Source organism: Sciurus vulgaris (assembly GCF_902686455.1).
Source record: "Sciurus vulgaris genome assembly, chromosome: 11".
Taxonomy (NCBI): Eukaryota; Metazoa; Chordata; class Mammalia; order Rodentia; family Sciuridae; genus Sciurus; species Sciurus vulgaris.
Genome location: NC_136472.1, coordinates 119664525 through 119736613, shown reverse-complemented (window position 1 = coordinate 119736613; position 72089 = coordinate 119664525). Strand labels below are relative to the sequence as shown.

General features: G+C 36.2%; 2 protein-coding genes and 2 pseudogenes across 4 annotated transcripts; all 4 read left to right on the top strand.

Annotated features, from left to right (window-relative positions):
* Positions 1–23030: 23030 nt before the first annotated feature.
* LOC306640340 (olfactory receptor 8D2-like) lies at positions 23031–23969 on the top strand (the record flags this gene model as incomplete). Its single annotated transcript, XM_079104544.1, is given in 3 exon segments — positions 23031–23591; positions 23593–23934; positions 23937–23969. Coding segments are annotated over 3 exon segments (936 nt in total).
* Positions 23970–30419: 6450 nt separating this feature from the next.
* LOC306640359 (olfactory receptor 8D1-like) lies at positions 30420–31345 on the top strand (annotated as a pseudogene). The gene has a single exon. The product of its transcript is annotated as an olfactory receptor 8D1-like (transcript).
* An 8967-nt stretch (positions 31346–40312) lies between these two features.
* Positions 40313–63093, top strand: LOC306639913 (olfactory receptor 8D2-like; annotated as a pseudogene). Its single transcript has 2 exons — positions 40313–40577; positions 62206–63093. The product of its transcript is annotated as an olfactory receptor 8D2-like (transcript).
* Positions 63094–69544: 6451 nt separating this feature from the next.
* On the top strand, positions 69545–70429 carry LOC306640366 (olfactory receptor 8D1-like; the record flags this gene model as incomplete). The annotated part of the gene is made up of 1 exon (XM_079104568.1): positions 69545–70429. One exon carries the CDS (start codon positions 69545–69547, stop codon positions 70427–70429), a length of 885 nt encoding a protein of 294 aa, XP_078960694.1.
* Between the last annotated feature and the right edge of the window lie 1660 nt (positions 70430–72089).

Below are 72089 nucleotides of genomic sequence, written 5' to 3'. Positions count from 1 at the left end.
CAAGTATCCTTCTCCATTATTGGTCCCCTGTTAGCCCGGTGGAATTCAACTGCTTAAGGATAGCTCCCCCGCCATCTTTTCTCATGCTTTCTCTCTCCTACTCACTTTCTCTCTCCTCCTCCTTTTTCCACCTCTCTAGCATGTGCCCTTTCTCTTTTCCTCTCATTTTCTCTCTTACCCTGCAGGGAGACACTTTGTTTCCTTAATAAACTCCCTTATGTGATTTCCCATGTCCGGCATGGTTTTCGTGGGTTTCTTATACATTTTACTAGTAAATTTCTGTCTCAAGGCTAAGATACGCTTTGTATTCTCAGAGCACAGCATGACAATGCCTAGGTAGGGATCCGCATATCATAGGCCTTTGTTACATATAAGATACAGAAAACTGCAAGGATGTTCTTCAAAATATTAAAAATAAAGCTACCATACGATTCAGCAAATCCCACTTCTTGGAATATATTCAAAATAATTGAAATCACTATCTCAAAGAGATATTTAAACTCTCAAGATCATTGCAGCATGATTCACAATGGCCACAAGGCAAAAGCAATCCCAGTGTCCAAGATATTTGCTTATCTTGTTTAATTTATAGATGATTATTATTGATTTGTAACCACAGAGGAGTGGACAGACAAAATGTAACACATACCAAAAGTGGAATATAATTCAGCCTTGAAAATAAAAGAAAACCTATTTGTAACGTGGATGGGCATGGAAGTCAGTATGCTAAGTAAAATAAGTCTGTCGAAGAAGGATGAATACTGCATGATTCCTCTTTTTATGAGGCATCTAAAATAGTCAAAGGTGTAGAAGAGGATGATAAAATGGTGGCTACCAGTGGGTGGGAGAAGGGGGATGTGGAAAAGGTTACTATTATGCAGAACCAGTAGGTTCCAGAGATGAGCTGTACAATGTAGTACTACAGTTTACCTCTAACTGGTTCTCCCTAAATCAGTTCCTACAGAAGAATGACAGAGTTTATCATGGAGGGTTTAGCTAACAAGCCAGAACGCCAGCTCCCCTTCTTATTCCTATTCCTACGTAGTTATCTGTTTATTGTGGTGGCCAATCTGGTCTTCATTATTTTAAGTTCTTTAAATTTGCACCTTTACACACCCTGTATTATTTCATCTTTAATCTATCTTTTGTGGATATACCCATTGATTTTTATGACACCCACCAAAATACTAATGAGCTTTATACTGGAGAAAAATAACATCTATACAGTGTGCCTGACTCAGGTCTATTATATACATTTTTTTTTCCATCACTAAATACTATAATATTGACAGCAATGGCACATGATTGCTCTTGCTACTTGCTAACCACTGCTGTATAAAGTTATATTATCCCCATATATCTAAACTGTCTTTGTGTTTTGTACAAAAGTAATGGGATTTCAGGGTTCCCAAAAGTAATGGGATTTCAGGGTTCCCAAGTCCATACTTTGGATGTTGAGACCTGTGATGCCAAAACTGTCCACAATCTCTGACATACTCCCCATGGTCCACCTTTACTGTATTACTACCTCCATTGAGATTGTGGATTTTGTTCTAATTGGCATGATCAGTTTTGTGTCTACCAGAACTACTTCAATTTCCTATGTTTTTATCATTTTCATCATCTTCCACATCTGGACCAGAAAGGGAAGGGCTTAAGCCTTCAGAGCTTATGTTCCATATAATGACTAGATGTACATCCCTGATGTAGAGTGTGTGGGCCAGAAAAAGTAGCCTCACTCTTATACAAATGTTGGGTCTATGCTGAGCACTTTGATCCACAGCTTGAGGAGTAACGATGTCAAACTTGCTTTAAAAACACCTCTGAGCCGGACTCAGTAGTGCATGCCTGTATTCCCAGGTGCTCAAGAGGCTGAGACAGGAGGATCTTGAGTTCAGCAATGGTGAGGCACTAAGCAACTCAGTGAGATTCTGTCTCTAAATAAAATACAAAATAGGGCTGGGCATGGGACTCAGGGGTCAAGTGCCCCTGCGTTCAAGCCCCAGCACCAAAAACAAACAAACAAACCCAAAAAACAAAAAACAAAAACCTCTGAGAAGAAAAGTATTTTCTTGAGGAGAGAAATAGAAGTTGTACAAGGATGTATTAGAGTTAAATAATTCTGTTGATGTTTTGGGGATTTCTTTTTGGCTAGATTCTCACCTTAATCAGATGAAATACAAAATAATTTCCCTTAATCCAGGGAAAAGCCTTTCAGTTGAGAAAAGAAATAGGAAAACAATTCCTTTCACAAAAATCTCAAAAAAAAAAAAAAAAAAAAAAAAAAAGAACCTGGAAATTAATCCAACCCTAAAGCAACCCTAAAGAAAGAAATTGAGGGAGACCTCAGAAGATGGAAAGACCTCCCATGCTCTTGAATAGGCAAATTTAATATTGTACAAACGACCATGGTACCAAAAGCCACATACACATTCAAGGTAATCGTCATCAAAATACTAATGAAATTCTTCACATAACTAGACACAGCAGTGCCTAAATTTGTTTGGAAGAATGAGAGACCTAGAATAGCCAAAGCAATTTTGAACAAGAAGAACAAGGAAAGGCATCAAGATACGAAAATGGAAATTTTATTACACAGCTATAGTAACAAAAACCATGTGGTACTGGTATCAGTACGGATATGAAGACCAATGGAACAGAATAGAAGACATTGAGACAAATCCAAATACTTATAGATATCTGATACTTGATAAAGATGCCAAATATGTGTTTTGGAGAAAAGACAACCTTTATAACAAATATTGTAGAGAAAACCAGATATCCGATTGTTGAAGAAAAAAATTAGATCTCTATCTTTCACCCTTTGCGAAGATTAAATCAAAGTGAATCAAATACTTAGAAATTAGACCAGAAACCTTGCAACTGTTAGAAGAAAACATAAGGTTAATGCTCTATCATATTGGTACAGTCACTGATTTCCTCAACCAGTCCTCTAAAACTCCAGAAATAAAACCAAGGATCAATTAATGTGATGTCATCAAATTAAAATCTCGTGCACATCCAATAAAATGATTAAGAAAATGAAGAGAGAGTCTACAGAATGGAAAAAAAAATCTTTGCCAGCCACTTCTACGATAGGTGATTAATATCCAGAATATATAAAGAACCAAAAAAACTCAATGGCAAAACCCCAAATTACCCAATTAATAGAAGGGCCAAAGAACTAAATAGAAATTTCTTTCTTTCTTTCTTTTTTTTTTTTTTTGAAATTTCTTAAAAGAAGAAATACAAATGGCTACCAAATATATGAAAAAAATGTTCAACTTCTCTATGAGGAAAATGCAAATCAAAGCTACATGAAGATCTTATCTTACCTAAGTCAGACTGGCAATTATTAAGAACATGAACAACAATAAATGATGGAGAGGATGTGGGGAAAAAGGTTCACATATGCATTGCTGGTGGGACTGCAAATTAGTACAATCACTGTGGAAAGCAGTGTGGAGACTCCTCAAAAAACTAGGAGTGGCACTTCCGTTTGATCCAGCTTTACCACTCTTTGTTATTTATTCAAAAGACCTAAAATCAGCATACTATCATGATATGGATACTTCAATATTTAGAGCAGCACAATTCACAGTAGCTAAATTATGGAATCAACCCAGATGCCCATAATATATGCACAGTGGAGTTTTAACAGAAAATGAAATAATGACATTTGTGGTAAATGATGGTAATGGACAACATGCTAAATTAAATAAGCCAGATTCAGAAAATCAATACCCAAATATTTTCGCTTCTATGTAGAAGCAAAATAAGGGAAAAAAGGTGGCAGGGGACGAGATTGGATATCATAAAGATATAAGGTAGGTCAGTAGGGTAGAGAAGAAGGAGAATGATAGAGAGAGAGGAAAGAGGGAAAGAGGGTAGAATATTGAATGAATTTAACAGTAGCATGTTATATACATTTATAAATGTACAAAAATGATTTTTACTTATGCATACATAGAAAATATCACTCAAAAATAAATAAAAGAGTGAAATGAAGATCAATAGAGAAGATGAGAGGGAGTAGAAGGTGGAAGGAAGAAGGGAAAGAAGGCAATGGGAATTGAAATAAAAATTCCCATATATATGATTTTGTCAAAATGAACCCAAACACTACATATAATTATAATTCTTTAATAAAACAAGAAGTGAGACACCTCTTAAGAAGACAAGACCTTTGACCACAATAATAGGTTTACAAAAGAAACTAGAGTCATCTAATGATTTATTCATCCAATGGGTGTTAAGCTCCTACTATTTGCTAGGCCCTATGCTAAATACTAGGAATCCATAGGCTGAAAAAAAATGATTATTTTTCAATCTTCATGAGTTTTTGTGATTTTGGTAATTTTTCTTGCTGTGAATTTCTAATTTCATTCCATTATAATCTGATAGATTACATGGAATTTTATTTATTTATTTTTTTGTGTTTGGTAAGACTCAATTTGTAACCTAAAATATAATCTACTTAGGAAAGTTTCCATGAGCTACTAAAAGAAAAGTGGATGCGGTTGTTGTTGAATAAAATATTTTATAGCTGTCTGATAGGTCCATTAGATTTTTAGTATTACTTAGGTCAGAAATGTCTTTGTTGACTTTATGTCTAGATGATCTCTCTATTGATGAGAGGGGTGTGTTCTGTTTAAATCACCCAGAACTATTTACAGGGTCAGATGGAGGGGTGTGTTCTGTTTAAATCACCCATTTACAGGATCAGTCTTGGATTTAATGTCGATAATGTTTTTTTAATGTAAGTAAGTGCACCAATATTTGGAGCATAAATGTTTACTATCACATTGTCTTGTTGAACTGTTCCCTTTATCCACAGTTTTTATTGAGAGATGTTTATTTTTTCCTGCTAGTTGTTCTATTTCATATATTTAATTCATTCTTAATTTTTATCTACTTAAATGCTCTTTAAGAGAGCTTTATACATTTGAGAAATCTGGGATTTCGTTTTTGAGCTATTCCCTGTGTAGCATCTTATCAAGTACATTGTGTAGTGCTGGCATAGGGATCATGAATTCAGTGTCACAACATGAAATATTTTTATTTCTTTGATTCTGAATGGTAGATTTGATGGAATAGCAATTTTTGTTTTCAATTGCTTTTGTGCAAAGACTAAATTATCTCATTTCAGTCACTTCTGGATTGTAGAGTTTTTGCTGAGTAGTTGGATATGAACCTCATTGTTTTACTCTAAATGTGATCTAATGTTTTTCCTTTGTGACTTTTAATATTTCACGCTTATTCTCTATGTTAGGCATTTTGAATATGAGATGTTTTGGAGAGTTTTTTTTATTTATCTCATTTTGTCTCTTTGATGTCATATATGCCTCCTCTATGTGGATGTCCATCCCATTCTTAAAACCTGGGAAATTTTCCATAGAAGGGTACCTCCATGCCCTCTTTTATCCCAGTGAGTCTTAAATTTAAATTTGGTCTCTTAATGTTGTCCCAGAGTTCTTGTATATTCTGATCTTTTTTTTTTTTAATTCATATTGAGCATTGAGGTTCATATGCCCCATCTTTGAGGTTAAAGTTCTGTTTTCTATGTAATATAATATTGGTGATTCTTTATAGTAAATTTTTATTTAATTTATTGTGTCTTTCATTTCTAGGAGTCCTGATCAATTCCTTTCCAGAATCTCACTATTAAAATGGTGTTTCACCTTCTGTATTTTCTTTTATAATTTCTTCTTTAGTTCTTTTACTGCATTAATCTTTTTAACAATCAATATTTTGTATTCTTTCCATATCTGTGTGGTTTTTTTTTTTTTTTTTTTCTTTTTGTTAGTGAATGGTAAATTTTTGGTGAAGAATTGTTTGCCTGTTTCTTCTTGTTCCCAGAGGTGTTGGACTTATTGTATCTTGAGATGGATTCCTTTTCCTTTTTGATGAGAGTGCCTTTTGGTGCATAATTATCTCTTTGATAATAAGTCCTATGATGTTGGAAACTCTTATTTTAACACATAGACTTGAGTGTAATCCAAGTACTAATTTCAGCTACCAATACCTCTCAGTTTGCTGCTTTAGAACTACGGATTTAATTCACTTTTGTGTTGAGCTACTACAACACTGTGGCTTCCTCTGAGACATCATCTTGACATCTTTCTGTTTTTACTGCCGGAGCAGATATCTAACAGTGGGACCTGGGATCCTATTCTAGGCACTTCTACATGGGTCCTGATGATTTGTTGAGTTTTTTGTGTCTCCTATTCTTTGTGTTAAAGTATTGTTGAGGTTTGAGCAGTTGTGAATTTGTGCATGGAGCAAGGTGAGCTGTCACTTGAATAAACTGTGTGAGTAGCTTACAAAGAGTCCTTACCCTGTGAACTCATGGTGTCGCAATAGCTTCCCACCCCCTTTCATAGTAAGGGTACACAAGCAACTGCAATAACAGTAGACATCAATCTATATCATTAAAATGGATGCCCAGTGCTTACTATGACAACAATAACACCAATTACCACAAAAAAGGAATGATGGGGCCATCAATTAACAACATCTACAGTGATAAATACCCACACACTATATTTAGAATTAAACAGCAAGAGTCAACTATGTCACCATTCACAGTACTAATAACCCCAACAACATGCATGGTGTGGGTATGAATTTTGTAAACTAAATAGTTCTACAAGAGAGTAAGCTTACAGTTCAGCAAGAGAAAATAAAATGGGGCCAGGAGGCAAAAGTAAGTTGGGAAAGCAGAATTATGTTGTCACAGCTATAAAGGAAGAGGAGAAAGAACTGGCTGAAAGAGATAAAACAAAGAGGAGAAAGGAGTAAACAAGAGAATTTTTTCTATAAGAGGGTGAAGAAAGGAGAGAAGGAACAACAAGGGCAACAACAACAACAACAACAAAAAGCTAAAACAAACAATAAGTGAAATCAAAACACACAAAAAACTTAAACTTCAAAAGGCCAAACAATACAAATAACAAATGGGTGAAAAAATTATAAAATTGAAAAACTAATGTGTATGCCCACAGACACACAAACCAATCAGCAGAGCAAGCACATACAAGTGTGTGCGTGCACACACACACACACAAAAAAAAAAATGGAAAAAATTAGAGAAAACATTTAAATAAAAAAAATAAAGGCATTATGTAAAAACTGTTGATAAGAATGGATGTCCGCTGTCTGTGTTATATTGCCCTTATTTCTATTGCTTCTTGGCCTATATATTCATCGAAGAGGAAGAGCTGAAGGTTTGAAGCCCATCCTCACATGCTGATCAAGCTGACATCTGGAGTGACTTGGAAGCAGAGTGGATTGTAACAACTTTCAGCCTTCCTTCTCAGCAACATAAGGAAGAATGGAATGGGAAGCACTGGCAATTGGAGTTTAGCCTGAGCAGACTAGTGTTCTCAGCCCTAGCAGACTAGGGCAGGTGATGCAGAGTTCTAAATGAGGAGTTCTGGGGACTGGTATTTAGTTCAGATGGTCCTCTGCAGACCCTGCCTGAGCAGATGCTAATCTCTGCTAGGCATCTGGATCTCAGGACCCCCTGAGAATTCCACTGGGGTAAACGAACTCTCCAGAGATCTTGCACATTCCACACACATGAATATGGGCTTCCTGAGATCAGACACTGAATGCCACCGCACCCATCTGTCCAGTTTCTGCACTCTTCCTGGCTGGTCCTGTGAGTCACCAGACCCAATGGGAAAGGAAGGTACACTCCCCTCAGTATCTCTAGGCTGAAATGCGCTGGACACAAGTCTCTTTCTGCCTCTTTTTAATAGCACCCCACCACGCACAATCTGGACCTCATGCAGACACTTGCTGGGACAGTCTGGCAAAATTCCTACGAGTTCCCAGGCTCCTGCAGCAGAAAGCTGTGGCTGGACAGCTTCGAGATGTCTTCCCACCTCAGCTTACCACATGCCAGGTGAGCAATGTGGAAACAGCTGCTTGCTGCACTGCTTCTGGCTCAGTTCAGGTCAGACTGCCTCTCTGCTGCACAGGTTTTCCCACGCCAGCCTTGTGGGCGGTGCCTCTCTCCTCCTGTCTGTGTCAGCCCTCTCCTCTGAGGTAAAAAGCCGGTGCTGGTGTCCCTGCTCAGGCTCCAACTTCTCTTATGTACACAGTACCTGAATCTGTGTATCTCTGTGATTCTTCTCACATCTGGAATTGAATTTCAGGGAATTCTCTAACATCTCCACCTTGCTGAGGAGTACTCCTGCGATTTCAATCCACAGAAAAACTGTTTTCTAAATGGTCTAATTTCAACATTTTAGAAAAAATAAATGTTACATTTTCAAAAAGAATAAATCCTGAGTACATTTTCCGTTCTTATGGTTTTAGAGCACAGATTTTTAGAACTCTTTTTGAAGTTGGTACAGTAGGGTATCCTAATAAACAAACAAAATATATTAAAACTTTTGTTAACTTCTGACAACAATGAAATCCACTGAACTTTGGTAACATGTTGGGTGAGTACTATTTTTCTTAGAGATTGGTTTGAAATGTATTTTCAAATGTAAAAAAATTAAGCATATTTCTTTCCTCAATCCAAAGGAAGTTTTGTAGCGAAATAGAGAGCAAGAAATTTTACCATGGCTAAATTAAAAGGCAGAAAGATATTAAAGAAATTTTGTCCTTTAATAGATGTTTTATTATCACTGGAAGCAATTTCCAGGTGATCTTTCTCTAGGGTGAAGGTGAGTTGCTTGCTCTAAAATGTGCTGTATTTCACCAAAAAGAAATAACATATATATTTAAAAACTTATCTTGGAATTCCAAACACTTCAGTTTTCATTAGACAGGATATTGACATATGTGTTAGTCAGCTTTGTATCACTGTGACCAAAAGACCTGGCAAGAACAGTTTTAAAGGAAGGGAAGTTTATTTGGCACTTACAGTTTCAGGAATCTCAGAGCACAGATGACAGATTCCATTGCTCTGGGTCTGAGCTGAGGCAGAACATCATGGCAAAGGGTGTGGAAGAAGAAAGCAGATCAGGACATGGTAATCAGGAAGCAGAGAGAGCTCTACTCATCAGGGACAAAATATAAACCACAAAGACATACTCCCAACGACCCACCTCCTCCAGTCACATCCTACGTGCCTATAGGGATCATCCAGTTACTCCATATCAGTGGATTAATTCACTGATTAGGTTACAACTCTCATAATCTAATCGTTTCACCCCTGGCCATTCTTGAATTGTCTCATGCATGAGTTTTTGGGGAGTGCCTCATATATGAAACGTAACACTATTTTATCACTTTTTACTAAATCTAAGTCTTATACTTATTCATAAGCCAGTCAATTAATTTGCCTTGGGGAGACACAGTTGCATAAGTTTACACAATAAGCATAATAAGTAGAAAGAACAAAACAATAGTAAAAATCAATTCTAATGCAGAAGTAACAATAACAAATGTAATTGAAATAACACTTCAAAAGGGGGGCCTTACATATTGAAGGTCAAAAATCTCAACACCCACCCTTAACTCAACACAGCTGTATATTTAGAAGGGGCAACTACAAAACTGAAAGATCAATAAAAATGGACATCAAAGGAGTGAAAATGGGATACCAGGCAAAAACCTGCAAAAGCAAACTGGCATAACTAAATTAATACAAAGAAAAAAGAGACTTTAATTGTAATTAATAGAGATAAATAAACCATAGTAGTACAAATAATAGTATATAATTGTTTCAAACTTCTTTGTATTTTTAAAAAGCCTCAAAACAGATAATACAAATCTAGCAGAATTTCAAGAAGAAATCAACAAATGTAGAGTTGTAGAGTAGGGATTTAAGGGAAAGATATATATACTACCTCTCTCAGAAATATACAGATCGAGCAAAATCTAAAAATAAGGGAGGGGCAAATTTGAGAAATAAAATTAATTAAGTAGACATGTAGGCATTACACCTATAACTGTGTACTCAATAATGAAGCCCATCACTGGGCGTGGCACATGTCTATAATTCCTATGACTCAGGAGGCTGAGGCAGGAGGATTTTAAGTTCGAGGTCAGCCTTAGCACTCAGCAACTTAGTGAGGTCCTAAGACACTTAGCCAGACCCTGTCTCCAAATAAAAAAATAAAGAAAAGAAAAGAAAAATGAAAAGGGGCTTTGGCTCAGTGGATAAGTACCCCTGGATTCAATCTCTGGTACAAAAATAGAAGCCCACCTTCTTTTTTCCCCTTTATTTATTAGTTCTTTCATTCCCCTTTAGAATAGTTCTTTTGAACTCCATAACAATGGGATTCATCTCGGCATAATTATAAAAGCATAGAATATAATTCATCTTGATTCAATTCCCTGGTACTTCCCCTTTCCCTCCCCTTCTCTCTTCTCCTATTCCCTTGCCTCTACTGATCCTTCTGCTATTTATTTGTAATTTTCTTTGTTTTTAAATTAGTGTTCTATGGATAAACATAATGATGATATTCACTGTGGTATATTCATATCATACATAGACAAATTAGGTCAGATTCCACTCTCTTTCCCTATCCTATTCCAGCTCCCTTCCCTTCATTCCCCTTTGTTGGCTCCACTGAACTGTCTTTTTTTTACCTCCCCTCCCTTCTTTTGGATTAGCTTCCGATGCTAGAGAAAACATTTGAGCCTTCCCCCATTCTGCTTAAACACACATAGTATATATTTCTAAATTTACTTATGAGCTAGTGTGTACATTTAGTCTCAGTAAGTACAAACCAACCTGTAAACAAAGACCACATTCTCTTCCTTTTTTTAATTAAAGAATTTAACCTTTATTTTTTAGTTATTTGTTTGTTTTTTCTTTTTCTTAATGTAAACAAATGGGATACATGTTGTTTCTCTGTTTGTACATGGAGTAAAGGCATACATTTGTGTAATCATAAATTTACACAGGGTAATGATGTTTAATTCATTCTGTTATTTTTCGCCCCCCTCCGACCCCTCTTTTCCCTCTATACAGTATTTCCTTCCTCCATTCTTGCCTCCCTTCCTAACCCTAACCCTAACCCTAACACTAACACTAACCCCTCCCACCCCCCATTATGTATCATCATCCGCTTATCAGTGAGATCATTCTTCCTTTGGTTTTGTGAGATTGGCTTATCTCACTTAGCATGATATTCTCCAATTTCATCCATTTGCCTGCAAATGCCACAATTTTATCATTCTTTATGGCTGAGTAATATTCCATTGTATATATATACCACAGTTTCTTTATCCATTCACCGATTGAAGGACATCTAGGTTGGTTCTACAATCTGGCTATGGTGAATTGAGCAGCTATGAACGTTGATGTGGCTGTATCTCTGTAGTATGCTGATTTTAAGTCCTTTGGGTATAGGCCAAGGAGTGGGATAGCTGGGTCAAATGGTGGTCCCATTCCAAGCTTTCTGAGGAATCTCCATACTGCTTTCCAGAGTGGCTGCACTAATTTGCAACCCCACCAGCAATGTATGAGTATACCTTTTTCCCCACATTCTCTCCAAAACCTATTGTTGCTTGTGTTCTTGATAATCACCATTCTAATTGGGGTGAGATGGAATCTTAGGGTAGTTTTGATTTGCATTTCTCTTATTACTAGAGATGTTGAACATTTTTTCATATATCTGTTGATTGCTTATACATCTTCTTCTGTGAAGTGTCTGTTCATTTCCTTAGCCCATTTGTCGATTGGATTATTTGTATGCTTAGTATAGAGTTTTCTGAGTTCTTTATAGATTCTGGAAATTAGTGCTCTATCTGAAGTATGAGTGGCAAGGATATTCTCCCACTCTGTAGGCTCTCTCTTCACATTACTGATAGTTTCCTTTGCTGAGAGAAAGCTTTTAGTTTGAATCTATCCCAGTTGTTGATTCTTGCTTTTATTTCTTGTGCTATGGGAGTCCTGTTAAGGAAGTCTGATCCAAAGCCAACAAGTTGAAGGTTTGGACCTACTTTTTCTTCTATAAGATGCAGGGTCTCTGGTCTGATTCCGAGGTCTTTGATCCATTTTGAGATGAGTTTTTGTGCAGGGTGAGAGATAGGTGTTTAATTTCATTCTGTTGCATATGGATTTCCAGTTTTCCCAGCACCATTTGTTGAAGAGGCTATCTTTTCTCCATTGCATATTATTGGCCCCTTTGTCTAGTATGAGAAAATTGTATTTATTTGGGTTGTGTCCCATGTCCTCTATTCTTTACCATTGATCTACCTGTCTATTTTGGTGCCAATACCATGCTGTTTTTGTTACTATTGCTTTGTAGTAGAGTTGAAGATCCGGTATTCTGACACCCCCTGCTTAGCTCTTTCTGCTAAGGATTGCTTAGCTATTCTGGGTTAGGTATTCTTATTCTTCCAGATGAATTTCATAATTGCTTGCTCTATTTCTGTAAGGTACATCATTGGGATTTTAATTGGAATTGCATTGAATCTGTTTAGCACTTTAGGTACTATGGCCATTTTGACAATATTAATTCTGCCTATCCAAGAACATGGAAGATCTTTCCATCTTCTAAGATTTTCTTTAATTTCTTTCTTTAGTGTTCTGTAGTTCTCATTATAGAGTTCTTTCACCTCTTTTGTGAGATTGATTCCCAAGTATTTTATTTATTTATTTTTTTGAGGCTATTGTGAATGGGGTAGTTTTCCTAACTTCTCTTTCTGAAGATTCATCACTTATGTATAAAAATGCATTGGGATTTATGAGCATTGATCTTGTAACCTGCTACTTTACTGAATTCACTTATGAGTTCTAAAAGTTTTCAGGTGGAATTTCCAGGTTCCTCTAAATATATAATCATGTCATCAGCGAACAGGGATAGTTTGAGTTCCTCTTTTCCAATTCGTATCCCTTTAATTTCTTTGGTTTGTCTAATTGCTCTGGCTGGAGTCTCAAGGACAATGTTGAATAGAAGTGGTAAAAGAGGGCATCCCTGCCTTGTTCCAGTTTTTAGGGGGAATGCTTTCAGTTTTTCAGCATTTAGAATGATTTTGGCCGTGGGCTTGGTGTAGATGGCCTTTCCAATGTTAAGGAATGTTCCCATCAACCCTATTTTTTCTAGTGTTTTGAGCATGAAGGGATGCTGTATTTTATCGAATGCTTTTTCTGCATCTATCGAAATAATCATGTGATTGTTAACTTTAAGTCTGTTGATATGGCGAATGACATTTATTGATTTCCAGATGTTGAACCAACCTTGCATCCCTGGGATTAAACCCACTTGATCGTGGTGCACTATCTTTTGAATATATTTTTGGATGCGATTTGCTAAAATTTTGTTGAGAATTTTTGCATCAATGTTCATTAAGGATATTGGTCTGAAAATTTCTTTCCTCAAAGTGTCTCTGTCTGATTTAGGTATCAGTGTGATATTGGCTTCATAGAATGAGTTTGCGAGGGTTCCCTCCTCTTCTATTTTATGGAATATTTGAGAAGTATTGGAATGAGCTCTTCTTTAAAGGTTTTGTAGAACTGGGCTAAGAACCCATCTGGTCCCGGACTTTTCTTTGTTGGTAGGCTTTTGATGACCTCTTCTATTTCATTGCTTGAAATTGATTTATTTAAGTTGTGTATGCCCTCCTGGTTCAGTTTAGGTCATTCATATGTCTCTAGAAACTTGTTGATGTCTTGGAGGTTTTCTGTTTTGTTTCAGTATAGATTTTCAAAATAGCTTCTAATTATGTTTTGTATTTCACTCGTGTCTGTAGTGATATTTCCTTGTTCATTCTGAATTTTAGTAATTTGTGTTTTCTCTCTCTTTCTCTTTTTTGTGACTAAGGGTTTATCAATTTTGTTTATTTTTTCAAAGAACCAACTCTTATTTTGTTAATTTTTTTGATTGTTTCTTTTGTTTCAATTTCATCGGTTTCAGCTCTGATTTTAACTATTTCCTGTCTTCTAATACTTTTGGTGTTGATCTGCTCTTCATCTTCTAGGACTTTGACCTGTAGTGTTAAGTCATTTATTTGTTGATTTTTCTTCTTTTGTTGAATGCGCCCCATGAAATAAATCTTCCTCTAAGTACTGCTTTCATAGTATCCCAGAGATTTTGATATGATGAGTCTTTGTTCTCGTTTACTTCTAAGAATTTTTTAATTTTCCTCCTGATGTCTTCTGTTATCCATTCATCATATAATAGAGTATTATTTAATCTCCAGGTATTAGAGAAGTTTCTGTTTTTTATTCTGTCATTTATTTCTAATTTCAATCCATTATGATCTCATAGAATACAAGGTAGTCTCTCTATCTTCTTATATTTGCTAATAGTAGCTTTGTGGCATAAAACATGGTCTATTTTAGAGAAGGATCCATGTGCTGCTGAGAAGAAAGTGTATTCGTTCTTTGTTGGTTGGTATATTCTATATATGTCTGTTAAGTCTAAATTGTTGCCTGTGATATTGAGATCTATGGTTTCTTTATTCAATTTTTGTTTGGAAGATCTATCCAGTGGTGAGAGAGGTGAGTTAAAATTGCCTAGTATTATTGTGTTGTGTTCTATTTGATTTCTGGAATTGAGAAGGATTTGTTTGATGTACATGGATGAGCCACTGTTTGGGGCATAGATGTTTATGATTGTTATATCTTGCTGATTTATGCTTCCCTTAAGCAGTATGAATTGTCCTTATTTATCCCTTTTGACTAACTTTGGTTTGAAGTCCACATTATCTGAAATGAGGATGGACACTCCAGCTTTTTTGCTGTGTCCATGTACATGTATGATTTTTCCCATCCTTTCACCTTTAGGCTGGGGGTATCTCTTTCTATGAGATGAGTCTCTTGGATTTTTCTTTTTAATCCAATCTGCCAGTCTATGTCTTTTGATTGATGAGTTCAGGCCATTAACATTCAGGGTTATTATTGTGATATGATTTGTATTCCAAGTCATTTGACTCATGTTTGTTTTTTGACATGATTTGGTTTCTCCTTTATTTGACAATTCCTTTAGGCTAGTTCCTCCCGTTGCTGATTTACATCATTGTTTTTCATCTCTTCCTCATGGAATATTTTGCTGAGAATGTTCTGCAATGCTGGCTTTCTTTTTGTAAATTCCTTTAGCTTTTGTTTATCATGGAAGGACCTTATCTCATCGTCAAATCTGAAAGTAAGTTTTGCTGGGTATAAGATTCTTGGTTGGCATCCACTTTCTTTCAGGGCTTGGTAAATGTTGTTCCAGGCCCTTCTAGCTTTTAGGGTCTGGATTGAAAACTCTGCTGATATTCTTATTGGTTTTGGGCTGAATGTAATTTGATTCTTTTCTCTCGCAGCCTTTAAAATTCTGTCTTTGTTTTGTATGTTAGCTATTTTCATAATAATGTGCCTTGGTGTGGGTCTGTTGTAATTTTGTATATTTGGAGTCCTATAAGCCTCTTGTACCTGGTTTCCATTTCATTCTTCAGATTTGGGAAATTTTCTGATATTATTTCATTGAATAGATTGTTCATTCCTTTGGTTTGTTTCTCTAAGCCTTCCTCAATCCCAATAATTCTTAAATTTGGCCTTTTCATGATATCCTATAATTCTTGTAGATTCTGTTCATGATTTCTTCTCTGTTTGGTCAATTTTGTTTTCAAGATTAAATATTTTGTCTTCAATGTCTGAGGTTCTGTCTTCCAGGTGTTCTATCCTATTGGTTATGTTTTCTAAGGAATTTTTAACTTGGTTTATTGTTTCCTTCATTTCAAGGATTTCTGTTTGTTTTTTTTTTCTCAATATCTTTAACTCTTTATTGAAATGATCTCTTGCTTCCCATATTTGCTCTTTTAACTGTTGATCGGTGTGATCATTTAATGCCCGCATTTGCTCTTTCATCTCTTCCTTCAATGCCTGCATTTGCTCTTTTATCTCCTCGTTTCCTTCCCTGATTGTTTTAATTATGTACATTCTGAACCCCCTTTCTGATATTTCTTCTGCTGTGCTGTCAATGGGTTTTATTGATATAGTATCTAGGTTTGTTTGGGACATTTTCTTCCCTTGTTTTGTCATATTAGTCAGATATCAGTGGGACTCTGAGATATTGCAGATTCCCTCTATTGGCTTATAGTGTCCCTGTAGATTTCCAGTACATCATCTCCCAGCCTTCAGTAGCCTGAAGTTTTAGAGGAACTTGATAATGCAGTGCTTCCAATGAAGACTGCCCCTAGCCCGCTACTGGGTCCAGGGCTGGGGGCTGTTTCTGCATGGAAATCCTCTCACTGGGCGGGCCTGCTCCAAGAAGCTGGTTGTGGACCCTGCCTGCCACGGGAGGGAGCAGGGTTGCTCGGGATAGCCTCTCACTGCCCTGCCTGATCCCAGAATCCCCTACGGGCCAGGGCCCGCCGCTGGGTCCGGCCCGCCGCTGGGTCCGGGGTTTGGGGTTGGCTCTGTGTGGAAAAGCTCTCACTGGGCAGGCCTGCTCCTAGAAGCTGGCTGTGGGTTGTGCCTGCCGCCTGAGGGAGCAGGGCTGCTTGGGGAAGACTCTCACTGCCCTGCCCTGCTCCAAGAAGATGTCCACTGTCCGGGCCTGCCGCTCAGGCCAAGTTTCACCCAGTGTGAGAGACTCACCCAGCAGCTGTATGTTGGTCCGAGTCTCTCAATGTCTCCCCTTCTTGAATCCTGAGTTCTGGAGTGACGGGAGATGCAGTCACCCTCTAGTCCGCCATCTTGGATCCTCCTTGGATCCGCATTCTCTTCTTAACAGGGTTTAAAATTAGAAATAAAAATAATGGTCTCTGTACCCCCCCAAATTTGAAATTTTATGAAGCACTTCCAAGTATTTCACAAGGCAAAAACAAATTAAAATGAAAATGAGAATATAGTTACAACTGAATGCACAGACTCCAAACTTACCCACTAAATCTTGTAAGACATTGATAAAGTAGTACTTAGAGGTTAATTATGGATTAGAATTAATTTTATTGTTAGAAAAGAGGGCATTTTGAAGTTAATGGAATAAGATTTGAATGCAAATATCAAGGTAAACTCAAAGAATAATACTCCTTTAATAATAATGTCAATGCTCTAAAATTTTTATAATAATATAAGAGATAATATAATGAATGAGAAAAGAGGAGAACAACAACATCAAAAGTTGGCCATTTAATTGATGAATAAAATAGAAAAAATACCTTAGCAAAATTAATAAAATAGGTGAGAAGTTTCAAATAACTATTAAGAATAGAAAATGGAAACATGAATCAGAGTTTCAGATATAGCAAAATACATCCTGAGAATACCAAATTTTAAAACTTAGATGAAATGAGCAGTGCTTTTTGTAAAACCACAGCTTATCAAAAAACTGTTTGAAAATGGTCTGAATGAACTTACAATCAATAAAGAAATCAAATTGGTAGTGTGAAATCCCTCCTTCCCCAAAAATGCTTATGATATCTTTACATGTAATTCCAATGATACTGAAAAAAGAGATTATTTGTAACTTACGTGAATACTTGAATGTTAAAATTGGACTTATAAAATCTGGGGAGGGCAATGCAACCTGTAATCCTAGTTGCTAAGAAGGCTGAAACAGAAGAATTGCAAGTTTATGTCCAGCCTGGGCAACATGGCAGAACTCATCTCATATAAATGAATAACGTTTATATCTCAACCAAATGAGGTGTCTGGAAGGGTCAATGACGTAGTCACATCATTATACTACTGAAATATGTAAGTTATATTGTATTAGGTCACAAAGGAGAAAGTTGAGACTTTAACAGGTTCCTAATTAATATATTGAAGTCATTTTTTGGGTAGGAAAAAAATTGTTTCAGTAATAACTGTAGTTAAGACCCTGTGTTCCTTTACTAATTCCATGACAGAATACAGATAGTGTCTGAAATAGGAAAAACAATGGGAACTTGCCCAAGACTACAAATCTCTTGGAGTTTTCTGAGATCAACTGAAAAAAAAAAGTTTTTTTTTTTAGGAAGGATAATGTTTGGCAAAACACTTTGTAAATTCTAAGGTGTTAGTGAAGAACAAAATCTATTTCATCATTGATTTCTACTAACAGAGATCAATCCCTTGGGTATGGAAATGTTTTTGAGATCATGTGAATCTCTAAATTATTTTTTCATTAATTGTGCTATTTCATGTGGACCCAAATCTTGGGAGATTTTGCAACCCTTTGGGAATTAATTGTATATTTCTAAGCCTATTACAATACTTGCAAATAATAGAGGATTCCAGTTTCTCAAGCAAACATCTTAAAGTAAGTGAGTATCAATTTCTCACCAGGTTGTATAAGTCCTGCATGGTGTTTGAATTGTGTATTTAAATGTGTAATTTTTAAGATCATGTACCACATTTCATGTGTATTGGCCATTTAAATTTTATTTTTAACTTTTAGTGACTCATTTTATTCTCAAAAATAAATCCTATCTGAGAAGCTTTGCAGTTGAGGATATGAAGTCACAGGTAATATTCTTTTCCTAAAGCCACCAACTATTAAGTAACAAAGTCATGATTCAATTCTGGCTATTCTGTTTACACAGTGGCTTTAAATTCAGCATTATGCCATTTTACTCATTTATTCATTTATTTATTTTGAGATTGTATCCACTTATTTTTTATATGACTCCAAAACATAAATTGCAAAAAAGGCCAGCTATTATAAAATTTAACATATACTCTTTTGCTTATTTTCTGTCCATATGTACCTTGGATGATTTAATTTCCAATTACCAGCATTTCCGTGTCAGTATTCCTTTCAGAACCACAAGTGAGTGAAGCAAATCATGCAGAGCTCTGTATTTTAATGTTCTTCTGCCTTAAAATTGGTTACATCAGGCTCTCTTTAAATTCTTCTTTTTGTAGTTGACTTTTCCTACATAAATCATGTCCCGTCAATGGCACAGTTGCAAATGTAATGCTGAGTTATCAACCTTGAGTTGTGACTTGGCTCTTAACCATCGATGTCAATGTTCAAGACGTTGTTGGGATTATTTTAGATGTGGAAGGTTGGCAAACCTAGCCAAGTTGACAGCATTCAATTACCACATTTTTCTTTGCTCCCAGTGCTTTCCAGAGCAGCTTACTGGCATAGATGTTCCTGACAGAAGAAATAGCTTCTTCTTAAATCTGAATCGTGATGTCATGCTACTCACGGTCTGCAAAATGCTTAAAAATTTTTGATAATTTTTCCAATGTCATTGCAGAGACCTCAGAGATCTATTGGTCTCTCTGCTTCTTGAATAGAAGTTAAGGTTTTTGTATTTCCATTTGAATGCAACCTGTTCCTTGATGACGAGGAACAAACCTGCTTTCCCGCTGATCTTGAGCAACACATATTCTCTCACCTGCTTTCCCATTTATGACTTTGGTTGGGGCTACTTGCTTCTTTGGGGTGAATTCAAGTCAATCAGAGAGGAAATTAAGAAACTATTTTATAAATTAATAAAAAAATAATTCCTCAAAGTCACATAGTGGTTTGAAACTTGCAGGTGTCTATACAGACTTTGTCTTCGTAACTTATTATCAATGAGGACATAGTGTCAGGGGTAAATAACCTGCCCTGTTATACAGACTCTACACCAAAGAGCACAGTCCTACTTTCAGCCTATTATTCTGTCCCCATACAAGAAGCCTTTCAGTCATAGGGGTAGGATTTGAAATAAACAAATATTTCATTCAGATTCAAATATTTCATTCAGAAAATCATACAGATGTTTTGTAACAATTGTTGGGATAATTTAATAAATGTTGGAAAATCTCCTTTCCATTTATTTGAATCCCTTGAAAAAGTGGACCTCATTCTCAATCCAGAAAATTGAACTTTATGAACCCTATTCTCTCAGCTACAATGCCAGCTTTATCAGAGTTCAAAGGGGCAACTACAATGACATTTGAGATTCTGATGTCTAGCCAATATTATTTAATTGTGTCCCTTGAATAAAATTACATCCCCAAAATGAGAATCCAGGAATTTCTTCAACAACTGTACTCCGTATTCTGTAGCACTCAGCAGGTTAGTTTAGATAAATTTTTATTAAGTACCATCTTTCCACTGGGAGAAAATAACAGATCAATACATGTTCTACATAGTTGTATATTTTAAAAGAAGGAATTTATAAGAAGGATTGTTGTAAATTTGTTTATCTATGTTAAGTCAAAGAGCCTATTTTTATTCTAATAGTCTCACATATAATTATGTTTGTATATATCTTATATCAAGTACACACTGAAAATTCCATGAGTAATTTATAAACTCCTGGTAAATTGCATGGACTCTTACATTCTTGAATGGCTGATCATAAAAACAACAAGAAGCTACATTTTTTAGCTACGCACTTATGTTTCTCAACAGAGGGATTAGGCACTTTTCTTACAAAGGTAGTATAATTGTAGGTTACCAATCACAGGTAAAAGTTGGAAGAGAATCAAAGTAGTACCTTCTTACAGGAGACCACAGGTCATCTGTGCTGTAGGAGAGCATATACGCGTGCAGATGATAATCATTTATTTTTTCTTTCTTTTGATATAATAACATTTCATTTTCAGTAAGATCTCACCCATGTAAATATTTGTTCATTTTCAAAGTGACTCACTTACTAAATTGCTTTGACAGGAAATTTAAATATTGCAATTCATGTTCCTCTGACATTCTGAGTTGAAGATATTGGAAATAAATAAATGTTCTTTGGATGATAATTCAGGGCATTGATGGTTATGCCAAAGGCTAACTCTGATTTTTTTAGGGTTTAGATAACTTGGCTATTTGAGGATTATTTTTTTCTGGAAGCCTCAATTTTGTTTAAAACCTTTCTAATGTCTACCTACCTCTTTCAAATTTGGTGTCTTCTTTCTGTTTTCTTTCAGGTATGCTAAATGATTTCCTAACAAATATGGTGATATAGTTTTAAGAGATGACCAATGTGGGCTGATAAATGAATGAACTTTAATAAATGGATAATGTGATGCTTATACTTGATTTCTTAAAGGCGTTTTTGCTTACATTTGGTTATTTTGTAATATAGACACTGAATACATATCTGCAGATAAATGAGGTTTTCCTGCCCATCTGTTGCTTTCCTCAATCTGCTGTGCACTGTCAGAGCATCAACTACTGTGATTTGTTAACTCTGACAAGTCAGCAATTTTAGTCTTAAAACCAGCAGGAATATTTCTTCAGTCACTGAGAGATAGGAATACTGGGGTTCTAATCTCTGGATGACGCTTCCTAGTGGAAAAGATTTCTGTATTATCTGAGATTATAAAAGGAAATTTAGTGTTACATGAGCTTATCAAAAACTATGGTATCCAACAAATTGGTCTGAACCTAAATTGCTTCACCTCTGTCTCTCTTAACTTTCACAGTGTGTTGGTTTCTCTGTGACTATCACAAATATTGTGTCCATGTGAACAAGTCATTGAAAATCTTCACAGCATCCACGTGAAGAGGGTTCAATTTCTTGGGCATTATCATTGGGTCTGCTTGGTGTTTCATTTTGGCAACTCTGATCTCTTTCTCTTAAAGCATTAGCTAATTTCCTGAATTTAGAGACTTGGGTCACTTCTTCTATTCTGGGAGATAACATCCCACATAATTCAGCCTTTAAATCAACACACATATTGAATACCATTAACATGCTGCAGAAGGTATAAAGTGAAAGTATATTGCAGCAAATTTGACAATTTTTCTGTTTGTGATCATGAAAAAAAATTTTTGTTGTGAAAAATAAAAGGAAAATAATGTATCATTGTATCATTTTGTGAATGGAATTTTTTCTTCATTGATATTTTTTCTCATTTTGGAAAAATAAAATTTAAAACCATATCTTGGTCCTGATTCTTCCTGTTTCTCTCTTGAGTGTCATGAATTAAAACAATGTTTTATATTATTCAAATATCCCTATGAAAAATTATCGATCTCGATTCCAAAGGTAGTATACAATTTTTCAGTTCTGCTTAAGTTTGCAGGAAACAATTCAGTGAACAGGAAGACCTACAATTTGATCTAACATTTGAAAGAAATGTCAGTGAGCATTTGGCTTTGAAAGACAGGTGGGAGTGAAGGTGCAAGGATGGACGCAATAATGCGTTAATGGCTCAAGTGTTAAATCTGAATGCTAACACTACTTCTTGGTGTTTCTGGGAAAGAAAGATCTGAATTATAGTCAAAGGATGGCCTTTGGCACTGTAATTCGTTAATCCAATTCCCAATGAAATGGAAATGGTCCTGGTGCAATCAGGTTTCCCTTCAGAAATTGGATGTAAGAAAATGAGAGTCAGAAGTGATTAGAGGTGTTTCTTTTTTTAAATTTTTTTTCATAAAATAAACATTTTAATATGTCTTTGAAATAAAAGTATTAAAATATCTATATTACAAAACTTCCTTCAACAAAGATAGAAGCAAAAGTAGAAATTTTTTGCAACATTTATATATGTGTAAATATATATATACAATATATATTTAAAATGTACATGCATACATATATATTATATATGTATATATGATTGATATATACATATCAGGAAAGTACTAATATCCTTAGTATATATATATATATATATAAAGAGCTTGGATTAGAGGTATTTCTGTAAGTTATTTTCTGTATTTATGATCCCTTCTCAGACATCTTTCTGTTTTACAGTCCCCATTTTAGAGAATGCAAAGTATGCTGATTCACATAGGTGGGTTGGGAACTGAAATGGACAACTCTTACATGGTCACAGGTAACTCTGAAGCCATGAGCTCACAAGGTCTGAAGGTTCTATTGGCATGTGCTTAGATAAAGAGGGTAAGAAGTCTTATTTTTAGAGTGTGAACAAAAAAATAGTTAGGTATGGAAAGTTTGTGGTTTTTCTCAAAGTGTAGTAGTTGCAGGATTAAACCTGGGTACAAGATTAAGGACATTGGCATTAAGAGGAGTTTTCAGCATGATTGGGTTTAGGTGGAACCATGGCTCTGGGTTGCATTCAGAATCTTTGTCCTTGAACTTTTAAGAGGATTTGAAAAGGATGAAGTCATAGGACTCATGAGTGTCAGGAGTGGAAATTGCCAAAAACAGCACAAAATTCTGCTTTGGAAATCAGAAGATAATTTTAATGTCCTTTTTTTTTTTTTAATCTCTTTTTACAGTGACTATTTTGTAAGAAAATGACTACTCCAAACCACTCTTCAGTGACTGATTTTATATTGGAAGGATTAACAAAACGCCCGGACCTTCAATTGCCCCTCTTCCTCCTGTTTCTTGGAATATATGTGGTCACAGTGGTGGGGAACCTGGGCATGATCCTCTTAATTGCTGTCAGTTCTCAACTTCACTCCCCAATGTATTACTTTCTCAGTCATTTGTCCTTCATTGATCTCTGCTACTCCTCTGTCATTACCCCTAAGATGCTGGTGAACTTCGTGTCAGAGAGGAACATCATCTCCTTTCCAGAGTGCATGACTCAGCTCTACTTTTTTCTTTTTTTTGTTATTGCAGAAGGCTACCTCCTCACAGCCATGGCGTATGACCGTTACGTTGCTATCTGTAGCCCACTGCTTTACAACGTTGTCATGTCCCACAGGGTCTGCTCCATCATGATGGCTGTGGTATACTCCCTGGGTTTGTTTGGGGCCACCGTCCATACTTCCCGCATGTCACTGCTGTCCTTCTGTGGGTCTCACACTGTCAGCCATTACTTTTGTGATATTCTGCCCTTGTTGACTCTGTTCTTGCTCCAGCACCCATGTCAATGAGATACTGCTGTTTATTATTGGAGGAGTCAATACCTTAGCTCCTACACTGGCCATCCTCATCTCTTACGCTTTCATCCTCGCTAGCATCCTCCACATTCGCTCCACTGAGGGGCGGTCCAAAGCCTTCGGCACCTGTAGCTCCCACCTCATGGCTGTGGGCATCTTTTTTGGGTCTATAACATTCATGTATTTCAAGCCTCCTTCCAGCAACACTATGGACCAGGAGAAGGTGTCCTCTGTGTTCTACACCACGGTGATTCCCATGCTGAACCCCCTGATCTACAGCCTGAGGAACAAGGACGTGAAGAAGCGCACTGACCAAGGGTGGTTGTGGGGAGGCAGTCGTCCTGATGAAGGGGTTCTTATAGGGACAGAACTGAGCCAGATGAAATGGTGTGAGGGACTTTTTGACATTTCTTTCTGTCTTCCAAAGAGAAAACATTATCACTTACAAAATACAAAGTCTGTGCTTGAGAATGCCTTCAGACGTTTTGGAGATTATTGAGCAGTTTAGTTTTCTGATATGTTTTAGGAAATAGAAGTTGACAAAAATATAGAATACAAATTAACATTAAGAATTTTACGATTATGAAAACAATATTGTTCTGTTGGATACTAGGAATGATGAAGTTACATGGGAAGGAGAGGTTCAGTGTTGGGACAAAATTATGTGAGGTTATGAGCAAATTCAGTTAATAAGCCAGTTTCTATGGAATTCAAAGAACTACTTCTATGATATTTTACTAGCATGAAGAGACATTGTACCGAAGTATCTAGCTTAGTTATATTGGATGAATAATTGGCCTTAATCATGACATTTCTTTTAAAAAAAAGTGATTGAATTTAAGTAAACTACATATTTTTGCAGTTTAGACATGGTTGGATAAAATTTTCAAACTGTAAACTATAGGATTTAAGTTAAGCATCATAAATACCGTAAGACACCTGTCCAATGATTCACTGAAAATGTATTCTTCCTTGTAAGTTGGTGAGACATTTATTTCAGTAGTTGGTTTCAGTTTCTAGACAAAGTATTACTGCAGGTGACCTTTTAATTTTACCACTCTATCCTTTTCTTGCCTTCACAATTCAATACTGTAACCATGTGTGGAGGGGACTGAGACCTTATTTTACCTCCAGTCCTCAGGTTGTCAGTGTCTTGAACTGCACATGGCTTAAACCTATGATGTGGATGAATGGAAGCTCTTTCATGTAGGTAACCAATGATGAATCATTGTCTTCAACTCATTAGTTTCCTAACTAATTTAGTCATAAAAATTTCTAACAATGTAGTGACTCCAAACAACAGTATTTGTTCTACTTCAATTCTAGAGCTCAGAAGTTAAACATACTGTTAATGGACCCAAGTCAAGGTTTCAACTGGGTCTCGCTGCTTCTGAAGCGTTATGGTTTAGATATGAGGTGTCTCCCCAAACTCACATGTTAGGTAATGCAATAGTTTTCAGAAGGGAAATTGTTGAATTATGAGAATCTTACCATAATCAGAGATTTGGCCACTGATTGGAATTAATGAGGTAGTACTATGGGCTGGTAGGTTGTGACTGGAGGACATAGATCACTGGAGCCTGCCTCTGGGATTTATATATTGCCCCTGGTGAGCAGAGCTCTCTATCTCTGTTTCCTGATTGCCATGCTGCTTTGCTCTGCCAGGCCCTGCTGCCATGATGTTCTGCCTCACCTTGGGCACAAAGCGATGGAGTCAGCCATCTATGAACTGAGACCTCGGAAACTGTGCGCCAAAATAAACTTTTCCTCCTCTACATTGTTCTTTCTGGTCTTTTGGTCACAGTAATGAAAAAGCTGACAAGCACATGGAGGCTCCAGGGAGCATCCGTTCTTTTCCTTGTCTAGCTTCCTGGGGCTGCTGGCTGCCTTAGCTTGTGGCTGTGCCACTCCAGTTTCTCTCCTGTGGTCTCTGCTCTGTGTTGTCAGTGTTCATTTGATTGCATGTAAGGCCCATCTGAATAACATCTGACGATCTCCCCATACCAGGATCCTTAATGCAGGCACATGTGCAAAACTCTTCTTCTTGTTGTATTCCATATAAGGTAGCATTCAAACAACATTCACAAGTATTACAGGTATTGGGACGACTGATATGTGTATCATTAGAGAGGTGATTATTATTATTATTATTATCATTATTATACCACAGGTCTTCAGGGACACAAGGACCTCTGAGATCAATTTAAATGTTACGTATTTTCTCTGGGGTTCTTAGAGTGGTGACTGGGGCAGTAGCACAGAAAAACAATTCTAAAACTCTGTGAGTCCTAAAACCACAAAACATGACTTCAACTTTTTAAAGATACATGTCAAAATTTTAGATAGTAGCATATGCTCAGACCAGGTTTTTATCAGTGTCTATCATTACATAAAATGGTATCTTTCTTTGATTCATATTCTAATCTTGGAGAACAGTGGTTAAAAACATTCATAGTCTGTCATTTGAGACCAACACCAGTACGATGGCCAGCACAATGATTTCATTTCTTTATGTTCTTGAAATTGTTTTTTTTTTTTTTTTTTCCTCCTGAGATTAACTGCGAGTGTAGACCCTTCTATGTTTTCTGAAGTTCTTTACTTAAGTCAGATACGTTCTTACCTTCAGTAAGGCAGAATAGGTCCTATACACTTTCTATATGCTATTTTACGACAACAAATCTACTTCCATCACCACCTTTGTACAGAATTATTTTGTCCAGAAAGGTATTCACAAATCCATCAAGGTATCCATGAATAGAGAAGAGAATGGTGTGAAGAACAGAGCACTACTTCCTGGGCTTTCTTTGGGGTGAATGTTGGAGTTTATTAATCCCTTACTTCTTAAAGTACCTCATAATTTCTATATTATATTTTATTATATGTTATATGTATGTTTGACTTCCTATGAACCAGTGGGAGCTGTTTACTTATAGGAAAATTAAACTCAAGATTTTAACTTGACCACCAATAATAAGTATAAACAAAGAGTATAGACTGAGTCTCCTACATGTCAGTCCAGGGCCCTTTTCTCCTTTCTACCTTTTCACCAAAATAATTATTGGGATGAAATTCTGAATTAAACAACAATTGAACGACAAGATTGCCTTTCTGCTTTTGTGTAAATGTTCTTATCACAGAGTTATACCACTAAGAATTTGAAAAATTATGTATTTTAATTCTGTAATTTTATAGATGAGAAATATGAGTTCAGAGGTCTCAATGATTTCCTCAGAGACAATTACTTTGACAAATTAATATTATATTTATAAAGTGCTTAGAACAATGTCTATTACTATAATGAGCATCTCTACACAGTATTGCCAAATTATAATAATATAACAATTATTATAGTGATCACTACAATTTTTCTTGTGAATTTGTAACTTAAACTACTAAGTAAGTCCAGTTCTGAGTCACTTATGTTAATATACTGATTATGTGTAAAATTCATTGGAGATCTGTGGATGTTTTTAATTAACTTCCTTAAAGAAGTAGTTTACTGGTGAAATCCTGGTATTTGTTGTTATAGGTACAAAATAGGTGATGTAACTCTTATATACTATGATCTTTTTTGAGAGTGACTCTATTTTGGGAGAATATATTCCTCACTTGTCCCCAAATAAGAAGCACCTTAGGCAGGTGTAATAATGAAACAGATGAAAGTTGCCTAAGTCATTGAATGACATAAACTATAGTCACAGGAAATGTATAGGAGCAAAGGCAGCATAGTGATTGGGTCCTAGTAATTAAAGATTGGTTCAGAGAGAAGGAGTCCATGGACAATTTTCCTAAGAGTCCTAGAAGATTCGTGACCCAAGCCCTTGGATGGGAAGGGCAAAGGGAACATCTTTTCCTATGTTAACCATTCTGTCCTATGTTAACCACTCTATGGTTCTCGGAATTTGGATTTTCCAAGACAGCAAAATTTCAATACGGAACTAAATTTGCCTAAAATTTGGTTTGCCATCTAAATCATTCAAATACAATACACAAATAAATATGCAAGCAACAAAATATGTGCCTATCTACATTAGGATCATATCATAAAATGTGAGAATACTTTGGATCTTGAAAATATTTTTAAAGGGTGACAACTTCAAAGAAGAAAAGTTTTAAAATTGAATAAACTCAGTTTTAGAAAAATTTTATATCATCCTTAACCTCTCTCACACCTTTTGATTTTAACTAATTAATGAAATATTAGTCAAGAACCAGCTACTGACTTCTGATTCACTCTGGGAAATCATTGTTCTGATTTCTCTGCATTACAGAATCCTCATCAACAACTGGAGAATATAAAATCAGGAACTTGTTTCACCCCTCTTGAGACAGGTATCACCAGGGAGCTAAGAGCATGATAAGATGATTTTTGAAGAGGGTTATTAAATAGTGATCACTCTGTTAATTTTGGGCTCTGTCGGTCTTGTGGGATTTATATGTGTAGGAGTGTGTTTTATATTTCTAATGAGATCCCTAAGCTCACTAACCTCAGATAAAAAGTGCTTTTCATACTACCATCAGACTGGGAAAAGCTAAGTGTCATCTGCTTGAGGGTTTGTACTCTTGATAAATAGTTTAGTGGGTTTTTTTTTTTTTGCCACCCCAACAATTCAGTCTTTGACATATAAATGTGTGCATCGGACCCTAGGAAAGCACTGGGCTTTGTCAACCTTAAGAGGGATCTGTGACATGAGCAAAGTTATCTGTTTCTACATCAGTCTCTGTGCAGAATCCAGGTAAGTGTCCAGTTTCTTTTACGGCAATTGTGTCATGTCTGATATGAGGGCCATATGAAACATTTTGACTTTACCCAGGAGCATGTGCTCCATTGTCCTCCAGTTGGTCAGGTCCTCCCGTCTACTTGTCTAGCAGTCCTAGCCTTGTCACTTCTTTATGACTTGGATCACAGAACCTGTGGGAATGATTCCAGGTTGAAATGTGAGCAACGCTGGTGCAGAGGCCTCCCTGGGGTTTCCACAACTCTGAAGCATCTGCTTCCCTGAAGTGCTTCTGGTTTTTGTGTTTATTACTATTTCTTGTCTCGTTCACCAGCCTCCTCCTACAAGTCTCCAAGTGATAAGATACAAAAGAAGCTATGATCCCAGGTAGAGCGTTCATTTTTCACAGAATATTAAACATAAATTTCTAACTTCTTGTTTATCTTGAATATTCTTTGGCCTGTAGGAGAGAGATCAAGGATCATTCATCCCAAATATGCCTTGTTCATTTGCCACTGGCCTCAGAAGCCCTTGCTAGAAGGACCCTCTTTGAAACAAAGAGTCTTGATGTCCCATCTTCTCCAAAAAGAGATAAAATTTAATGTCTCAAAATTTCTAAGTCTAGGGATACAAATGTTAAAATGCCTGATCAGCCTCAAATTGTTTAGCACATTTTCATTATTCAAACCACAGTGAAGGACCTGGGATGAAGAGGAGACTCTGAGTCCATCTTCTCCTTACCAAGGTGGCATTTCCACCTCCCCACATTATGCACCTTTCTATGTTCAACAATATACCACATTAAATTTTGATTAGTGCTTTTAGATAACAAATATTTACATTCATTATTTTAGTCGATCATAACATTCCTTTGAAAAAAGGTACTCTCATTTCCACTTCACAGACTAGAAGAGATTTACATCAAATAGCTTGACCACTATTGCAAGCTGGTCAGCAGACTCTCCTGAGCTGAGCACCTGTCTTTCATTGGTGAATGCTGTGCCGAAGCCCCTGATTCCCATTCTTTGCCAGCTCAGTGGAGAGCCAAGAGGTTGCAGGAATTTGCAGGAGCACTTCCACTTTTTCCGCACTGGTGTCCTGCTGTTAGAGATATTTTCTCTCAGGGAGTGATGGTTGGACATTTTACACTGACTTTATGGTCATCTGCACTTGTTGGGGGCCGCTGCCCTGTAGGGCCCGCAATGGTGGCTGGCCTCGCCCTAAGATAGCACCGAGAAGCCCAGCTGCAAGTGCTTTCTATTGGCTGACTGATCTCCTCCACGTTTGTGCTTAGCTCGTGATCAGTACATGTCCTCATTACCCACCATTAAGTCTCCATGAGTCAAACGCCTGACCTGTTAAGGTGATTGGCTGTTATATCCCATAAAGCTGCGTACTTTGCGCAGCGGCGGGAGCAAGCAAGGCAGAGCGAGCAAGGCAAGGAGGGCAAGTAGCAGCTGCGTGACGAAGAGAAGAGGAGAGAGAGAGCTGCACAGAGAAGAAAAAGAAGACGGCGGTGGTGGAGGAGGAAGAACCAGGCACTCGGCTCAGAAGCTCTCCCATAAAAATAAAGACCTTAAAACTTCATTTGAGAGCCGAGTCTTCATTGTACTCGCTGGAACGAGACATGCACTCCAACTAAAAGTGTCTGAGGTGTCATTCTTTCCTTGTTTGCAGAGGTTATGGGAGATGCTTGTTGACCTCAGAGTATGAGAAAACTGGGAAAGATGGAACAGTGGTTAGAACCATCCATTCATCTTTTCTACCATCAGTACCTGACTATCAGTAAATCTCCCCATATAGCATGATTTTAATTTGCTGCAAATTTAGAAGACAAAGGTTTCAGAGTCAGTCCGCTAGCACTTTTGTGATCTTAAATTCTGAATCAACCAGAGGTAGTCCAGGTGATTTAGGGAGATAGGGCACAGACATTGGAAATCAGAGACAATGAAAATTTGACTTAGTCTTTCTAGTTCTCATTAACTTTCTTGAGCTGGCTTTGTTTTATTTGAAAGGGGAGAGGTGATGCTCTTTAATGTAATTCTCAAGTTTCATTTCTACAGAAATCTCAAGGAAGATGGCCATAGCAAATCATTCTTCAGCAACCATGTTTGTCTTTCTTGGTTTAACACAGCAGCCAGAGCTCCAGCTGCCCCTCTTCCTCCTGTTCCTGGGAATCTACGTGGTGACAGTGGTGGGAACCTGGGCATGATCCTCCTGATTGCAGCCAGCCCTCTGCTTCCACCCCCATGTACTATTTCCTCAGCAGCTTGTCCTTCATTGATCTCTGCTGTTCCACTGTCATCACCCCAAAAATGTTGGTGAACTTCCTAAGGACAAAGAACACAATACTTTATTCTGAGTGCATGGCGCAGCTCTTTTTCTTTGTGGTCTTTGTGGTGCTGAGGGGCTACCTCCTGACTGCCATGGCATATGATTGCTAGGTTGCCATCTGCAGCCCACTGCCTTTATAACGTGACCATGTCCCCTTGGCTCTGCTCACTACTTGTGCTGGTTACCTTCATCCTGGGTGTTCTGTCTGCTGTGGCCCATACAAGTGCCATGATGAAACTGACCTTCTGCAAATCCCACATCATCAATCATTACTTCTGTGATGTTCTTCCCCTCCTCAATCTCTCTTGCTCCAACACACACCTCAATGAGCTTCTACTTTTTGTTATTGCTGGGCTCAACACCTTGGTGCCTACCTTGGCTGTTACCATCTCCTATGCCTTCATCTTCTATAGCATCCTTCACATCCGCTCTTCAGAGGGCCGGTCCAAAGCTTTTGGAACTTGCAGCTCTCATCTCATGGCTGTGGGGATCTTCTTTGGTTCTATCACCTTCATGTACTTCAAGCCCCCTTCAAGTAACTCTCTGGACCAGGAGAAGGTGTCCTCTGTGTTCTACACCACAGTGATCCCCTTGCTGAACCCTTTAATTTACAGTCTGAGGAACTAGGATGTAAAGAAGGCATTGAAAAATCTTTTGGTGGGAAAGTGAGTTTTCTTTCTGGGAGTTTATAAACTGGAAAAATGAGCAGTATGTTTTATTCATTTTTGTTTGTTATTTTGTTGTAGTAGGCAAATTATCAAGATTTTTCGTTTGTTTCTTTGTGTGTGTGTGTGTGTGTGTGTGTGTGTGTGTGTGTGTGTGTGCTAGGAATTTCACCCAAGACCCTCTGCATGGTATTTAATTAAGTACTCTACCATTAAGCTACATTCCCAGACCAATATCTACATTTAGAAATTACTTTCCCATCTAGAGTCAATTCAACATTTTAAGTAAAATGAAAAGCATTTCATATTAGTGTTCCCATGTTTTGACAGAAATACTGATGTTTAGATAATTTTGTTTTCTTACTGTAATAGAAAAGGAATGAGAACTCGGATTTTATCTAATGTTCTTTTTCTTTTCCAAATATTTCATGCTTGCTTATTAAAGACTCCTGTGTGAAGGGGCCTGATTGGTCTGCTCATATACATGGAAAAATACCTTCCCATCTAGATATCATTCATTCATTAATTCTTATTAATTCTTGAGAGAACTATAGAAATGTACAAATAAAAGAAGAAGAAGAAGGAGAGAGAGAGAGAAAGAAAGAGAGAAATCAAACAAGCAAACACAGGAAAAACAGTTGCAGAAAGGATGGCAAGTCTAGTCAGAAGCTATTATTCAATATACTTTCATCATTTATTTTCAATATACTTTCACCTTTTATTATCTATGTAATATATTCAAAAACCCCTTTTTTCCATTTCCTTGTTGTTTTGTTGGTTCTGAGTTCTTGCTACTGAAGTACAGAATAAGGGAAGCTTGTGCCACAATCCGTGTTAATTTGTTATCATACTTATGTTCTTAGTAATATAGTTAGACATGAGATATAAGAGCATAAGTATTATGAAAAAAAGAAAGACAATATCTGTAATTCCAGAGGGTATAATTTTCTATGTTGAAATGCCTAGAGGATCAATGTTAAAACTAAAACATGAAAAGATAAATTAGCACTCAGATATTGATATAAAATTATAACTAGTTGCAGAATATCAACCTTATTTACAATAGCAACAAGATAAATAAAATACATGTTACCGTATTTAATAAAAAAATGAAAACTCAATTTGAGAAAAACATTCAAGAACTCCTGAGAGTTAAAGAAGTAGCTTGAACAAGTGAAAAGATACTTTCTTTTCTTAGAATGATTAAACATTTAAATATACTACTTTTCTCTAATTAACTTATAAATTTAACAGTTTCAATATAAATACCAAAATATCTTTTTATCAATTTTACTGAAGTATCTGTACACAGTAGCAAATTGAAATACAGTTGAAATACATGAAAATGCACATATGTAAAATGTAGCATTTATTAATTTTGACACATAGATATACCTTGGAAACTGTCATCACACTCTGGATAATAAACTTTTAGTTCAGTCTCAAGAATGATTTTTGTCACCCTCTGTCCCTGTGCAATAACTGATTTATATTTTGTCAAAGTACATGATTGGCATTTCCATATTTCATGCAAATGTAATCATACAGTATGTATTAATTTGTCCTTGATTTTTTTTTTACTCCTAATGGCCATGGAAATATTCATCCATGAATTCATTTTTATAGCTTATCATTTATCTTTTGCCACAACATATCTTTCTATTTGTTGATGACCATTTGTGTCATTTTGGCTCTTACCAATGAAGTTGCTTTGAACATTCATGTCCTGGTTTTATGTGGACATATATTGGTATTTCTTTTGAGCAAATACCTATAAGAATAAAACCTGGAATGTATGGTAGGTACATACCTATCTATAAAACTGCCAAACTACATTCTAATGTGGCAAATTTTATATTTTTAATAGTTATGCAAGAGAATTACAGTTGGTCTGTATCATCACCTACATTTGGCTTCTTATTTTTAATTTTACTTTTAGCAATTGAAATGTGTATGGGGGAACTAGGGAAAAACAGAGATAATTTGGAATATCCATAGGGGAAGGACAGGAGGGGAGGGGGTATAGGGGAAGTGAATCAGGCATTATTATCCTATGTGCATATATCACTACAGGGCAGGTGTGATTATACATCATGTACAAACAGAAGAATGAGAAGTTATATTCCATTTATGAATGATGTGTCAAATTGAATTCTGTCATATATAACTAATTAGAAAAAAATTTTAAAAAAGTGTTTGTATTAGTGTTTCATGTTTTTTGTTTACTTTTCCTGCTAACCAATGATGCTAATATTTTCATGTGCTTCTTGTTCATTTATTTATTTGTTCATTTATTTATCTGTATTAACCCATAGCACTGGAAAAAAATTTAAAAAAATAACAAAACACCTATTAGGGAATCTCAATATTTGTTGACAAAGTTTTCTTTTTTTGGTTGGTTTGTTGTTTTGTGTTGTTTTGTTCTTTGGTCTGAGAAAACAAAGTCAAAATGACATAACTAAAGCTACAACTAGAAGCTATTTCCCCCCTTACTGTGCTGATATTATCAATTTAAAATAACTTAAATTTAATTTGTTTTTGCTATATTCCTTTAGTTATTTATTACTACTTCTGTGTTTTTTTTTTATTTTATTCACTGTATAAGTATTATGAATTCTTCAAAAATAAAAATTTTTTATGGAAGTACTATAGTTTATTTGGTACATTTTCATATTCATATTTCTTTTTTAAATTGATGTAAATTATAGATTTAAAAAATTTTATTTTTTTAAAATTTTTTTACAGACTGCATTTTGATTCATTGTATACAAATAGGGTACATCATTTCATTTCTATGGTTGTACACCATGTAGATTCAGACCATTTGTGTAATCATACACGTACATAGGGTAATGATGTCTGTCTCATTCCATGATTTTTTATATCCCCTCCCTCTCATTTCCTTCTACATAATCTAAAGTTCCTCCATTCTTCTCTCACTTCCCACCCCCCAGCTATTATATATCATCATTCACTTATCAGGGAAAACATTTGACCTTTGGTTTTTTGGGATTGGCTTATTTCGCTTAGCATGATATTCTCCAATTCCATCCATTTACCTGCAAATTCCATAATATTGTTCTTCTTTATGGCTGAATAATATTCCATTGTGTATATATATCACCGTCTCTTTAATATTCCTCTATTGAAGGGCATCTAGGTTGGTTCCACTATCTAGTTATTGTGAATTGTGCTGTTATAAACATTGATGTGACTGTGTGACTGTAGTATGCTGATGTTAAGTCCTTTGGGTATAAACAAGGAGTGGGATAACTGGGTCAAATGATAGTTCTATTCCAAGTTTTCTGAGGATTCTCCACACTGCTTTCCAGAGTGGCTGCACCAATTTGCAACTCCACCAGCAATGTAAAAGTGTGCCTTTTCCCCCACATCCACACCAACATCTATTATTGTTTATGTTCTTGATAATAGCCGTTCTAATTGGAGTAAGATGAAATCTTAGAGTTGTTTTAATTTGCATTTCTCTAATTACTAGAGATGTTGAACACTTTTTTTATATATTTATTAAACCCCTATGTGTCTTCTTCTGTAAAGTGTTTGTCTAGTTCCTTGGTCCTTTTATTGATTGGGTTCTTTGTATTTTTGGTATAAGTTGTGTAAATTCTTTATAAATTTTGGAGATAAGTGCTCTATCTGAAGTGTGTGTGGAAAAGATTTTCTCCCACTCTATAGGCTCTTTCTTCACGTTCTTAATTGTATCCTTTGCTGAGAAAAAGCTTTTCAGTTTGATTCCATGCCATTTATTGATTCTTGCTTCAATTTCTTGTTATGGAAGTCTGATCCTTATCAAACATGATGAAGATTCAGACCTACTTTGTCTACTACTTGGTGCTGGGTTTCTAGTTAATTCCTAGGTCCTTGATCCATTTTGAATTGAGTTTTGTGCAGGGTCATAAATGAGGTTTAATTTCATTTTAATGCATATGGATTTCTAGTTTTGCCAGCACCATTTGTTGAACAGGTTATCTTTTCTCCATTGAATTTTTTTTTTTTTTTTGGCTCTGTTGTGTAGTATGAGGTGACTGTATTTATGTGGGTTCATTTCTGTGTCCTCTATTCTGTACCATTGGTCTGCCTGTCTATTTTGGTGCCAATACCATGCTGTTTTTTTTTACTATTGCTCTGTAGTATAGTTTAAGTTCTGGTATTGTGATACCTCCTGCTTCACTTTTCCTGCTCAGGATTGTTTCAGCAATTTGAAGTCTCTTATTCTTCCAGATGACGCTCATGATTGCTTTCTCTATTTCTATGAAGAATGTCATTGGAACCTTAATTGGGATTACATTGACTCTGTATAGCACCTTTGTTAGAATGGCCATTTTGACAATATTAATTCTGTCTATCCAAGAACATGGGAGATCTTTCCATCTTCTAAGGTTTTCTTCAATTTCTTTCTTTAGTGTTCTGTAGTTTTCATTGTAGAGGTCTTTCACCTCTTTTGTTAGATTGATTCCCAAGTATTTTTTTTTTTTTTTTGAGGCTATTGTGAATGCAGTGGTTTTCCTAATTTCTCTTTCAGAGGATTCATCACTTATGAATATAAGTGCATTAGATTTATGTGTATTGATTTCATATCCTTTTACTTTACTGAATTTATCTATTAGTTCTACAAGTTTTCTGGTGGAGATTTTTTGGATCCTCTAAATATAGAATCATATCATTAACAAATAGTGACAGCTTGAGTTCTCCTTTTCCTATTTGTTATCCCTTTGATTTCTTTGGTCTGTCTAATTGCTCTGGCAATTAGATGTTGAATAGAAGTGGTGAAAGAAGGCATCCCTGCCTTGTTCCAGTTTTTAGAGGGAATGCTTTCAGTTTTTCTTCATTAAGAATGATGCTGGCTGTGGGCTGAACATTGACCGCCTTTACAATGTTGAGGTATATTCCTACTACTCCTATTTTTTTCTAGTGTTTTAAGCATGAAGGGGTGCTGCATTTTATCAAATGAAGCATCTATTGAAATAATAGATGGTCTAAAGCTTTCTCAGCATCTATTGAAATAATCATATGATTCTTAACTTTAAGTCTATTGATGTGATGAATTACATTTATTGATTTCTGGATGTTGAATTAACTTTACATCCCTGGGATAAACCCTGCTTGATCATGGTGCATTATCATTTAAATATATTTTTGTATGCAATTTGCTAGCATTTTGTTAAGGATTTGTGCATCTATGTTCATCAAGGATATTGGTCTAAAGTTTTCTTTCCTCCATGAGTCTTTGGTTATCAGAGTGATACTAGCCTCATAGTATGAGTTTGGAAGGGTTCCCTCCTTTTCTGTTTCCTGAAATACCTTGAGGAGTATTGGTATTAGTTCTTCTTTAAAGGTCTTGTAGAATTCAGCTGAGAATCCACCTGGTCCTGGGCTTGTCTTAGATGGTAGGCTTTTGTTGGCTTCTTCTATTTTGATGCTTGAAATTGATCTGTTTAGATTGTGTATGTCTTCCTGATTCAGTTTGGGAGGTTCATATGCCTCTAAAAAGTTGTCAATGTCTGCAATATTTTCTATTTTGTTGGAGTATAGATTTTCAAAGTAGCTTCTAATTGTTATGCATTTCAATGGTGTCTGTCGTGATCTTTTCTTTTTCATCACAAGTTCTAGTAATTTGAGTTTTCTCTGTCCTCTTTGTTAGTGTGGCTAAGGGTTTATCAATTTTGCTTACTTTTTCAAAGTACCAACTTTTTGTTTCGTCAACTTTTGAATTGTTTCTCTTATTTCAATTTCATTGATTTCAGCTCTGATTTTAATTATTTCCTATCTTCTACTATTTTTGGTGTTGATCTGTTCTTCTTTTTCTAGGGCTTTGAGGTGTAATGTTAGGTCACTTCGTTGTTGACTTTTTATTTTTTTAATGTATGAGTTCAATGTAATGAACTTTCCTCTTAGTACTGCTTTCAGAGTGTTCCAGAGATTTTGATATGTTGTGTCATTGTTCTCATTTACTTCTAAGAATATTTTAATTTCTTCCCTGATGTCTTCTGTTATCACTGCATCAATCAATAGCACATTATTTAGTCTCCAGGTGTAGCAGTAGTTTTTGTTCGTTATTTTATTATTGATTTCTAATTGCATTCCATTATGGTCCGATAGGATAAAAGGTAGTATCTCTATTTTTTTGGATTCACTAATTGCTTCTTTGTGGCATAGCATATGGTCTATTTTGGAGAAGGATCCATGAGCTGCTGAGAAGACAGTATATTCACTCAATGATGGATAAAATACTCTGTAAATGTCCGTTGAGTCTATATCATTGATTATATTATTTAGTTTAATAATTTATTTATTCAGGTTTTGTTTGGAGGATCTATCCAGTGGTGAGAGTGATGTGTTAAGTCCCATACTATTATTGTGTTTTGGTCTATTTGATTCTTGAAATTGAGAAGGGTTTGTTTGATGTTCATAGATGTTCCATTGTTTGGGCATAAATATTTATGATTGTTATATCTTGCTGATTTATGCTTCCACAAGATCTATTCTGTTGGTGATGCTTTCTATTGAGTTTTTAATGTGATTTATTGTTTCTTTCATTTCAAGAATTTCTGTTTGGTTTTTGTTTCAAAATCTCTATGTCTTTATTGAAATATTCTTTTGCTTCCTGCATTTGCCTTTTTAACTGTTTATCGGAGTGATCATGCATTGCCTGCATTTGCTCTCTTATCTTGTCTTTGACTTCATGGATCATTTTAATTATGCAGATTGTAAACTCTTTTACTGTCATCTCTACTGCCATGCTGTCATTGGAGTCTATCCAAAAAGCATCTTGGTTTTTTAGGGACACTTTCTTCCACTGTTTTTTCATATTGTTTCTGTATATTCCCCTCTAGTAGTGATGATCTGAAGTACTGAAGTATCCCTCCTGCAGGATTATTGTGACCCTGCAGTTTTCCAGTACCTCCCCTTTGAAGGGGAGATTAACATTAGCAGCACCCAATACAAAGAAAATGCAGCCCTAAACCAGACAGTCCCTATAAAGACTTTAACATTATTGTAATAAATAGGATGAGTTCAATTATTTACAGAATTTCTTGTGGTGAATTAAGAGGATGGTGAAGGGTGTAGGATGTAAGTGAGTAAATAGGGGTACCTGTCAAAGGACCTCCAGTCTTCTGTAGGTGTCTCAGGAAGGGAACCGCCCTTCCAATGATGGTGGTGATGCTCTCAGGAATAATTCAAAATTCTTGCACCAGCTTCCGAAGAAGCTGGGGAACCCCATGGGGCGGGGTCTTGGTGTCCAGCCTCCATCTGGGGTGGGGTGGGGAAAAATAGACCAGCATCTGGAGACCATCTGTGGTGGAGGTGGGGCTCATATTTATATTTCATAGTTCGATACTATTGTGCCTGCATATAACTGGAAAAATTATAATGTTTTATATGTGATCATTTATATTGCTTTTGATGTCTCCAAACAATGTTGACATCAACCTTTATATTTACTAATTTGCTTTGAAATAGCTCTGTTATACTAGTATGAGCTCACTATAGCCTACCAATCTCGGTAATAACAATCAGAAATCTGGTCACCACCAATAAAATAACCACCTGAGGATATTGTGTGTATGTGTGTGTGTGTGCCCGTGCGCACACGCATGCAAATCAAACCCAGGGCCTCGTGCATCCCCACTGAGCTACATTCCCAAACCCCAAGGGCTCTTAAAACAGCCCCTGAGGACTCTGGAAAGCCACTACAAATATTTACTCAAATGGGTTGTAGACCTAACTGTGAAACCTAACACCATAACAATTTTGGAGAAAAAGTTGGGAGAATGTACTCTGTAACTCTGAGGTATATAAAGGCTTTTGGAGGATTACACGAACATATAATTAAAAAAATGATAAATGGAATATCAAAATCAAATAAATTTTCTATTCGAATCACACCATTTAGCATATGAAAAGCAAGTCAGAGATCAGGATAAAATATTTACAAAAACACATCTGATAGAGGTCTTGCATCCAGAGAGAGAATACACCCAGAATAAATATTTAAATAAAGATCAATAATAAGAACACAAAAACTCAGTAATAGAATGATCCAAAGAATTTTTGAGTCATTCAGTTTTTTAAAATAAAATAAAAAGTATTTTGTATTAGTGTTCCCATGTTTTCTCAGAAAAAAATGATGTTTAGGTAGTTTTTTTTTTTTTCTTGTTGGAACCAATTAAATGATGCAAAATATAAATTTGATTCATACTTGACATATACATGATGAATTGAATACTTAAATGTATAAACTGAAACTGAAGTTTCCAGAAGAAAGCTTTCATGAAGATTTCTTTGACCTTGGTTTGGGCAAATATGTGTTGAATATAACAACCAAGACATAATCCATAAAAAATCATAGTGATAAATTGGCCTTCATTAAAATCTTAAATTTTTATCACTCAAAAGACACTATAAAGGGAATGAAAATCATGGACAGGGAGAAAATATTTCAGATCAGTTATCTGATAAGTAACATATTCAGAATATATAAAGATATAAAGAGCTTTTGAATCAATAATAAGAAAAGAAAAAACTTTCAAAAAGAAGCAAACTGAACAGACATTTCACTGAAAAATATGTAACAGAAAAGATGCTCCATACTATTACTCATTAGAGAAATGCAAATTGAATCACAATAAAATACCACTACCTGCTTATTAGATCAAAATAATGATAATAAAAGAGTGACCACATGAAATGATGCTGAATCAATGAACTCAAAATAATTATTCTAAGTAAAATAGGACCATATAGAAGATTAATAACTGACTTAATTTGCATAAAATTGTTGCAAATGAAAACTAACCTATAGCAAAAGATAACATGGAAGAGTAGAAGGAAGGGATTGCCACGGGCAAGAGGAAACATTTAAATATGATGGCAACATTCCCTATGCAGATAGTGGTGCTGATGTAGTTACTGTTTACATTCGTCAGCATTTATCCAATTGTACACTTTAAATATGTACAGTTTTGGCACCAGACACCAGCTTGCAGAGCCTGTGCAGGGCCAGTGCCTCTGTCCTGGGACACCCTCACTGCCATCTTGGGTTACCTTCACTACCACCATCACACCTTTAGTAGGGGCAACCACCATCTTGGGACACTGGCTGGGGTCTGGGAGCCCATTATCAAGGTACCTACAGACTTCCAAATACAGCTACACTGGCCTGCAGCTCTCAACATTGGGTCCTGATTTGCCTGATACAAAACAGCTCTCCATGGCAGGTCCATGGGCACCTATGCTCAGCCCGCAGGACCTCTGGAGAGAGAGGTTCCTGACTTGGAAGTAAAAGGGCCGAGGTGGGGTGAGATACAGTTTAAAGAATAAATTAGAGACCAGGACTGTGGAGTCCACAGGTGATATAAGGGGCTAAGACCAGGTTCCTACATCACATGAGTGGACTCCAAAGGAGATTCCTGGGGTGCAGTCTTCCAACAGGACTGGCAGTTGCTGTATCCCACCTCCGGGAGTTTGCCTGCAAGAGTGACCCTCTCACCCTAGTAACCTTCGCCATCCTAAGGGTGGAGATAACAGCAAACTCCACCTACCAAATGAAAAGGGAAGCGGAGAAGATATTGAACTCCAATGGAAACAATATTCAATTCTTGGAGATTTTGTTTTCTCTTTCTCTCACACCCTCAATATTTTTGAAACCAAGTACTTTTCATGCATCAGGTTACTGAGAACTGCAATGTCTGATTAGTATTTTACGGTTTTGTTATATATATTCTTTTATTTTTGGTGGGACTGCAAATTAGTGCAGCCACTCTGGAAAGCAGTGTGGAGATTCCTTAGAAAACTTGGAATGGACCCACCATTTGACCCAGCTATCCCACTCCTTGGCCTATACTCAAAGGACTTTAAAATCAGCATACTATAGAGATACAGCCACATCAATGTTCATAGCTGCTCAATTCACCATAGCCAGATTGTGGAACCAACCTAGATGTCCTTCAGTTGATGAATGGATAAAGAAACTGTGGTATATATATAATGGAATATTACTCAGCCATAAAGAATGATAAAATCATGGCATTTGCAGGCAAATGGATGAAACTGGAGAATATCATGCTAAGTGAGATAAGCCAATCTCAAAAAACCAAAGGACGAATGATATTGCCTAATAAGTGGATAATGATGACACATAATGGGGGGAGGGAGGGGTTAGTGTTAGGGTTAGAGTTAGGGTTAGGGAGGGGGGCAAGAATGAAGGAAGGAAGGACTGTATAGAGGGAAAGAGGGGTGGGAGGGTGGGGGGAAGGGGAAAAAAACAGAATGAATCAAACAACATTGCTCTATGTAAATTATGATTACACAAATGGTATGCCTTTACGCCATGTACAAACAGAGAAACAACATGGATCCCATTTGTTCACAATAAAAAAAAAAAAAACACAAAATAAAAAATGATGGTAAACAAAAAAATATTTTTACATTTAAAAATATTTCTTTCTCTTTCTTTATTCTATTCTATTCTATTTTCTCACTGTCTATAGTTTCCTCTCACTCACCTGTTTCCCTGGAGTCTCTTTTCTCCTGCTAACAGCCAACTTCTATAGAGCCCTCTTTCACTTTTCCTATGATCAGATACCTCTATATTCTCACATTCTACCTCATTAACATTTTATCTCACAGTCCCCATTCTCTCTTTGTCTGCCATTAGAAATTATAGACCCATTCGCAAACCTACTTTTTGTGTTGTAAATAATAATTGAACACATCATTTCTGTTTATTGCTACAAAACTGGAAATTTCTTAATAGGGGGTATTTGGTTTAAGGCTACATATTATTTGTGTTGGGTGCTGTTAATATTGATCTCCCCCTTAAAAGTGAGAATTGGAAACCGGCAGGGACACCATAAGTCTATAGTGTGGAAACTGTAGTACCTTGAATCTGCACTGCTAGAGGGAAGACAAATGAACAACATGAAAAGTCAAGGGAAGAAAGTGCCTCAACAAACCAAGATGCTATAATAATTAAATCCATTGCCAACACAGTAGAAGAAATGTCAGAGAAGGAATTCAGAATGTACATAATTAAAATGATTTGTGAAGTAAAGAATGATATGAGAGAGCAAATATAGGCAATGAACAGATCCACTTCAATAAAGTACTATGATAGCAAATGCAGGAAACAAAAAATTACTTCAATAAAGAGATAAAGATTCTGAAAAAAACAAACCAGAAATTCTTGAAATGAAGGAAAGAGTAAACAAATTAAAAATTCAATAGAAAATTTTACCAACAGATTAGATTACTTGGAAACAACCTCAGGCAATGAAGACCAAAATATATGTCTTGAAAATAAAATTGACCACACAGTGATGATGGTAAGAAACCATGAACAGGACTTCCAAGAATTATTGGATAACATGAAAAGACCAAATTTAAGAATTATCATAACAGAGGAAGTCACAGAAATACAAACCAAAGGGATGCACAATATTTTCAATGAAATAATATCAGAAAATTTCCCAAACCTGAAGAATGAAATGGAAAATCAAATATAAGAGGCTTACAGGACAACAAATATACGAAATTACAACAGATCCACACCAAGGCACATTTTAATGAAGATACCTCACATACAAATAAAGATAGAATTTTAAAGGCTATGAGATAAACACATCGGATTATAAAGCAGGGGAAACCAATTTGGATCTCAGTTGATTTCTCAACCCAGACCCTAAAAGATGGAATAACATATACCTGGAATAACATATACCAAGCTCTGAAAGAAAAGGATGCCAAACAAGAATTTTATATGCAGCAAAATTAAGCTCCAGATTTGATGATGAAATAAAAACCTTCCATGATAGACAAAAGTTAAAAGAATTTACAAATAGCGTGAACTATAGAATATTCTCAGTAAATTATTCCATGAGGAGGAAATTAAAAAAAAAATGAAAATCAGCAAAGGGAGGAACTACACTAAAGGAAAAGCCAATAAAGGAGAAACCAAGTCAAGATAAAAACCAAAAATGAACCAAAATGGCCAGGAATATACATCATGTCTCAATAATAACCTTGAATGTTGATGGCCTAAACTCATTGATTAAAAGACATAGACTGGCAGATTGGATTAAAAAAAAAAAAAAGACCCAACAATATGCCGTCTTCAAGAGACTCATCTCATAGAAAATGACATTCACAAACTAAGGTTAAAGGTTTGGAAAAAACATCACTCACATGGACTGTGTAAACAAATAGGGTTTCCATCCTCATATCAATAAAGTGGATTTCAAGCCAAAGTTAGTCAGTCAGAAGGGATAAAGAAGGACATTTGCTAGTGTTTAAAGGAATCATACATCAACAAGACATAACAATTGTAAATATATGTATCCCAAACAATGAAGCCTCTAGGTACATCAAAACAAACTCTACCCAATTTCAAGAATCCATTAGATAACAATATAATAATATTGGATGACTTTAACTACTGGATAGATCTTCCAATCAAAAACTAAACAAAGAGTTCTAGACTCAACAATGCAATCAATAATTTAAATTAATTGACACATATAGAATATTTCATTCATCAGTGAGTGGATACACTTTCTACTTAGCAGCATATGAATCCTTCTCAAAAATAAAACATATATTATTTCAAAAAGCAACTCTTAGTAAATACAGAATAATAGGGCTACTACCCTGCATTCCATCTGATTGTAATAGAATGAAATTGGAAATCAATGATAAAATAAAAATAGAAGTTACTCCATCCTGGAGACTAAATAATATGCTATGGAATGAACAGTGGATAACAGGAGACATCAGATAAAAAAATTCTTAGAAGTAAATGAGAACACCGATACAATATATCAACATCTCTGGGACACTATGAAGGCAGTGCTAAGAGGAAAGTTCATTGCATTGAGCTCATTCATTAAAAGAATAAAAAGTCAACAAATAAAAGACCTAACATTACATCTCAAAACCCTAGAAAAAGAAGAATAAACAAATACCAAAAGTAGCAGAAGACAAGAAATAGTTAAAATCAGAACTAAAATCTATGAAATTGAAACAAAGAAACAACTCAAAAAATTGACCAAACAAAAAGTGGTTCTTTGAAATAATAAAATTGATAAACCCTGTGACATGCTAACAAAGAGAAGAAGAGAGAAAACTCCAATTACTAAAATTCATGATGAAAAAAGAAATATAATAATGGACATTCTTGAATACAGAAGATAACTAGAAACTATTTTGAAAATTTATTCTCCAATAAAGTAGAAAATCTCAAAGACAGTGACAAATTTCTAGAGACATATGACCTACCCAAACTGAATCAGGAGGGTGTACACAATTTTAAAAGATCAATTCCAAGCAATGAAATAGAAGATGCCATCTAACCAAGAAAAGCCCAGGATCAGAGGGATTCTCAGTTGAGTTCTATAAGACCTTCAAAGAAGAACTAATATCATTACTCCTCAAATTATTCCATGAAATTGAAGGAGGGAACCCTTTCAAACTCATTCTATGAACCTAGATACCCAAACCAGACAAAAGACACATCAAGGAAAGAAAACTTCAGACCAATATCCTGATGAACGTAGATGAAAAAATTCTCAATGAAATTCTGACAAATAGTATACATACAAAAAACATATTAAAGAGTGCACTGTGATCTAGTGGGTTCATTCCAGGGATGCAAGATTGGTTCAACTTATGGAAATCGATAAATGTAATTCATCATATCAATAAACTTAAAGATAGAACCATATGATATCTTCAATAGATGCAGATAAAGCATTTGACAGAATACACCATCCTTTCATGTTCAAAACACTACACAAACTAGGTATAATAGGAATATACCTCAACATTGTAAAAGCTATCTATGCTAAGTCCTAGGCCAACATCATTCTAAATGGAGAAAACTTGAAAGCATTCTCTTTGAAATCTAGAATAAAACAAGGATGCCCTCTTTCACCACTTCTATACAACATAGTCCTTGAAACTCTAGTCAGAGCAATTAGACAGACCAAAGAAATTAAAGGAAATGAATAGGAAAAGAAGAACTCAAACTATCACTATTTGCTGGTTACATATTCTATATTAGAGGATCCAAAAAATCCCACCAGAAAACTTCTGTAACTCACAGATGAATTCAGCAAAGTAGCAGGATATAAAATAAATACCCACAAATGAAATGCATTTCTATACATAAGTGACAAATCCTCTGAAAGAGAAATTAGGAAAACTATCCTATTCCAATAACCTCAAAAATACTTGGGAATCAACTTAACAAAAGTGAAATTACAGAATGCTAAAGAAAGCAATTGAAGAAGACCTCAGAAGATGGAAAGGTCTCCCTTGTTCTTGGATAGGCAGAATTAATATTTTCAAAATGGCCATACTACCAAAAGTGTTATACAAAATTAATGCAATTCCTATTAAAATCCCAAAGTTGTTCTTCAGAAACTAGAAAAAGCAATCATGAAATTCATTTGGAAAAAAGAGACCCAGGATAGTCTAAGAAATCCTTAGCAAGAAGAGTGAAGCAGGATGCATCAAAATACCAGACCTTAAACTATCTACAAAGCTATAGTAACAAAAATGGCATGGTATTGGCACCAAAATAGACATATGGACCAAAGGTACAGAATAGAGGACACAGAGACAAACTCACACAAATGCAGACAAAGGCAACAAAAACAACCCTGGAGAAAAAACTCTCTTCAACAAAGGGTGCCGAGAAAACTGGAAATATCTATGCAGCAAAATGAAATTAAAAACTTCTTTTACCCTACACAAAGCTCAATTCAAAGTGGATCAAGGACCTAGGAATTAGGCCAGAGACCCTGCACCTAACAGAAGAAAAAGCAGGCCCAAATCTTCATCATTTTGGCCTATGACTTGACTTCTTTAACAAGACTCTAATCTGTAACAAATAAAATATAGAATCAATAAATGGGATGGATTCAAAGTAAAAAGCTTCTTCTCAAAGGAAACAATCAATAATATGAAGAAAGAGCCTACAGAATGGAAGAAAATATTACCACATGCACATCAGATAGAGCTCTAATCTCCAGGATATATAAAGAACTCAAAAAACTTAACACCAAAAAAAGCAAATAACCCAATCAATAAATGGCCTAAGGAACAGATTCTTCACATGAGAAAAAATACAATTGATCAACAAATATAGGGAAAAAAAAGTTCATTATGTCTAGCAATTAGAGAAATGCAAATCAAAACAACACTGAGATTCTATCGCACTCCAGTCAAAATGGCAATTGTCAACGATATGAGCAACAGTAAATGCTGGCAAGGATGTGGGGGAAAAGGTACATTCATTCATTCCTGGTGGGACTGTGAATTGGTGCAACCACTGTGGAAAGCAGTATGGAAATTCCTTATAAAAATTGGAATGGAACCACAATTTGACCCAGCTATCTCACTCCTCGGTCTATACCCAAAGACTTAAAATCAGCATATTACATAAAAACCACAATGGAATACTGCTTGGCCTTAAAGGAGAATGAAATTATGGCATTTGTAGGTGGATGAATGAAGTTGGAGAATACCCTAAGTGAAGTAAGCCAATCCCAAAATACCAAAGGCCAAATGTTTTCTCCGATAAGTGGATGCTTATCCATAAAGGGGGACATGGGAAGGGAAGATTGGAGGAATTTTGGATAGGGCAAATGGGAGGGAGAGGAGGGGAAGAAGGGGGAGAAGGAGTATGGTGGTTGGAAGACGGTGGAATGAGACAGACATTATTACCCTACGTGTGATTACACAAATGGTGTGACTCTGCATTGTGAACAACCAGAGAAATGAAAAGTTGTGCTCCATTTGTGTACAATAAGTCAAAATGCATTCTGCTCTCATGTATCTAATTAGAACAAATAAAAATTAAAAATAGATGAACAGTTTATTGTGTGTCTATTGTACCTCAATAACATAATCAGAAAATAAGAAAGGAATGGAGAAAAATATTGGAGCTGAGCTAGTCAGTTCTCAGCAAGCACAGCTTCAAAACTCTTGTTTTTACAGAGAATATTGAGAAATGGGTGGGATGCATGGGCAGAGGTGTTACTCTGAGTCTCTCCACAAGATCATGTGGCCCTGGAAATGGAGTTTCCCTTTTGACAGTGGAGGCTGGAAGAGGAACAGTAGGGAACTTACACCCTGAGTGGATGAGGTTGTTCAACATGATCACTAACTGCTCTGTAGTTCATCCTCACAAGAAATCAGCTATCACACGGGAAATCCAATGGCTAGGAGGAAATAGGGTGCAGAAGAGAATTTGTTAGTGCTATCTTCCAGGAGCATGTCCATAATCTTAGTATCCTGAGATTTCAAAGGGAAGTTTATCACTCATTAACTTGAAGGTAGACTTGTCAGTTATCTATGCATTTTACTAGAATTAATTACCCAATTACTCATAGAAATAGAATTAATTACTCAATCTTACTGGCCTACCTTGGGCTAGGTGTTTTGCTATTAACTTTATTTCTATCAAGGATCATTAATTTGGAATTGTACTTTTCGAGAGAAACACACTCAGCAGAATAAAAATAAATAAATACAAAAGAGGAGGCTGTGAATGGGGCTACAAATTAGCCAAATATGCACTTATATTTAGACTTATCCCATGATGAAATATTAAGATATTATTCTCTGTTACAGATTAGTCTGATAGGACTTTCCTTGACTTCTATATGACTACTTACATGAGACAGGAGATGAATATCAACTTACCCCTACTAAGGAAAAAGATGACTTACCCAAGTTTTTCTCAATAGGGAAGGAAGTAGGACCATGCAAATTTAAATCAGATTTTTTAAAAAGTAAGCATGTCCAAGGTTTATCAAGGACTCAGTGAATCATAATGTCTAGAGAGAGTTTTCTCAAGGTATAGGTGTGTGTGTGTGTGTGTGTGTGTATTTGCATAAACTTCAATGAAAGGGGTAATATGCAGCAGATGTGGTACAGGGAATGAGAACTGGTTGTTAATTTTAAGAAATGGGGAAGTTAGTTTTAAGAAAAAGAGGAGGTCAAATGATCACCATGACCCTTAGTGGTTGTGACCACTAACTCTGGGGTAGGCCATATCCCCTCCTGAATACTTTTCTGAGATTGCATAAGTTTACACAATAAGCATAATAAGTAGAAAGAACAAAACAATAGTAAAAATCAATTCTAATGCAGAAGTAACAATAACAAATGTAATTGAAATAACACTTCAAAAGGGGGGCCTTACATATTGAAGGTCAAAAATCTCAACACCCACCCTTAACTCAACACAGCTGTATATTTAGAAGGGGCAACTACAAAACTGAAAGATCAATAAAAATGGACATCAAAGGAGTGAAAATGGGATACCAGGCAAAAACCTGCAAAAGCAAACTGGCATAACTAAATTAATACAAAGAAAAAGAGACTTTAATTGTAATTAATAGAGATAAATAAACCATAGTAGTACAAATAATAGTATAATTGTTTCAAACTTCTTTGTATTTTTAAAAAGCCTCAAAACAGATAATACAAATCTAGCAGAATTTCAAGAAGAAATCAACAAATGTAGAGTTGTAGAGTAGGGATTTAAGGGAAAGATATATATACTACCTCTCTCAGAAATATACAGATCGAGCAAAATCTAAAAATAAGGGAGGGGCAAATTTGAGAAATAAAATTAATTAAGTAGACATGTAGGCATTACACCTATAACTGTGTACTCAATAATGAAGCCCATCACTGGGCGTGGCACATGTCTATAATTCCTATGACTCAGGAGGCTGAGGCAGGAGGATTTTAAGTTCGAGGTCAGCCTTAGCACTCAGCAACTTAGTGAGGTCCTAAGACACTTAGCCAGACCCTGTCTCCAAATAAAAAAAAAGAAAAGAAAAGAAAAATGAAAAGGGGCTTTGGCTCAGTGGATAAGTACCCCTGGATTCAATCTCTGGTACAAAAATAGAAGCCCACCTTCTTTTTTCCCCTTTATTTATTAGTTCTTTCATTCCCCTTTAGAATAGTTCTTTTGAACTCCATAACAATGGGATTCATCTCGGCATAATTATAAAAGCATAGAATATAATTCATCTTGATTCAATTCCCTGGTACTTCCCCTTTCCCTCCCCTTCTCTCTTCTCCTATTCCCTTGCCTCTACTGATCCTTCTGCTATTTATTTGTAATTTTCTTTGTTTTTAAATTAGTGTTCTATGGATAAACATAATGATGATATTCACTGTGGTATATTCATATCATACATAGACAAATTAGGTCAGATTCCACTCTCTTTCCCTATCCTATTCCAGCTCCCTTCCCTTCATTCCCCTTTGTTGGCTCCACTGAACTGTCTTTTTTTTTTACCTCCCCTCCCTTCTTTTGGATTAGCTTCCGATGCTAGAGAAAACATTTGAGCCTTCCCCCATTCTGCTTAAACACACATAGTATATATTTCTAAATTTACTTATGAGCTAGTGTGTACATTTAGTCTCAGTAAGTACAAACCAACCTGTAAACAAAGACCACATTCTCTTCCTTTTTTTTAATTAAAGAATTTAACCTTTATTTTTTAGTTATTTGTTTGTTTTTTCTTTTTCTTAATGTAAACAAATGGGATACATGTTGTTTCTCTGTTTGTACATGGAGTAAAGGCATACCATTTGTGTAATCATAAATTTACACAGGGTAATGATGTTTAATTCATTCTGTTATTTTTCGCCCCCCTCCGACCCCTCTTTTCCCTCTATACAGTATTTCCTTCCTCCATTCTTGCCTCCCTTCCTAACCCTAACCCTAACCCTAACACTAACACTAACCCCTCCCACCCCCCATTATGTATCATCATCCGCTTATCAGTGAGATCATTCTTCCTTTGGTTTTGTGAGATTGGCTTATCTCACTTAGCATGATATTCTCCAATTTCATCCATTTGCCTGCAAATGCCACAATTTTATCATTCTTTATGGCTGAGTAATATTCCATTGTATATATATACCACAGTTTCTTTATCCATTCACCGATTGAAGGACATCTAGGTTGGTTCTACAATCTGGCTATGGTGAATTGAGCAGCTATGAACGTTGATGTGGCTGTATCTCTGTAGTATGCTGATTTTAAGTCCTTTGGGTATAGGCCAAGGAGTGGGATAGCTGGGTCAAATGGTGGTCCCATTCCAAGCTTTCTGAGGAATCTCCATACTGCTTTCCAGAGTGGCTGCACTAATTTGCAACCCCACCAGCAATGTATGAGTATACCTTTTTCCCCACATTCTCTCCAAAACCTATTGTTGCTTGTGTTCTTGATAATCACCATTCTAATTGGGGTGAGATGGAATCTTAGGGTAGTTTTGATTTGCATTTCTCTTATTACTAGAGATGTTGAACATTTTTTCATATATCTGTTGATTGCTTATACATCTTCTTCTGTGAAGTGTCTGTTCATTTCCTTAGCCCATTTGTCGATTGGATTATTTGTATGCTTAGTATAGAGTTTTCTGAGTTCTTTATAGATTCTGGAAATTAGTGCTCTATCTGAAGTATGAGTGGCAAGGATATTCTCCCACTCTGTAGGCTCTCTCTTCACATTACTGATAGTTTCCTTTGCTGAGAGAAAGCTTTTTAGTTTGAATCTATCCCAGTTGTTGATTCTTGCTTTTATTTCTTGTGCTATGGGAGTCCTGTTAAGGAAGTCTGATCCAAAGCCAACAAGTTGAAGGTTTGGACCTACTTTTTCTTCTATAAGATGCAGGGTCTCTGGTCTGATTCCGAGGTCTTTGATCCATTTTGAGATGAGTTTTGTGCAGGGTGAGAGATAGGTGTTTAATTTCATTCTGTTGCATATGGATTTCCAGTTTTCCCAGCACCATTTGTTGAAGAGGCTATCTTTTCTCCATTGCATATTATTGGCCCCTTTGTCTAGTATGAGAAAATTGTATTTATTTGGGTTGTGTCCATGTCCTCTATTCTTTACCATTGATCTACCTGTCTATTTTGGTGCCAATACCATGCTGTTTTTGTTACTATTGCTTTGTAGTAGAGTTGAAGATCCGGTATTCTGACACCCCCTGCTTAGCTCTTTCTGCTAAGGATTGCTTTAGCTATTCTGGGTTAGGTATTCTTATTCTTCCAGATGAATTTCATAATTGCTTGCTCTATTTCTGTAAGGTACATCATTGGGATTTTAATTGGAATTGCATTGAATCTGTTTAGCACTTTAGGTACTATGGCCATTTTGACAATATTAATTCTGCCTATCCAAGAACATGGAAGATCTTTCCATCTTCTAAGATTTTCTTTAATTTCTTTCTTTAGTGTTCTGTAGTTCTCATTATAGAGTTCTTTCACCTCTTTTGTGAGATTGATTCCCAAGTATTTTATTTATTTATTTTTTTGAGGCTATTGTGAATGGGGTAGTTTTCCTAACTTCTCTTTCTGAAGATTCATCACTTATGTATAAAAATGCATTGGATTTATGAGCATTGATCTTGTAACCTGCTACTTTACTGAATTCACTTATGAGTTCTAAAAGTTTTCAGGTGGAATTTCCAGGTTCCTCTAAATATATAATCATGTCATCAGCGAACAGGGATAGTTTGAGTTCCTCTTTTCCAATTCGTATCCCTTTAATTTCTTTGGTTTGTCTAATTGCTCTGGCTGGAGTCTCAAGGACAATGTTGAATAGAAGTGGTAAAAGAGGGCATCCCTGCCTTGTTCCAGTTTTTAGGGGGAATGCTTTCAGTTTTTCAGCATTTAGAATGATTTTGGCCGTGGGCTTGGTGTAGATGGCCTTTCCAATGTTAAGGAATGTTCCCATCAACCCTATTTTTTCTAGTGTTTTGAGCATGAAGGGATGCTGTATTTTATCGAATGCTTTTTCTGCATCTATCGAAATAATCATGTGATGTTAACTTTAAGTCTGTTGATATGGCGAATGACATTTATTGATTTCCAGATGTTGAACCAACCTTGCATCCCTGGGATTAAACCCACTTGATCGTGGTGCACTATCTTTTGAATATATTTTTGGATGCGATTTGCTAAAATTTTGTTGAGAATTTTTGCATCAATGTTCATTAAGGATATTGGTCTGAAAATTTCTTTCCTCAAAGTGTCTCTGTCTGATTTAGGTATCAGTGTGATATTGGCTTCATAGAATGAGTTTGCGAGGGTTCCCTCCTCTTCTATTTTATGGAATATTTGAGAAGTATTGGAATGAGCTCTTCTTTAAAGGTTTTGTAGAACTGGGCTAAGAACCCATCTGGTCCCGGACTTTTCTTTGTTGGTAGGCTTTTGATGACCTCTTCTATTTCATTGCTTGAAATTGATTTATTTAAGTTGTGTATGCCCTCCTGGTTCAGTTTAGGTCATTCATATGTCTCTAGAAACTTGTTGATGTCTTGGAGGTTTTCTGTTTTGTTTCAGTATAGATTTTCAAAATAGCTTCTAATTATGTTTTGTATTTCACTCGTGTCTGTAGTGATATTTCCTTGTTCATTCTGAATTTTAGTAATTTGTGTTTTCTCTCTCTTTCTCTTTTTTTGTGACTAAGGGTTTATCAATTTTGTTTATTTTTTCAAAGAACCAACTCTTTATTTTGTTAATTTTTTTGATTGTTTCTTTTGTTTCAATTTCATCGGTTTCAGCTCTGATTTTAACTATTTCCTGTCTTCTAATACTTTTGGTGTTGATCTGCTCTTCATCTTCTAGGACTTTGACCTGTAGTGTTAAGTCATTTATTTGTTGATTTTTCTTCTTTTGTTGAATGCGCCCCATGAAATAAATCTTCCTCTAAGTACTGCTTTCATAGTATCCCAGAGATTTTGATATGATGAGTCTTTGTTCTCGTTTACTTCTAAGAATTTTTTAATTTTCCTCCTGATGTCTTCTGTTATCCATTCATCATATAATAGAGTATTATTTAATCTCCAGGTATTAGAGAAGTTTCTGTTTTTTATTCTGTCATTTATTTCTAATTTCAATCCATTATGATCTCATAGAATACAAGGTAGTCTCTCTATCTTCTTATATTTGCTAACAGTAGCTTTGTGGCATAAAACATGGTCTATTTTAGAGAAGGATCCATGTGCTGCTGAGAAGAAAGTGTATTCATTCTTTGTTGGTTGGTATATTCTATATATGTCTGTTAAGTCTAAATTGTTGCCTGTGATATTGAGATCTATGGTTTCTTTATTCAATTTTTGTTTGGAAGATCTATCCAGTGGTGAGAGAGGTGAGTTAAAATTGCCTAGTATTATGTGTTGTGTTCTATTTGATTTCTGGAATTGAGAAGGATTTGTTTGATGTACATGGATGAGCCACTGTTTGGGGCATAGATGTTTATGATTGTTATATCTTGCTGATTTATGCTTCCCTTAAGCAGTATGAATTGTCCTTATTTATCCCTTTTGACTAACTTTGGTTTGAAGTCCACATTATCTGAAATGAGGATGGACACTCCAGCTTTTTTGCTGTGTCCATGTACATGTATGATTTTTCCCATCCTTTCACCTTTAGGCTGGGGGTATCTCTTTCTATGAGATGAGTCTCTTGGATTTTTCTTTTTAATCCAATCTGCCAGTCTATGTCTTTTGATTGATGAGTTCAGGCCATTAACATTCAGGGTTATTATTGTGATATGATTTGTATTCCAAGTCATTTGACTCATGTTTGTTTTTTGACATGATTTGGTTTCTCCTTTATTTGACAATTCCTTTAGGCTAGTTCCTCCCGTTGCTGATTTACATCATTGTTTTTCATCTCTTCCTCATGGAATATTTTGCTGAGAATGTTCTGCAATGCTGGCTTTCTTTTTGTAAATTCCTTTAGCTTTTGTTTATCATGGAAGGACCTTATCTCATCGTCAAATCTGAAAGTAAGTTTTGCTGGGTATAAGATTCTTGGTTGGCATCCACTTTCTTTCAGGGCTTGGTAAATGTTGTTCCAGGCCCTTCTAGCTTTTAGGGTCTGGATTGAAAACTCTGCTGATATTCTTATTGGTTTTGGGCTGAATGTAATTTGATTCTTTTCTCTCGCAGCCTTTAAAATTCTGTCTTTGTTTTGTATGTTAGCTATTTTCATAATAATGTGCCTTGGTGTGGGTCTGTTGTAATTTTGTATATTTGGAGTCCTATAAGCCTCTTGTACCTGGTTTTCCATTTCATTCTTCAGATTTGGGAAATTTTCTGATATTATTTCATTGAATAGATTGTTCATTCCTTTGGTTTGTTTCTCTAAGCCTTCCTCAATCCCAATAATTCTTAAATTTGGCCTTTTCATGATATCCTATAATTCTTGTAGATTCTGTTCATGATTTCTTCTCTGTTTGGTCAATTTTGTTTTCAAGATTAAATATTTTGTCTTCAATGTCTGAGGTTCTGTCTTCCAGGTGTTCTATCCTATTGGTTATGTTTTCTAAGGAATTTTTAACTTGGTTTATTGTTTCCTTCATTTCAAGGATTTCTGTTTGTTTTTTTTTTTCTCAATATCTTTAACTCTTTATTGAAATGATCTCTTGCTTCCCATATTTGCTCTTTTAACTGTTGATCGGTGTGATCATTTAATGCCCGCATTTGCTCTTTCATCTCTTCCTTCAATGCCTGCATTTGCTCTTTTATCTCCTCGTTCCTTCCCTGATTGTTTTAATTATGTACATTCTGAACCCCCTTTCTGATATTTCTTCTGCTGTGCTGTCAATGGGTTTTATTGATATAGTATCTAGGTTTGTTTGGGACATTTTCTTCCCTTGTTTTGTCATATTAGTCAGATATCAGTGGGACTCTGAGATATTGCAGATTCCCTCTATTGGCTTATAGTGTCCCTGTAGATTTCCAGTACATCATCTCCCAGCCTTCAGTAGCCTGAAGTTTTAGAGGAACTTGATAATGCAGTGCTTCCAATGAAGACTGCCCCTAGCCCGCTACTGGGTCCAGGGCTGGGGGCTGTTTCTGCATGGAATCCTCTCACTGGGCGGGCCTGCTCCAAGAAGCTGGTTGTGGACCCTGCCTGCCACGGGAGGGAGCAGGGTTGCTCGGGATAGCCTCTCACTGCCCTGCCCTGATCCCAGAATCCCCTACGGGCCAGGGCCCGCCGCTGGGTCCGGCCGCGCCGCTGGGTCCGGGGTTTGGGGTTGGCTCTGTGTGGAAAAGCTCTCACTGGGCAGGCCTGCTCCTAGAAGCTGGCTGTGGGTTGTGCCGCTCCGGCCTGAGGGAGCAGGGCTGCTTGGGGAAGACTCTCACTGCCCTGCCCTGCTCCAAGAAGATGTCCACTGTCCGGGCCTGCCGCTCAGGCAAGTTTCACCCAGTGTGAGAGACTCACCCGCAGCTGTTATGTTGGTCGCGAGTCTCTCAATGTCTCCCCTTCTTGAATCCTGAGTTCTGGAGTGACGGGAGATGCAGTCACCCTCTAGTCCGCCATCTTGGATCCTCCTTGGATCCGCATTCTCTTCTTAACAGGGTTTAAAAATTAGAAATAAAATAATGGTCTCTGTACCCCCCCCAATTTGAAATTTTATGAAGCACTTCCAAGTATTTCACAAGGCAAAAACAAATTAAATGAAAATGAGAATATAGTTACAACTGAATGCACAGACTCCAAACTTACCCACTAAATCTTGTAAGACATTGATAAAGTAGTACTTAGAGGTTAATTATGGATTAGAATTAATTTTATTGTTAGAAAAGAGGGCATTTTGAAGTTAATGGAATAAGATTTGAATGCAATATCAAGGTAAACTCAAAGAATAATACTCCTTTAATAATAATGTCAATGCTCTAAAATTTTTATAATAATATAAGAGATAATATAATGAATGAGAAAAGAGGAGAACAACAACATCAAAAGTTGGCCATTTAATTGATGAATAAAATAGAAAAAATACCTTAGCAAAATTAATAAAATAGGTGAGAAGTTTCAAATAACTATTAAGAATAGAAAATGGAACATGAATCAGAGTTTCAGATATAGCAAAAATACATCCTGAGAATACCAAATTTTAAAACTTAGATGAAATGAGCAGTGCTTTTTGTAAACCACCGCTATATCAAAAAACTGTTTGAAAATGGTCTGAATGAACTTACAATCAATAAAGAAAACTCAAATTGGTAGTGTGAAATCCCTCCTTCCCCAAAAATGCTTATGATATCTTTACATGTAAATTCCAATGATACTGAAAAAAGAGATTATTTGTAACTTACGTGAATACTTGAATTGTTAAAATTGGACTTATAAAATCTGGGGAGGGCAAATGCAACCTGTAATCCTAGTTGCTAAGAAGGCTGAAACAGAAGAATTGCAAGTTTATGTCCAGCCTGGGCAACATGGCAGAACTCATCTCATATAATGAATAACGTTTATATCTCAACCAAATGAGGTGTCTGGAAGGGTCAATGACGTAGTCACATCATTATACTACTGAAATATGTAAGTTATATTGTATTAGGTCACAAGGAGAAAGTTGAGACATTTAACAGGTTCCTAATTAATATATTGAAGTCATTTTTTGGGTAGGAAAAAAATTGTTTCCGTAATACTTGGTAGTTAAGACCCCTGTGTTCCTTTACTAATTCCATGACAGAATACAGATAGTGTCTGAATAGGAAAAACAATGGGAACTTGCCCCAAGACTACAAATCTCTTGGAGTTTTCTGAGATCACCTGAAAAAAAAAGTTTTTTTTTTTAGGAAGGATAATGTTTTGGCAAAATCACCTTTGTAAATTCTAAGGTGTTAGTGAAGAACAAAATCTATTTCATCATTGATTTCTACTAACAGAGATCAATCCCTTGGGTATGGAAATGTTTTGAGATCATGTGAATCTCTAAATTATTTTTTCATAATTGTGCTATTTCATGTGGACCCCCAAATCTTGGGAGATTTGCAACCCTTTGGGAATTAATTGTATATTTCTAAGCCTATACAATACTTGCAAATAAATAGAGGATTCCAGTTTCTCAAGCAAACATCTTAAGTAAGTGAGTATCAATTTCTCACCAGGTTGTATAAGTCCTGCATGGTGTTTGAATTGTGTATTTAAATGTGTAATTTTAAGATCAGTACCACATTTCATGTGTATTGGCCATTTAAATTTTATTTTAACTTTTAGTGACTCATTTTATTCTCAAAAATAAATCCTATCTGAGAAGCTTTGCAGTTGAGGATATGAAGTCACAGTAATTATTCTTTTCCTAAAGCCACAACTATTAAGTAACAAAGTCATGATTCAATTCTGGCTATTCTGTTTACACAGTGGCTTAAATTCAGCATTATGCCATTTTACTCATTATTCATTTATTTCATTTGAGATTGTATCCACTCTATTTTTTTATATGACTCCACAACATAAATTGCAAAAAAGGCCAGCTATTATAAAATTTAACATATACTCTTTTGCTTATTTTCTGTCCATATGTACCTTGGATGATTTAATTTCCAATTACCAGCATTTCCGTGTCAGTATTCCTTTCAGAACCACAAGTGAGTGAAGCAAATCATGCAGAGCTCTGTATTTTAATGTTCTTCTGCCTTAAAATTGGTTACATCAGGCTCTCTTTAAATTCTTCTTTTTGTAGTTGACTTTTCCTACATAAATCATGTCCCGTCAATGGCACAGTTGCAAATGTAATGCTGAGTTATCAACCTTGAGTTGTGACTTGGCTCTTAACCATCGATGTCAATGTTCAAGACGTTGTTGGGATTATTTTAGATGTGGAAGGTTGGCAAACCTAGCCAAGTTGACAGCATTCAATTACCACATTTTTCTTTGCTCCCAGTGCTTTCCAGAGCAGCTTACTGGCATAGATGTTCCTGACAGAAGAAATAGCTTCTTCTTAAATCTGAATCGTGATGTCATGCTACTCACGGTCTGCAAAATGCTTAAAAATTTTTGATAATTTTCCAATGTCATTGCAGAGACCTCAGAGATCTATTGGTCTCTCTGCTTCTTGAATAGAAGTTAAGGTTTTTGTATTTCCATTTGAATGCAACCTGTTCCTTGATGACGAGGAACAAACCTGCTTTCCCGCTGATCTTGAGCAACACATATTCTCTCACCTGCTTTCCCATTTATGCTTTGGTTGGGGCTACTTGCTTCTTTGGGGTGAATTCAAGTCAATCAGAGAGGAAATTAAGAAACTATTTTATAAATTAATAAAAAAATAATTCCTCAAAGTCACATAGTGGTTTGAAACTTGCAGGTGTCTATACAGACTTTGTCTTCGTAACTTATTATCAATGAGGACATAGTGTCAGGGGTAAATAACCTGCCCTGTTATACAGACTCTACACCAAAAGCACAGTCCTACTTTCAGCCTATTATTCTGTCCCCATACAAGAAGCCTTTCAGTCATAGGGGTAGGATTTGAAATAAACAAATATTTCATTCAGATTCAAATATTTCATTCAGAAAATCATACAGATGTTTTGTAACAATTGTTTGGGATAATTTAATAAATGTTGGAAAATCTCCTTTCCATTTATTTGAATCCCTTGAAAAAGTGGACCTCATTCTCAATCCAGAAAATTGAACTTTATGAACCCTATTCTCTCAGCTACAATGCCAGCTTTATCAGAGTTCAAAGGGGCAACTACAATGACATTTGAGATTCTGATGTCTAGCCAATATTATTTAATTGTGTCCCTTGAATAAAATTACATCCCCAAAATGAGAATCCAGGAATTTCTTCAACAACTGTACTCCGTATTCTGTAGCACTCAGCAGGTTAGTTTAGATAAATTTTTATTAAGTACCATCTTTCCACTGGGAGAATAACAGATCAATACATGTTCTACATAGTTGTATATTTTAAAAGAAGGAATTTATAAGAAGGATTGTTGTAAATTTGTTTATCTATGTTAAGTCAAAGAGCCTATTTTTATTCTAATAGTCTCACATATAATTATGTTTGTATATATCTTATATCAAGTACACACTGAAAATTCCATGAGTAATTTATAAACTCCTGGTAAATTGCATGGACTCTTACATTCTTGAATGGCTGATCATAAAACAACAAGAAGCTACATTTTTAGCTACGCACTTATGTTTCTCAACAGAGGGATTAGGCACTTTTCTTACAAAGGTAGTATAATTGTAGGTTACCAATCACAGGTAAAAGTTGGAAGAGAATCAAAGTAGTACCTTCTTACAGGAGACCACAGGTCATCTGTGCTGTAGGAGAGCATATACGCGTGCAGATGATAATCATTTATTTTTTCTTTCTTTTGATATAATAACATTTCATTTTCAGTAAGATCTCACCCATGTAAATTTGTTCATTTTCAAAGTGACTCACTTACTAAATTGCTTTGACAGGAAATTTAAATATTGCAATTCATGTTCCTCTGACATTCTGAGTTGAAGATATTGGAAATAAATAAATGTTCTTTGGATGATAATTCAGGGCATTGATGGTTATGCCAAAGGCTAACTCTGATTTTTTAGGGTTTAGATAACTTGGCTATTTGAGGATTATTTTTTTCTGGAAGCCTCAATTTTGTTTAAAACCTTTCTAATGTCTACCTACCTCTTTCAAATTTGGTGTCTTCTTTCTGTTTTCTTTCAGGTATGCTAAATGATTTCCTAACAAATATGGTGATATAGTTTTAAGAGATGACCAATGTGGGCTGATAAATGAATGAACTTTAATAAATGGATAATGTGATGCTTATACTTGATTTCTTAAAGGCGTTTTGCTTACATTTGGTTATTTTGTAATATAGACACTGAATACATATCTGCAGATAAATGAGGTTTTCCTGCCCATCTGTTGCTTTCCTCAATCTGCTGTGCACTGTCAGAGCATCAACTACTGTGATTTGTTAACTCTGACAAGTCAGCAATTTTAGTCTTAAAACCAGCAGGAATATTTCTTCAGTCACTGAGAGATAGGAATACTGGGGTTCTAATCTCTGGATGACGCTTCCTAGTGGAAAGATTTCTGTATTATCTGAGATTATAAAAGGAAATTTAGTGTTACATGAGCTTATCAAAAACTATGGTATCCAACAAATTGGTCTGAAACCTAAATTGCTTCACCTCTGTCTCTCTTAACTTTCACAGTGTGGTTGGTTTTCTCTGTGACTATCACAAATATTGTGTCCATGTGAAACAAGTCATTGAAAATCTTCACAGCATCCACGTGAAGATGGGTTCAATTTCTTGGGCATATCATTGGGTCTGCTTGGTGTTTCATTTTGGCAACTCTGATCTCTTTCTCTTAAAGCATTAGCTAATTCCTGAATTTAGAGACTTGGGTCACTTCTTCTATCTGGGAGATAACATCCCACATAATTCAGCCTTTAAATCAACACACATATTGAATACCATTAACATGCTGCAGAAGGTATAAAGTGAAAGTATATTGCAGCAAATTTGACAATTTTTTCTGTTTGTGATCATGAAAAAAAATTTTTGTTGTGAAAAATAAAAGGAAATAATGTATCATTGTATCCATTTTGTGAATGGAATTTTTTCTTCATTGATATTTTTTCTCATTTTGGAAAAATAAATTTAAAACCATATCTTGGTCCTGATTTCTTCCTGTTTCTCTCTTGAGTGTCATGAATTAAAACAATGTTTTATATTATTCAAATATCCCTATGAAAAATTATCGATCTCGATTCCAAAGGTAGTATACAATTTTTCAGTTCTGCTTAAAGTTTGCAGGAAACAAATTCAGTGAACAGGAAGACCTACAATTTTGACTAAACATTTTGGAAAGAAATGTCAGTGAGCATTTTGGCTTTGAAAGACAGGTGGGAGTGAAGGTGCAAGGATGGACGCAAATAAGCGTTAATGGCTCAAGTGTTAACTCCTGAATGCTAACACTACTTCTTGGTGTTTCTGGGAAAGAAAGATCTGAATTATAGTCAAAGGATGGCCTTTGGCACTGTAATTCTGTTAATCCAATCCCAATGAAATGGAAAATGGTCCTGGTGCAATCAGGTTTTCCCTTCAGAAATTGGATGTAAGAAAATGAGAGTCAGAAGTGATTAGAGGTGTTTCTTTTTTTAAATTTTTTTTTCATAAAATAACATTTTAATATGTCTTTGAAATAAAAGTATTAAAATATCTATATTACAAAACTTCCTTCAACAAAGATAGAGCAAAAGTAGAAATTTTTTGCAACATTTATATATGTGTAAATATATATATACAAATATATATTTAAAATGTACATGCATACTATATATTATATATGTATATATGATTGATATATACATATCAGGAAAGTACTAATATCCTTAGTTATATATATATATATATATAAAGAGCTTGGATTAGAGGTATTTCCTGTAAGTTATTTCTGTATTTATGATCCCTTCTCAGACATCTTTCTGTTTTACAGTCCCCTTTTAGAGAATGCAAAGTATGCTGATTCACATAGGTGGGTTGGGAACTGAAATGGGAACAACTCTTACATGGTCACAGGTAACTCTGAAGCCATGAGCTCACAAGGTCTGAAGGTTCTATTGGCATGTGCTTAGATAAAGAGGGTAAGAAGTCTTATTTTTAGAGTGTGAACAAAAAAAATAGTTAGGTATGGAAAGTTTGTGGTTTTTTCTCAAAGTGTAGTAGTTTGCAGGATTAAACCTGGGTACAAGATTAAGGACATTGGCATTAAGAGGAGTTTTCAGCATGATTGGTTTAGGTGGAACCATGGCTCTGGTTGCATTCAGAATCTTGTCCTATGAACTTTTAAGAGGATTTGAAAAGGAGTGAAGTCAGGGACTCATGAGTGTCAGGAGTGGAAATTGCAAAAACAGCACAAAATTCTGCTTTGGAAATCAGAAGATAATTTTAATGTCCTTTTTTTTTTTTTTAATCTCTTTTTACAGTGACTATTTTGTAAGAAAAGGAACTACTCCAAACCCTCTTCAGTGACTGATTTTATATTGGAAGGATTAACAAAACGCCCGGACCTTCAATTGCCCTCTTCCTCCTGTTTCTTGGAATATATGTGGTCACAGTGGTGGGGAACCTGGGCATGATCCTCTTAATTGCTGGTCAGTTCTCAACTTCACTCCCCAATGTATTACTTTCTCAGTCATGTTGTCCTTCATTGATCTCTGCTACTCCTCTGTCATTACCCCTAAGATGCTGGTGAACTTCGTGTCAGAGAGGAACATCATCTCCTTCCAGAGTGCATGAACTCAGCTCTACTGTTTTCTTTTTTTGTTATTGCAGAAGGCTACCTCCTCACAGCCAGGCGTATGACCGTTACGTGCTATCTGTAGCCCACTGCTTTACAACGTTGTCATGTCCCACAGGGTCTGCTCCATCATGATGGCTGTGGTATACTCCCTGGGTTTGTTTGGGGCCACCGTCCATACTTCCCGCATGTCACTGCTGTCCTTCTGTGGGTCTCACACTGTCAGCCATTACTTTTGTGATATTCTGCCCTTGTTGACTCTGTCTTGCTCCAGCACCCATGTCAATGAGATACTGCTGTTTATTATTGGAGGAGTCAATACCTTAGCTCCTACACTGGCCATCCTCATCTCTTACGCTTTCATCCTCGCTAGCATCCTCCACATTCGCTCCACTGAGGGGCGGTCCAAAGCCTTCGGCACCTGTAGCTCCCACCTCATGGCTGTGGGCATCTTTTTTGGGTCTATAACATTCATGTATTTCAAGCCTCCTTCCAGCAACACTATGGACCAGGAGAAGGTGTCCTCTGTGTTCTACACCACGGTGATTCCCATGCTGAACCCCCTGATCTACAGCCTGAGGAACAAGGACGTGAAGAGCGCACTGACAAGGGTGGTTGTGGGGAGGCAGTCGTCCTGATGAAGGGGTTCTTATAGGGACAGAACTGAGCCAGATGAAATGGTGTGAGGGACTTTTGACATTTCTTTCTGTCTTCCAAAGAGAAAACATTATCACTTACAAAATACAAAGTCTGTGCTTGAGAATGCCTCAGACGTTTTGGAGATTATTGAGCAGTTTAGTTTTCTGATATGTTTTAGGAAATAGAAGTTGACAAAATATAGAATACAAATTAACATTAAGAATTTTACGATTATGAAAACAATATTGTTCTGTTGGATACTAGGAATGATGAAGTTACATGGGAAGGAGAGGTTCAGTGTTGGGACAAAATTATGTGAGGTTATGAGCAAATTCAGTTAATAAGCCAGTTTCTATGGAATTCAAAGAACTACTTTCTATGATATTTTACTAGCATGAAGAGACATTGTACCGAAGTATCTAGCTTAGTTATATTGGATGAATAATTGGCCTTAATCATGACATTTCTTTTAAAAAAAAGTGATTGAATTTAAGTAAACTACATATTTTTGCAGTTTAGACATGGTTGGATAAAATTTTCAAACTGTAAACTATAGGATTTAAGTTAAGCATCATAAATACCGTAAGACACCTGTCCAAATGATTCACTGAAAATGTATTCTTCCTTGTAAGTTGGTGAGACATTTATTTCAGTAGTTGGTTTCAGTTTCTAGACAAGTATTACTGCAGGTGACCTTTTAATTTTTACCACTCTATCCTTTTCTTGCCTTTCACAATTCAATACTGTAACCATGTGTGGAGGGGATGAGACCTTATTTTACCTCCAGTCTCAGGTTGTCAGTGTCTTGAACTGCACATGGCTTAAACCTATGAATGTGGATGAATGGAAGCTCTTTCATGTAGGTAACCAATGATGAATCATTGTCTTCAACTCATTAGTTTCCTAACTAATTTGTCATAAAAATTTCTAACAATGTAGTGACTCCAAACAACAGTATTTGTTCTACTTCAATTCTAGAGCTCAGAAGTTAAACATACTGTTAATGGACCCAAGTCAAGGTTTCAACTGGGTCTCGCTGCTTCTGAAGCGTTATGGTTTAGATATGAGGTGTCTCCCCAAAACTCACATGTTAGGTAATGCAATAGTTTTCAGAAGGGAAATTGTTGAATTATGAGAATCTTACCATAATCAGAGGATTTGGCCACTGATTGGAATTAATGAGGTAGTAACTATGGGCTGGTAGGTTGTGACTGGAGGACATAGATCACTGGAGCCTGCCTCTGGGATTTATATATTGCCCCTGGTGAGCAGAGCTCTCTATCTCTGTTTCCTGATTGCCATGCTGCTTTGCTCTGCCAGGCCCTGCTGCCATGATGTTCTGCCTCACCTTGGGCACAAAGCGATGGAGTCAGCCATCTATGAACTGAGACCTCGGAAACTGTGCGCCAAAATAAACTTTTCCTCCTCTACATTGTTCTTTCTGGTCTTTTGGTCACAGTAATGAAAAAGCTGACAAGCACATGGAGGCTCCAGGGAGCATCCGTTCTTTTCCTTGTCTAGCTTCCTGGGGCTGCTGGCTGCCTTAGCTTGTGGCTGTGCACTCCAGTTTCTCTCCTGTGGTCTCTGCTCTGTGTTGTCAGTGTTCATTTGATTGCATGTAAGGCCCATCTGAATAACATCTGACGATCTCCCCATACCCAGGATCCTTAATGCAGGCACATGTGCAAAACTCTTCTTCTTGTTGTATTCCATATAAGGTAGCATTCAAACAACATTCACAAGTATTACAGGTATTGGGACGCTGATATGTGTATCATTAGAGAGGTGATTATTATTATTATTATTATCATTATTATACCACAGGTCTTCAGGGACACAAGGACCTCTGAGATCAATTTAAATGTTACGTATTTTCTCTGGGGTTCTTAGAGTGGTGACTGGGGCAGTAGCACAGAAAAACAATTCTAAAACTCTGTGAGTCCTAAAACCACAAAACATGACTTCAACTTTTTAAAGATACATGTCAAAATTTTAGATAGTAGCATATGCTCAGACCAGGTTTTTATCAGTGTCTATCATTACATAAAATGGTATCTTTCTTTGATTCATATTCTAATCTTGGAGAACAGTGGTTAAAAACATTCATAGTCTGTCATTTGAGACCAACACCAGTACGATGGCCAGCACAATGATTTCATTTCTTTATGTTCTTGAAATTGTTTTTTTTTTTTTTTTCCTCCTGAGATTAACTGCGAGTGTAGACCCTTCTATGTTTTCTGAAGTTCTTTACTTAAGTCAGATACGTTCTTACCTTCAGTAAGGCAGAATAGGTCCTATACACTTTCTATATGCTATTTTACGACAACAAATCTACTTCCATCACCACCTTTGTACAGAATTATTTTGTCCAGAAAGGTATTCACAAATCCATCAAGGTATCCATGAATGAGAGAAGAGAATGGTGTGAAGAACAGAGCACTACTTCCTGGGCTTTCTTTGGGGTGAATGTTGGAGTTTATTAATCCCTTACTTCTTAAAGTACCTCATAATTTCTATATTATATTTTATTATATGTTATATGTATGTTTGACTTCCCTATGAACCAGTGGGAGCTGTTTTACTTATAGGAAAATTAAACTCCAAGATTTTAACTTGACCACCAATAATAAGTATAAAACAAAGAGTATAGACTGAGTCTCCTACATGTCAGTCCAGGGCCCTTTTCTCCTTTCTACCTTTTCACCAAAAATAATTATTGGGATGAAATTCTGAATTAAACAACAATTGAACGACAAAGATTGCCTTTCTGCTTTTTGTGTAAATGTTCTTATCACAGAGTTATACCACTAAGAAATTTGAAAAATTATGTATTTTAATTCTGTAATTTTATAGATGAGAAATATGAGTTTCAGAGTCTCAATGATTTCCTCAGAGACAATTACTTTGACAAAATTAATATTATATTTATAAAGTGCTTAGAACAATGTCTATTACTATAATGAGCATCTCTACATAGTATTGCCAAATTATAATAATATAACAATTATTATAGTGATCACTACAATTTTTCTTGTGAATTTGTAACTTAAACTACTAAGTAAGTCCAGTTCTGAGTCACTTATGTTAATATACTGATTATGTGTAAAATTCATTGGAGATCTGTGGATGTTTTTAATTAACTTCCTTAAAGAAGTAGTTTACTGGTGAAATCCTGGTATTTGTTGTTATAGGTACAAAATAGGTGATGTAACTCTTATATACTATGATCTTTTTTGAGAGTGACTCTATTTTGGGAGAATATATTCCTCACTTGTCCCCAAATAAGAAGCACCTTAGGCAGGTGTAATAATGAAACAGATGAAAGTTGCCTAAGTCATTGAATGACATAAACTATAGTCACAGGAAATGTATAGGAGCAAAGGCAGCATAGTGATTGGGTCCTAGTAATTAAAGATTGGTTCAGAGAGAAGGAGTCCATGGACAATTTTCCTAAGAGTCCTAGAAGATTCGTGACCCAAGCCCTTGGATGGGAAGGGCAAAGGGAACATCTTTTCCTATGTTAACCATTCTGTCCTATGTTAACCACTCTATGGTTCTCGGAATTGGATTTTCCAAGACAGCAAAATTTCAATACGGAACTAAATTTGCCTAAAATTTGGTTTGCCATCTAAATCATTCAAATACATACACAATAAATATGCAAGCAACAAAATATGTGCCTATCTACATTAGGATCATATCATAAAATGTGAGAATACTTTGGATCTTGAAAATATTTTTAAAGGGTGACAACTTCAAAGAAGAAAAGTTTTAAAATTGAATAACTCAGTTTTAGAAAATTTTATATCATCCTTAACCTCTCTCACACCTTTTGATTTAACTAATTAATGAAATATTAGTCAAGAACCAGCTACTGACTTCTGATTCACTCTGGGAAATCATTGTTCTGATTTCTCTGCATTACAGAATCCTCATCAACAACTGGAGAATATAAAATCAGGAACTTGTTTCACCCCTCTTGAGACAGGTATCACCAGGGAGCTAAGAGCATGATAGATGATTTTTGAAGAGGGTTATTAATAGTGATCACTCTGTTAATTTTGGGCTCTGTCGGTCTTGTGGGATTTATATGTGTAGGAGTGTGTTTTATATTTCTAATGAGATCCCTAAGCTCACTAACCTCAGATAAAAAAGTGCTTTTCATACTACCATCAGACTGGGAAAAGCTAAGTGTCATCTGCTTGAGGGTTTGTACTCTTGATAAATAGTTTAGTGGGTTTTTTTTTTTTTGCCACCCCAACAATTCAGTCTTTGACATATAAATGTGTGCATCGGACCCTAGGAAAGCACTGGGCTTTGTCAACCTTAAGAGGGATCTGTGACATGAGCAAAGTTATCTGTTTCTACATCAGTCTCTGTGCAGAATCCAGGTAAGTGTCCAGTTTCTTTTACGGCAATTGTGTCATGTCTGATATGAGGGCCATATGAAACATTTTGACTTTACCCAGGAGCATGTGCTCCATTGTCCTCCAGTTGGTCAGGTCCTCCCGTCTACTTGTCTAGCAGTCCTAGCCTTGTCACTTCTTTATGACTTGGATCACAGAACCTGTGGGAATGATTCCAGGTTGAAATGTGAGCAACGCTGGTGCAGAGGCCTCCCTGGGGTTTCCACAACTCTGAAGCATCTGCTTCCCTGAAGTGCTTCTGGTTTTTGTGTTTATTACTATTTCTTGTCTCGTTCACCAGCCTCCTCCTACAAGTCTCCAAGTGATAAGATACAAAAGAAGCTATGATCCCAGGTAGAGCGTTCATTTTTCACAGAATATTAAACATAAATTTCTAACTTCTTGTTTATCTTGAATATTCTTTGGCCTGTAGGAGAGAGATCAAGGATCATTCATCCCAAATATGCCTTGTTCATTTGCCACTGGCCTCAGAAGCCCTTGCTAGAAGGACCCTCTTTGAAACAAAGAGTCTTGATGTCCCATCTTCTCCAAAAAGAGATAAAATTTAATGTCTCAAATTTCTAAGTCTAGGGATACAAATGTTAAAATGCCTGATCAGCCTCAAATTGTTTAGCACATTTTCATTATTCAAACCACAGTGAAGGACCTGGGATGAAGAGGAGACTCTGAGTCCATCTTCTCCTTACCAAGGTGGCATTCCACCTCCCCCACATTATGCACCTTTCTATGTTCAACAATATACCACATTAAATTTTGATTAGTGCTTTTAGATAACAAATATTTACATTCATTATTTTAGTCGATCATAACATTCCTTTGAAAAAAGGTACTCTCATTTCCACTTCACAGACTAGAAGAGATTTACATCAAATAGCTTGACCACTATTGCAAGCTGGTCAGCAGACTCTCCTGAGCTGAGCACCTGTCTTTCATTGGTGAATGCTGTGCCGAAGCCCCTGATTCCCATTCTTTGCCAGCTCAGTGGAGAGCCAAGAGGTTGCAGGAATTTGCAGGAGCACTTCCACTTTTTCCGCACTGGTGTCCTGCTGTTAGAGATATTTTCTCTCAGGGAGTGATGGTTGGACATTTTACACTGACTTTATGGTCATCTGCACTTGTTGGGGGCCGCTGCCCTGTAGGGCCCGCAATGGTGGCTGGCCTCGCCCTAAGATAGCACCGAGAAGCCCAGCTGCAAGTGCTTTCTATTGGCTGACTGATCTCCTCCACGTTTGTGCTTAGCTCGTGATCAGTACATGTCCTCATTACCCACCATTAAGTCTCCATGAGTCAAACGCCTGACCTGTTAAGGTGATTGGCTGTTATATCCCATAAAGCTGCGTACTTTGCGCAGCGGCGGGAGCAAGCAAGGCAGAGCGAGCAAGGCAAGGAGGGCAAGTAGCAGCTGCGGGACGAGAGAAGAGGAGAGAGAGAGCTGCACAAGAGAAGAAAAAGAAGACGGCGGTGGTGGAGGAGGAAGAACCAGGCACTCGGCTCAGAAGCTCTCCCATAAAAATAAAGACCTTAAAACTTCATTTGAGAGCCGAGTCTTCATTGTACTCGCTGGACGAGACATGCACTCCAACTAAAAGTGTCTGAGGTGTCATTCTTTCCTTGTTTGCAGATGTTATGGGAGATGCTTGTTGACCTCAGAGTATGAGAAAACTGGGAAAGATGGAACAGTGGTTAGAACCATCCATTCATCTTTTCTACCATCAGTACCTGACTATCAGTAAATCTCCCCATATAGCATGATTTTAATTTGCTGCCAAATTTAGAAGACAAAGGTTTCAGAGTCAGTCCGCTAGCACTTTTTGTGATCTAAATTCTGAATCAACCAGAAGGTAGTCCAGGGTGATTTAGGGAGATAGGGCACAGACATTGGAATCAGAGACAATGAAAATTTGACTTAGTCTTTCTGTTCTCATTAACTTTCTTGAGCTGGCTTTGTTTTATTTGAAAGGGGAGAGGTGATGCTCTTTAATGTAATTCTCAATTTTCATTTCTACAGAAATCTCAAGGAAGAATGGCCATAGCAAATCATTCTTCAGCAACCATGTTTGTCTTTCTTGGTTTAACACAGCAGCCAGAGCTCCAGCTGCCCCTCTTCCTCCTGTTCCTGGGAATCTACGTGGTGACAGTGGTGGGGAACCTGGGCATGATCCTCCTGATTGCAGCCAGCCCTCTGCTTCACACCCCCATGTACTATTTCCTCAGCAGCTTGTCCTTCATTGATCTCTGCTGTTCCACTGTCATCACCCCAAAAATGTTGGTGAACTTCCTAAGGACAAAGAACACAATACTTTATTCTGAGTGCATGGCTCAGCTCTTTTTCTTTGTGGTCTTTGTGGTGGCTGAGGGCTACCTCCTGACTGCCATGGCATATGATTGCTATGTTGCCATCTGCAGCCCACTGCTTTATAACGTGACCATGTCCCCTTGGCTCTGCTCACTACTTGTGCTGGTTACCTTCATCCTGGGTGTTCTGTCTGCTGTGGCCCATACAAGTGCCATGATGAAACTGACCTTCTGCAAATCCCACATCATCAATCATTACTTCTGTGATGTTCTTCCCCTCCTCAATCTCTCTTGCTCCAACACACACCTCAATGAGCTTCTACTTTTTGTTATTGCTGGGCTCAACACCTTGGTGCCTACCTTGGCTGTTACCATCTCCTATGCCTTCATCTTCTATAGCATCCTTCACATCCGCTCTTCAGAGGGCCGGTCCAAAGCTTTTGGAACTTGCAGCTCTCATCTCATGGCTGTGGGGATCTTCTTTGGTTCTATCACCTTCATGTACTTCAAGCCCCCTTCAAGTAACTCTCTGGACCAGGAGAAGGTGTCCTCTGTGTTCTACACCACAGTGATCCCCTTGCTGAACCCTTTAATTTACAGTCTGAGGAACTAGGATGTAAAGAAGGCATTGAAAAATCTTTTGGTGGGAAAGTGAGTTTTCTTTTCTGGGAGTTTATAAACTGGAAAAATGAGCAGTATGTTTTATTCATTTTTGTTTGTTATTTTGTTGTAGTAGGCAAATTATCAAGATTTTTCGTTTGTTTCTTTGTGTGTGTGTGTGTGTGTGTGTGTGTGTGTGTGTGTGTGTGTGCTAGGAATTTCACCCAAGACCCTCTGCATGGTATTTAATTAAGTACTCTACCATTAAGCTACATTCCCAGACCAATATCTACATTTAGAAATTACTTTCCCATCTAGAGTCAATTCAACATTTTAAGTAAAATGAAAAGCATTTCATATTAGTGTTCCCATGTTTTGACAGAAATACTGATGTTTAGATAATTTTGTTTTCTTACTGTAATAGAAAAGGAATGAGAACTCGGATTTTATCTAATGTTCTTTTTCTTTTCCAAATATTTCATGCTTGCTTATTAAAGACTCCTGTGTGAAGGGGCCTGATTGGTCTGCTCATATACATGGAAAAATACCTTCCCATCTAGATATCATTCATTCATTAATTCTTATTAATTCTTGAGAGAACTATAGAAATGTACAAATAAAAGAAGAAGAAGAAGGAGAGAGAGAGAGAAAGAAAGAGAGAAATCAAACAAGCAAACACAGGAAAAACAGTTGCAGAAAAGGATGGCAAGTCTAGTCAGAAGCTATTATTCAATATACTTTCATCATTTATTTTCAATATACTTTCACCTTTTATTATCTATGTAATATATTCAAAAACCCCTTTTTTCCATTTCCTTGTTGTTTTGTTGGTTCTGAGTTCTTGCTACTGAAGTACAGAATAAGGGAAGCTTGTGCCACAATCCGTGTTAATTTGTTATCATACTTATGTTCTTAGTAAATATAGTTAGACATGAGATATAAGAGCATAAGTATTATGAAAAAAAGAAAGACAATATCTGTAATTCCAGAGGGTATAATTTTCTATGTTGAAATGCCTAGAGGATCAATGTTAAAACTAAAACATGAAAAGATAAATTAGCACTCAGATATTGATATAAAATTATAACTAGTTGCAGAATATCAACCTTATTTACAATAGCAACAAGATAAATAAAATACATGTTACCGTATTTAATAAAAAAATGAAAACTCAATTTGAGAAAAACATTCAAGAACTCCTGAGAGTTAAAGAAGTAGCTTGAACAAGTGAAAAGATACTTTCTTTTCTTAGAATGATTAAACATTTAAATATACTACTTTTCTCTAATTAACTTATAAATTTAACAGTTTCAATATAAATACCAAAATATCTTTTATCAATTTTACTGAAGTATCTGTACACAGTAGCAAATTGAAATACAGTTGAAATACATGAAAATGCACATATGTAAAATGTAGCATTTATTAATTTTGACACATAGATATACCTTGGAAACTGTCATCACACTCTGGATAATAAACTTTTAGTTCAGTCTCAAGAATGATTTTTGTCACCCTCTGTCCCTGTGCAATAACTGATTTATATTTTGTCAAAGTACATGATTGGCATTTCCATATTTCATGCAAATGTAATCATACAGTATGTATTAATTTGTCCTTGATTTTTTTTTTACTCCTAATGGCCATGGAAATATTCATCCATGAATTCATTT